The sequence below is a fragment of the Hevea brasiliensis genome, chromosome 13 (genome assembly GCF_030052815.1).
Source record: "Hevea brasiliensis isolate MT/VB/25A 57/8 chromosome 13, ASM3005281v1, whole genome shotgun sequence".
NCBI lineage: Eukaryota > Viridiplantae > Streptophyta > Magnoliopsida > Malpighiales > Euphorbiaceae > Hevea > Hevea brasiliensis.
The window spans coordinates 66,642,140-66,714,228 of NC_079505.1; the positions used below are offsets into that span (position 1 = coordinate 66,642,140).

The window sequence follows — 72,089 nt, forward strand, 5'->3', positions numbered from 1 at the left end:
TTAGTGATAACCAAAGAAAATATGACAATTTTCAACCAAATTGTCATCCATTTGTTTTAAAACAAGTAATGAAGTTAGAAAAAAATAAAAAAAAAAATTTAACTTTAACCACTAAATCAACTCAAATTAAATGAAAGTAGAAACAACTTTAGAAGTTGATTTATATTCATTTTTTCCCGTATGGTAAACTTACACAGCGTTTTGCCAACGTAACTTAAACATGAATTGTAAGTTGTTTCGTGTTTTATTTTGTTAAGAATAAGCTTTGACACTGTTTCAAATTCCAATAGCAACAAGGGTTGTTCATGAGTTAAAATTTTTTAAAGCTGGCTTGATTAGTTTTTAGTAAGATTGGCATCTTAGCACCTAGGATATATATATATATATATATATATAAAACAAAGCTTTTCAACAACCAATTATCTAATCCAAGCATCAAATAAGAAAACTAGACTGCAAAGTATGAACTCAAGTTTAGTCATAATTTCACAAATTAAGAAGGTGCAAGCAAACCAAACAGAAGTGGAATCAATTATCCAACCCACAACAAGGGAGGCTGTCCATATTATTGCTGTGTGTGTGTGTGATGAGGTGTATATATAAATCATACTTTTGTACATATAATTATTGGGAAAGCCAAATCCTTATAGTCATGATCTAATAATCAAAAACTAATATGGAAAAAATGAAAATGTGATGAATAAGAATGTTGACAAATGAATACCCTAAGCCTCCAAAGGTACTGCAGTGTCAACCCTCACACGATTTAGCCGGACAGTGCCAAGAATATACTCAGGCAACTCTTCTTCTTCTTTTGCCTGCAAACACAGCAGTTGACAAGCAATTTATAATTATGTATGACATGCATGTATTCAGTAATGTCGATCAATAATTGTCGCTGTGGAAGTGGGACATATTAACAGAATGACTAAAAAGTTTCTTCCAATTATAATACGACTTGCTAGCATTATTGCTGAAAAATTGGCAAACAAATGTGACTTGTATGACCCACAGTGCTCATTACTCTTTTGATTTAACCATAAAAAGAAATGCAATTGAAAAAAGTGCACCGGGAAAGCAACAGAAGACACATCAAGGTTGTAGACAACTGTGAACACTCCCACAACTAGTTGATCCTTTCAACTATAAGATTAGATTTAACATCTAAGTATGTAAACTTATATCCTCATCAATTATGTAGTTTCGACTTTAGATCAAGCCTTTTTCTTCACCATGTCAATGGGGTGATCAGTAGCCAGTCAGCTAAGAGAAGCACAATCAAACAGTAATTGGTGCCAGCTTTGGTTTCAGGATCCACCCCCATAAATGGGCTTATTTCCTTTTTCAAGGACTTCAAATTGGCTTTTGTGAACACAATCATCCCTAATGAGGTAAGTTGCCAATCTGCTGCTGCTTTTTAGCACACTTAAAGCCAAACGTGAACGGTATACAATGAAATTCTTAAGTGTCATGAGAAAATATAAATTAATTCTTCGATATGAGTACTTCAAATAATTAAAATGTCATGATCACAAAAATTCATTTCAAGATTGCAAGTATTTGAAACAAGCTGCTGTAGTGGTACATATATTTTAAAATGCAACACATGCAATTATGCACCCAAGAAAGAATGAGATATTCAAATCATCTCAACTAAGCCTTTATTAAATTTTCAAAAAGCTACCATTAATTTCCAGAGCATACCAGCAGAAAAGTATCAGTGATCACTTCATTTGTTTATGGTAAATATTTCATAGATGGGGAAAAGCTGCATGACAAGTCATGGTTCATCGCCATTTACAATATCAAGTGCACACAAGTAAATATCAGAAGGAAACTTCATTTAGAAATAAATGCCACCTCTATCAAAATTGCAAGATCAACAACTAAGCTTGTGACATATCCAAGGACAAGGCCAATCACACTCCTGGCTACTGAGGATGATCCAATATCTACATCAATCTGCACCATAGATGTTTTTCCAGTAATCAAGTAAATTAAGGAAGCACAGCTAGCATAGCAAGCATCAGGACAAACAATATGCGTGCTGAAGCAATCTGAAATCTGAATGACTGCTACTAATCTGAATGACTGCTACTAATCTGAATGGTGCAGGTATATATTGAGAGATTGCAGTAATGATACCGATCACCTTTTTTTTCCTTCATTTTTTTTTACAATTATGAGTCTAGAAATACAAAGAATTTCCAAGTGCACTGTTAAATCCCATGATGGAATATTTATTAGAGAATATGAAATTCAATGTTATGAATAGAGGGGGGAAAAGAAGAAACAGGTCATATTTATAGAAAACACTGAAAGGAGAGGAATAGTTTTAATCCTATTTAACTATCGCTTCTTCTACTTAAGTTTCTACCTGTAAACATAAGGTAGATTCCAATCCAGGATATTAAATCAAAACGATAGTGCTTATTTCCACATTGAGAGTAAAAAGTCGAGGAGACCACAAGCAAGCCTGCTATAAAAGGGGAAAGAAATAGTGGACAAGTATTACCTCAAGAAAATTGTCTTGTCTAAGATACTTGCATGTTACAGCTTTCCCCAAAAGGCAAGCTTTTGTCCCCACAGCACGCTTGACCATCCAATATCCCTGCCAATATTCAAGAGAAATGAGCTGCTCCACACCATCAAAGGCAAAATAGGGAAAAGCCACTAAAGTTTTCCGGAAACTAATATATCTAAAAGGGCTTGATACCTCAATGATACTTGGAATTAGTTTAAATCTTGAATCCCGAAAAATGTCTGTCCCATCAACAAATTTACCCAACAAAGAGCTTTTATTTACTGGCCTGTCTGAAGCATAGTAGAGTACCAAACTGTAGTTTGGTTTTGCTGGAACCTAAAACAGAAATATGACAGACTCATTCTTCTTTAATTTAGAAGACATGTGAAACTAGTAAGACCAAATAATATCAAATTAAAGATGTCTGTCAATGCCATTCACTAACAACGTAATCAAATCCTAACATAATTATCCTCTAAAATTAGCATTATCATGCACATGCAAGACCTTTTACTAGGGATTTTAGATCTATCTATTTTAGGAAGAAATTCAGGAAATTTAATTTAGTAGTAGTATTATATTTATTTAGAAAGTTTGAGTTGATTGAGTATTTCTAATTAGTATTGGTTAGTGTTTCTTATTTTTGGGTTCCTAATTCTAGTACTAGTAATACTAGTTATTATACATCTATGTCATCTGGGTATTTTAGTAGAGCTTATTATTATTGATATTGACAATTGAGAATTAATAGAAATTTGAGGTTTTTACTTTTCTTCTCCTTAGTTTGTTCTATTGGTTCTACATCAATTTTGTGAGATTATGCCTGATGAGTTATTTAGTCAGTTACCTCGTATGAGAGATATTTAGCATGCTATTGACTTAGTTCCTGGTTCACAATTGCCTAATCTTCCTTACTATAGGATGAATTTTACGCAGAGAGCTGAGTTGAATAGGCAAGTAGAAGAACTTTTAGTAAAGAGCTTGTGAGACATAGCCTTAGTCCATGTGCTGTACTTGCATTCTTAACACCTAAAAAAGATGATTATTGAAGAATGTGTATACATAGTGGAGCCATAAAAAAAATCATTGTTAATTATAGATTTCAATTCCTAGACTAGAGGATATGTTAAATTCATTGGTAGGTTCTTGTTGGTTCTCTAAAACTGAGCAGTGGTTATCATCAAATCTGCATTAGTCAAGGAAATGAATGTAAAACTACTTTTAAAATCTAAGAAGGATTATGTGAATGATTAGTGATGCCTTTCAGATTGTTAAATGTACCTAACATTTTTATTTGTGTCATGAATCATGTTATGCAATCTTTCATTGATAAGCTTTTGGCAGCTTATTTTGATGATATTTTGATCTACAGTAAACCTAAAGAAGTGCATTTGGATAATTTTCGACAAGATTTTGTTACTCTTAGGGAAGCAAAGTTATATGTTAACCTTAAGAAGTTCTCTTTTATGCAATTTAAAGTGCATTTATAAGATTTAATTGTATTTGTGAAGGCATATTAATCGATCTTGGAAATGTTAGTGTCATTATAAAGTGACCTACACCTTAAACAATTTTTGAGGTACGTAGTTTTAATGGGTTAGCCACTTTCTATAGAATGTTTATCAAGGGATTTAGTTCACTCATGACTCTTATAACTAATTGTCTAAAGAAAGAAGAGTTTAGTTGGACTAATGCAGCTGCTAAAATGTTTGATGAGATTAAACAAAAATAACTAAAGCACATGTTTTGAGTCATCCTAATTTTGATAAGGTCTTTGAAGTTGCTTGTGATGCATTAGGTGTTGGTACATGAGGTGTCTTGAATCGAAAAGGTCACCCTATAGCATTTTTAGTGAAAAACCTAATGACACTAAATAGAAGTATTCTACCTATGACAGGAAATTTTATGCTATAGTCCCTTCCTTTTGTCATTAGCAATATTGTCTATTGCCACAAGAATTTGTTCTTTGTTGACCATCAAGAGTTAAATGAAGATATTTGATTCTCAAAAGAAATTAAATTCTAGACATGTTGGTTAGATTGAGTTTCCGAATGAATACTCTTTTGTTCTTAAATATCATTCTGGTGTTGAAGATAAAGTTGCTAATGCACTTAGTCATAGCTACTACTCTTCATGTGATGAGTGCACTGCACAGGTAATTGAATGGTGAGTATTCTACTTATCCTAATTTTGGTATATTATTGTGATCTTATTGGCTTTGTCATTCATGATGATTATTTGTTTAGGGCAACTAAGTTGTGCATTCCTCGTACTTCACTTTGAGCATTTCTTGTGTGGAAATTACATGCAGGTGGATTGGCTGAACACTTATATTAAAATTATCGATGGGGTCCATAAACATTAGAAATTAAAGTAATTGTAGCTACCAGCTAGTGCCCAATTCCTCTCACTAATACATTTCCCTATTGAAATTACGCCAATGTGGTTCAGTTTAATAGCAATGTTGATTAGAATGAGATCAAGCTGATAGGGAACTAATACATTTACTTTATTTTATTTTTGGGTACAAAAACGGAGAATTAAAAGAAAGAAAAAGAAAGCCTTATACTTTCCCTCATTTTCACAGTTAGATCTCATTCTAGTAATCTAAAAAGATTATTAAAATAGGACATGTTAGTGCACCACATCAGTAGCACTGATACTGTAGAAAGAGAAACTAGAGGTTGCCACAATTGCTACAAATTAAAGTTTCAGGAAAACATTGATAATTTTACAAGGGGTGATCATAATTGAAAAAACAAAAAAGCTAAAGTTTAAGATTTTCTTGATCATTTACCCTTTGATGAAAACATGTCAAATTGAGGGATATAGAAATGCATCCATGTACATACCTGAAGATTAATAACAAGGACAAATGGGAGCTTCTTCCCGGCCTCTGTCTGAAATTGAGAAGGTAAAATTAATAGATAAATAACTTCCCAAAATATGCAAAACTACATATTTTGACCAAATTATACTAAATGATCCTTTTCAAAGGTAAAAGAGATATCATTTGAATCTAATTCAAACAATTTATGATTATTTTCCTACAGAAACCAAAAGATATATAATCTAGAAATATACTTAGGATTACAATAAAATGGACAAATCGAATAGGATTGATTTGCACAAATGAGAAGATAAAGAGAGGTCCATCCATACCTAAAACCACTTATGTGTGTGTGTGTAAGGAAAGCAAGAGAGGCAAAAGAAAAAAGAAAAAAAAAATACCAAGTATGGCCCTCCAATCTCTTTAAATGGTAGCAAGAGATGCTCCTTGAAGCCCCAAAACCAAAAGCCTATCATAGGTTAATAATCTCATACCAAAAAAAATTTGTATAGATATAACTCATTACTAAGTCCAAGCAAGCATTCTTTTTAGCCAAATATCTCAAAGTTACAAGTATTTTAGTAAACCGTAATCATCTCTTATTCTTGTTTCCCACGCAAGAAGCCTTAAATTCACAGGCAACAAAACTCCCTTGGTGCTTAGAAATTCTAATGCCCCTCAAAAACACCAAGTAATTCCATATCAAATAAGACAATGTACAAGACTTAAGCATGAGACATATGAATTATGTTGTTAGTCCATTGGCTTGCAACAAGTCATTGGTGTTTACCTTATGGAGGCCACAACCACATACCACATAGAAAGCTCTAATTTGGAATGGAATCTTAGTCTTCAAAATGATATTTACTAAAAGAAACAGACAAACATCAGGTAAATGAGTAGAAAATGTGAACAAAGACTACCATGAAATATTCTAGAATCCTCTAGAATCCAAAGTCTCCACCAAAGTCTCCAATTTGGGCTAAAGGGGCAAATAAAAAAAATTCAAACATATTGTTTACAAATGTAATGTCTGTCATCTCCCTATCATTGAAATGAGTCTCCATTTATATTTAAATAAGCAAGAAAAAATGTACTTTAAAAATGCAATTCCATTAGTTGGCATGGATGACATTAACCATTGTCTCAGAATCCCACCATTTAGATAACAAATCTCGGTTACTTTTGAAGTATGAGAACATATTTGTTGATGCTACTGTGAATCTTTTAAAATAAAAAATTAATGAAATCCATAGTTTAACATATATTAATTTAATATACATGCACTAATACTCTGAACATCCAAATAAATATTATTCTCTAGTCATAATTGATTAATACTGATAAAAATGTTTAAAATGGAAATAACAAGGTTTTAAATTGACTATTAAGTCTATATTACAAAAATGAAAAAAAAATTAAAATTCTCAAGTAATTTTGTGAAACATAATTTTCCACATGAATGGGCTGGTGAAACTTAGCCTAAATAGGACTTCAAAAGAAGGCCCTTAGTATGGATTTAAAAGCATTCTCCAATACGAATTGGAGTTTTTTAAAAAGGAGGTTTTTTTTTTTCATTTTTTTTTAAAAAAAAAAAAAGAGAAAAAAGAAAGGAGACAAGTAACAAGCACACTACTACTCAGTCTAGTCTTCTTCTCTTCTTGTTTCTTCTGTTTTTGAGAATGCCGTTTCGTAACATTCCATTGTGGGAAAAAAGAAAAATCTGTTTCTCTGCTGATACCAGGGTTTTAAATATTGTCCATTATGTATCCCATCGACCAATACGTAACAGATTTTTGGCTATTTTCTGATATACCCAGTGATTTGAAAATCACAGCGAAAACCAGCATATGTTATGGCCATTACAACCAGTTTCCTAATCAATGGGAAACCTAAAGCCATTTTCTAGGAAAAGGAGTTTTAACAGTTGCAAGTAGGATGCTATTTGTGCACTGATACAAACTTAAAGGAAAGAAACGCTACAAGAGACCATAGTCACATAGCTACTAGTACAATGCCAGCCCATCACCAAGTACAGTTAGTGGCTGCCAGTCACAATTTAACCCTTTTTTCTGTAATTTTCTATTTCATTCAAGTATATAAAAAGTAGAAAAATGGAGTGAGCACAAAAGTGAACAGTCACATAGCCACTAGTCCATCAATGACTGATCACCGACTACTACTATCGGCCATCAGTCACGATTTAACCCTTTTTCCTGTAATTTTATATTTCATTCAAGTATATTAAAAGCAAGTAGAAAAACTATAAACCTTGTAGATCAGAATTTCTCATGGTTTCCTGCCACAAATTAATCGCCCGTTTCAATGTGAAAACCAAACAACAGAAAATAATTCACTTGCTCATAAAATGAATTCTACAGAGTATTTCTGACAGGCTAATCTTCCATAAAACTGGTGAAGCAATATATAGCATATAGCGTAGAGGACTATGGTTTTATCTACTAATACAATCTAGAGAAGTTCCACGCACCATATTAAAACACCTAGCAAGAATCAAGCTATTCCAAGTATCACATACATTGTGGCTTTGGAATGATATCCATAATAATTGCATAACAAGATATAGCAGACTATCAAACAACAAAGGACTTCGCTGAAATGAGAGCTAATTTTGGACTACTACAAATAAATTGTAAATAGAAAAGGTCAGTACATAGATTTGTTTTTTCAGTTTTTTCCTACAATATGAAATAAATTGCAACTTAAAATTAAAACTATGATTTTACCTGTACTAGACACTTGGGATGCAATGCAACTCTATCCACAGCACTATCAACTTTGAACCAATCAACAGCTAAGAGTTTGAGAAGGGGATCCCCACCCATTACCTGAAAAATGTTAATAATAAAATTCCCATCAATGAGGAAAAAAAAGGGCCTTATTATATGTCAAAAGTTAAAGACTATCAAGTTTCCATTTTGTTTTTAGTTCAACAACAAAATTCTATACGCAAAATAACCTCACTTTTATTAAAAGGAAAAGAACACAAACTCTCATTAGCATTTTAAATTTTAAATAAATCAAGGTGTCATTTTCTGTTTGCCCATATCTCACAACTGTAAATCTACCAAATAATACGAAATTATGATAGAGATTACATGGAATTGACATTGGAAAATTGTTCCAAAAAAAACAAGAAATTGTTGATCCAAAGAGTTGGCTAGTCATTTTAATGTGTAAAGCAATCTAATCACTTATTTAAGCCCGAATTAAAATGAATTAAATTGCAATTTGATCAACACTCTTTTCAAATTTAACATGGTATCAGAGTCCGGACTGAGTTGTGGGTTTCAGTAGCTCATAAGGCTATATAATTGAGCCCTTATTGGGTTAAAAATATAAACTAATTGTACAGTAACAACCATATGGTTGCATTTGAGGGGAGAGTGTTAGGATTACAAATCCCACATCGGAAAAGTATAAACATAAAAGGGTAAATATAAGTAGTTAAATTGCAACATTGCCTTGGCTAGTCATTTTGATGTGTAAAGCAATCTAATCACTTATATAAGCCTGAATTAAAATGAATTAAATTGTAATTTGACCAACACTCTCTCCAAATTTAACATATTTCACAAACCACAAAAAAAATAAGTGAGCTCTATCAATTCAATAGCCTAAAAGGTAAAACATAAAGAATCCCAAGATGCACTTAGTGGAATCCATAAAATCCAAGTGCCAATATTTCAAATTTTTTATGATTAAAAAGCACAGCCACTCGTACGAAAGAATGATGCTTGGAGACAAATCATGCAACAAGCAACCTATGAACTGAGATTTAATCTGCCACCCTCCTATTAAAATTATGCACAAGTCACCAGAAAATAATAGCCACCATCTACACCACCTAACAAGGATAAGGATATTTGAAGTTTTTGATAAATAGTATAATACTAAAAAATGCCAAAAGGAATTATAATAATTCAGTACAGGAAAGTATACAGAATATAAGGGGTAGAAATACAAGATATTATATTAACTATGTCATCTTCTTGTGAAATTACAAAGTAGTTGAGGAAATGAGGAAATGAGGAAATGAGGAAACATTAGTAAACACAGAAGAACAAATATATAAAGAATAAAAGAGCACAACTAAACAATGCAATTGCAGTACAATTTTAAGTGGACAATAACAAAATGAGATGCAAGATATTTCATTTTGATATTGCAATAAGTTATGGATTGTACCATAAACAAATGCTTGAGAGAGAAATACAACTTGGCTATGTGATACAGAAACTACCATAAACAATATTTTAGAAAGTAAAACAAACCTTAGAGTTATCCTTTAGGTAAGTCTTTCCCCTGATCATAAATCCCATTCCACCTGGAGAAGTCCAACAATTTGAGTCCTTCTCATCCTTCCCTTTGGGTAAGGAGCTGTGGAATTGGCTTAGATCAATATTGATTGGAGCTTCACTAGGATCCAATACCTTATCTGCATCCAGAACTGCATCAACAATAATTCAGTACAAAACTAGACGATAGAAAACCAAACAAGAAGTTTTTAATATTAATTAGGGCTAACAAACAATAAAGATAAAATTATACATGTTCTCTCTCTAGAACATAGGGTTTCCAATCAAATCTCTCTCTAGACAATGTTGTCTTTACTCATTGTTATGCACAAAAGAGAAACTAACAAATGCTTATAAAAGGTTCAATTATTGAAGTTCATGGTCACTATTTATAATGTTTAAAGAAAGCCAGAATTGAAAATATACCTGTAATTTTGATTTTTGGATGTTATCAGTCACTAGCCCTATTACTAAAGACCTAGAAGGATTAAATCTTTAGAAGTAGAGGAAGCATTTAACAGAATAAAAGTGGGTAAAGCTTGTGGACCCGATGGAATACCAATTGAAGTGTGGAAGTGTTTGAGAGATATGGGAGTGACATAGTTAACTAAATTGTTTAATAAGATTTTAAACTCAAAGAAAATGCCTGATGAATTGAGTAGGAGTATTTTAGTACCTATTTTTAAAAATAAGGGAGACATACAGAGTTACTCAAATTATAGGAGAATTAAACTCAATGAGCTATACTATAAAGTTGAGGGAGAGAGTTGTGGAACATCGACTACAACATGACACTTCTATCTCTCCCATCAATTTGGCTTTATGCTCAGTCGTTCAACTATGGAAGTGATCTTTCTCATTAGAAGCTTGGTGGAGAAATATAAAGATGTGAAGAAAGATCTACACATGGTTTTTATCGATTTGGAGAAGGCTTATGATAGTGTTCCAAGAGATGCATTATGGAGAGTGTTAGAACAAAAGAGGTATCTATTAGGTACATACATATGTTGAAAGATACATATGAAGGAGCAACTACTATTGTGCGCACAGTGGGAGGGGACACAAGAGATTTTCCTATCTCAGTTGGATTACACCTAGATTCAGCTGTAAGCCCTTACCTTTTTACATTAGTTTTAGATGAATTGACGAAACATATACAAGAGGGTATCCCTTGGTGCATGATATTTGCGGATGATATAATTCTGATAGATGAGACGCGAGAATGAGTCAATAGAAAGCTAGAGCCTTGGAGAAGTACTTTAGAGTCAAAGGGTTTTAAGTTAAGTAGAACGAAGACAGAATACATACATTGCAAGTTCAGTGAAGGCCGAACTGGTGATAGGGAAGGAGTTAGTTTAGATGGAGTGGTACTGTCTCAAAGTAATCACTTTAAATATCCCGACTCAATCCTTCAAGTAGATGAGAGATGTGAAGAAGATGTTAGTCATAGGATTAAAGCTGGATGGTTGAAGTGGAGGCGTGCCACGGGAGTTTTATGTGATCGCAAGATTCCTAATAAGTTGAAAGGAAAATTTTACCATACAGCCATACGACCGGCAATGTTATATGGTAGTAAGTGTTGGGCACTGAAGGACGTATGTGTCTAAGATAAGAGTTGCGGAGATGAGAATGTTAAGGTGGATGAGTGGCCATATTAGATTAGATAAAGTCCGTAATGAGAGTATTAGAGAAAAGGTAGGAGTGGTACCAATTGAGTATAAGTTGAGAGAAGGGAGATTGAGATTATTTGGTCATGTGAAGCGTAGATATACGGAGGCTCCAGTTAGACAAGTAGAACACATTAGGTTAGAGGATAGAAAGAAAACAATGGATAGACCTAAACTGATTTGGAGGAGAGTAGTACAACATGACCTAGAAGCATTACACATTTCCGAGAATTTAACCTAAAACCGTTTAGAGTGGAGAAAAATAATCCATATAGCCGACCCCAAATTTTTGATATAGAGGCTTAGTTGAGTTGAGTTGAACTGATTGCAGCATGTTAGCAAAGACAAGGCAGAATATATGACCAAATACATATATTTAATTTTATTCCTCAAAAGCTATGCCTTTTTTATATTTTGTTAATACAAATCATTTCGGATAAATTTTAACAACTGTCCCTAATCTTATATGGTTGTAACACTACAGTCATTTAACTTTAAAATGTAACATAAAACCCCCTAAACTTTCAAATTTTGCACAGCAAAATCCTTTTGACTTTCAATTATTTATTTTTCAGTTAGAAACTGATGTGAACAGCTGTATTTTGTCAATATTTCTCTCTCATTTTTTATACAAAGTGTAAAATTATTCTCTCTACGCATGAAAAATTATTCTGTTTATAGAGAGGAGAATGATTCAATTTACACATAGCTTCAGAGAGAAAAGAGAAATACTGACTAAGCTCCATGTTGGAACTGTCCAGGTCAGCGTCTAACTGAAAAACTAGTAATTAGAGGTTAGAGTGCAAAATGTGAAAATTGAAGGGGTTTTATACTACATTTTTAAGTTGAGGGACTGTAGTGTTACAACTAGATAAGTTCAGGGACGGTTGTTAAAATTTATCCAATCATCTTCTAAAAAGGGTGTCCTAGTGTGCAAGACTTCCACATCACAGGATTTGAGGAGGGTTCAGTGCATGCAGCCATCCCCCAACCTGCAAGGAGGCTGTTTCTTTCTCTTGAACCCAGAATACGATTTGAGCATAAGAAAATCAATGCACAACAAACAGTATCATAAGACCATTAAGGATATCAATATTCCATTACATAAATAATGATTGAATTACATGTACCAAAAAGAGAAAAAACCTGAAGTTCGCTTCATAGCTAAGCTTGTGATGGCCCAAGAAACATTCTTCAATTTCACTTTCTTGTCCTGTAGCATAATGTGACAATTTTCAATTGAGATTCTTCTATATTTTGATTTCCACAAATAAATGTGATAAATTCAATCAGAAACAAGATATATTGATTCAGACACCAGTATTATAAACTTTTATATGAGAAATTCACAATGAGGCACAATAGAGGTTTACAAATCAAATAGTACTTATTTTCAAATGCCGACAAGGTAAAAAAGATTAAATAAAAAAGAGCAACCTTGTTTATCAGTTGATCTTCATCATCACTCTCTTCCGATGATGACGAATCAGCAGAAATCGCATCATAGAACTCATCCTTAACTTCCGCATCCTCATATTCATTACTGGAGGTGCAATCATCCGAAATTTTTGAATGGACAACTGTAGTGGTGTATGTAGATTTCAGAGCTGGATTCGCTCCAATGTATTCCTTCAAACCTGATTGACAATGAACCAAGAATAAACAACTGCCTCCCTGAAGAACATTTCAAAAAAGAAATATTTTTACAAAACAACTTCATAGGATTTACTGAATGTCATCCAGAAGAAATGAAGCAATTTTTGAAATTGTCAAAAAACACATCCAAGATTTTCATATTCAAAATTCTTATTTTTCCTTAGGAGAAATGAAGAGCAAAATAAAAGCAAGTTGTTCTTCTAGTTAAACAATCATCATCATGAGCCATCTAGGAACGACTTATGACTAGATTCTTCTCCTCCATTCTCCATTCTCAAAGCACTAATTTCTAAAATTAGAAAACAAGCCTCAAAAATAATTTCGAGTAAGGAATATTTTGGCAAGTAGGCCAGAGTTTATTCAAAAAATCAATCTGCCCAATCAGTCCAAACAAAACCAAAAATTACCAATGATTCCACCACCCAGGATCCAATTTTGTTTTGCAGGAAAAATGTTCATAGAAAGCACTTCCAATGCTTCAGTGTGCCAGGGAAAACTTGTTAACAGACAATGTGTTCCTTGGTATAGGGAAAGCTAAGACATTCTCATGATAAATATCTTCTCGTTTCCAAAATGGAAAGTTATTTGCTGGACTTTCACAAACATATAAAAGGAAAAAAAAAACACGTATTGAAGCATACACACATGCACAAGTTCACCTGTGACTGCCATTAGCTATCACTGGTCATCATTGACCTTGCCAACCACCACCATGATTTACCCTTTTTTCACATAATTTTCTATCACATAATTTTCTAATAACTCTTCATTTTAAGGAAATTAATTTTTTTCTAGAGTACTCCACAACAACGAAGCAATAACAACTAAGCCTTAATCCCAAACTAGTTGGGGTCGATTATATGGATCCTTTTTTGTCATTAAACTCTATTTGAAATCAATTCCACATCAATATCCAAAAATTGTAAATCCTTTGATACTACTTTACTCCATGTCATTTTAGGTTTCTCCCTCTTCCCTTTTCACTCCTTCCATCACTAACTTATCAAACTTCCATAATGGAACATTATATGCTCTTTTTTGAACATGACTAAACCATCTTAATCAATCTTCTTTCATTTTATCCCCAAGTATGCTACATGCACTTGCTGGCGAATGTGATCATTTCTTATCTTATCCATTATCGTGTTACCAAACATTCATCTTAACATCTGCATTTCTGCCATACATATCTTATGGGTATTCCCATAAATATAGCTAGTCTAATCACAATTTTATAGAACTTAACTTTCACTTTGTTAGGAATTTTTTACAGTCGTATTGCACATTGTGGCATTCCTCCATTTCATCCATTTTTGTTTTGATCCTATGAGTTACTACCTCATTTATAACTTTGTTCTTTTGGATGATAGAACCTAAATACTTGAATTGATTGCATTTTAGTACCAAAACTCCATCCAATCAAACCTTACTTCCATTCCTTTGACAAGGCCTAAAACCCTTAGTCTCAATAATCTTTCTCCACAATTGTAGCTTTTGGTAACTTATTTTAATTATTAAAACCAAATCATAGAAAATAATTCATTCTTAGAAAAGTTTTCCCCAAATTATTTCTGCAGTAAAATAGAGTCCTAGTTAAAGAATAATATTGGTATCCATTTTATTAGGAAAAAGAAAGGGAGTTACTATGCATGAGACTTCCGGGATATTTTGCCAGACAAGATAACACCACACCACAACACAAACTACAAATGAAAATGTAATTTTCTTTAACTTGACAACTATTTTATAAAATGTGTAACTCAAAACCAAGTGATAAATTGCAAACTGACTGCAAAGATCATATTTATTCTTGTAGAACTTGTTGTCCTAAGACCTAAAAAATTAATTCACTAAAAACCCCTCAGCAAGTGTTCAAAACATGGATTTAAATCGCAATTATAATAGCCATAAAATGACGGTAATGGCTTATCGCTATGCAATTTTTAAAAAATAAAAATTGATAAGTTCATGAAATAAATATTTAAAAATATAAAACTAAGATACACAACTAAATAAAAAGTGTAAATATATCAAATAAAGACATTAAATCCATCATTCTTAGACATTATTAGCATTAATCAATTTAAAACTAACATAACTAGGTAGAGAGTAAAGAACTAACCTTATTGCCACTTTGCTCCAAAATGAAAAGGACTCTATGGCCATATGAGTAACGACCATTACTCGTTACTTAAAAGCCAATAAAGGCCATTATAATTACATGCCGTAACCAATACTAATTTTTTCTTCTTTTGTTGTTATTTAATGCAGATAACAGTAACACTCCCTCAAAAGCCTCTATTTAATGGCCATTAGGTTACCTTTTAAAACCGCGGCCCAAAATTTTGAGAAAATTATAAAAATTTCTAAAACAAATCAACAACCTTATTTGGATAAGAAAATATACGTTTAATGGTCTCAAAGGCAACCAATACCTTAACCTTTTAAACTATAGAAAAGCTTCATGTAATGTGCAAATAAACAAATAAGGAGAGAAAATATTTTAACCAACCTGCTACTTGAGACAACAATGCATAAGGAATAGTCTTTTCAAACTTTGAGCAATGATTTGTCTTCCATCCACACCACCCTGCGTCATTTATCTCTAACGTTTGTGTCACAATACATTTCATAGTATTTGAACCCATGGGTGTGTTTAAATTTCTAATCTCCCAAGTAGAAGCTACAGATCACAATGGGAATTGAAAAAAGAAAAAAAGGAAGTTAGTAATGGTTCATGTATTTAGTGGAGAGCTTTCAATATCAAACAGTTAATTGACTTTTATAGTTTTACCAAGCAAATAAAACATGCAAAATTGAAATCCAATACGCTAAAATTAGGAATGGCCTATCAAAAGAAGGTTCTTTATATTTATGAAAATAAATAGGCATCAAGACAATATAAAATACCCATGAAGCACAATCAAATTATTCACATCAAATATCTAAAATACGAACCCATAATTCCAAAAAATTTGAAGAAAATTGGAGAGAGAAAAATAAGTGATACACATAAAAGCTTTGCAAGTACCATTTTAGTTAGGAATATAGACCCAAGTTTAAGCATGTAGATTTTATTTGTAGCCAAATATGTTATAAACAACCTTAATTCCTTTGATAATTGTATATAAATTGTGCAGTAGTAGTGGTAGAACATAAAAAATGCTTCTGATATTCAAGAAATTTTCTAGTTTAGAAAATGAACTTCTTACGGTTAATTTTTGTACGTCGATATCCAGATTTAGGAGGCCGTTTCTTATGTATGGCTGGAAATTGCAAGATTGCTGCAGAAATAAATGAATATATGTCATCTAACCACATAGGTGGCTAATTTAATCCTTCAAATAATCCGTAGAAAATTATTAAAAAAAAATAATGGGGAAAAAACAAATTGATGAGATAACAGACACAGAAAGAGGATCAAAACACAATTCACATTATTTTGAACTGTTTATCATTTTTCAAAGAAGCAAGCAATAGGCGCCATATCTAAGCCAATAGGTCTCAGAGATTTGATTGCCCCATTGAGCTACAGTTCATTCCAAAAAGCCAATGGGTCTCAAGCAAGAGAGGCACCATATCACCATAGCGTATTCCAAAATAAATATTATATTGTACCATTGAACTGTATCTATATGTGGGTCCTTCCTTTGCAAACATGCAGTGAAATATTTGCAAGCAAATTAATTTATGCTAATGTTTGACAAACATTAGTGACCCCACTATAGGTCTAGGCCAAGGTTGCAATAACATAGATTGTTCAAAACTTCAAAATAAATTTCAATTAAGCATTATTGCAAATGATCTAAGTATATTATGCCACTGCCACAACGCCAGTACTATCACAATCACAACTGTCTTGCAAGAACAAAAAGTTTCGCACAAAAAAGTGAATGTGATGCTGACAGTGAGAAAATTATGTCTCTTACATATAGCAAGCACTCCCACCCCATTGCCAAAAACAAGGGAGAGGAGAGAAGCGTGTCCACCTAGCCTTGAAAAATCCAAAGTATATTTTATTGCGTGTAAATTGATGACAAGAAATAACCATATATTAATCATAATAATGATATTTGCTTACTATATGTTCCATCTTGGCCACTAAACCATTGCCTAGAGAAGAGAAAATCTCTTTTGGATTGCCACCTGAGAAAGACAATGTCCAACCAAGTGAAAGCAAAATAATGACATAAGAAATCAGATGTAGGTAAAATTAATTTCATTTTAGCAAGGACTCCATAAATAATGCCTTGTAAAGCACCATACAGAAGGAAAATTTTTATATGTGCAAGCTTTAAATGATGATGACAAAAACAAAGAAAAAAGAAAGCTATCATATGCAAAAGCTAGTAATAGTACAAGCAATTGAAGGATATATGTAGTAAATTAGTGACAGCATATTGATAGTTTTGAAACACACCACACGTCCAAAGAGGCTAGAACATTTGCTTGTCCATTTTGCATTGGGTACAACAATATTATAATATGCAAAATTACTAGAAGGTAGCCACTCTAAGACAAGTCATGGGGTTGAACAACATTCTAGCAAGTAAGAGTTTCAAGGTTGAACCAAAACTAAGGTTAATTTTTTCACCCTTATTCTTTCATCTATTTACGAGTTAGCCATCTACATTCCTAGACCAAAATGAAAATGATGAAGGTAAAAAAAAAAAAATAATAAGCACAACATTTGATGAAACATTATAAGACACATTCAAAGAACATAAAGAAAAAATAATAGGAGAAATATTTTTAGTTTCAACTAAAGGATCTCTGTGCCGACAATTGAAGTGCTATAATGAAATTTGTTGGTAGACAACACATTAATAGATTTGAACCAAGGAAGTTCCATGTGTTTGTCAGAAAGCAAAACATTTTATGAATAATTCAAAATTTTTCTTTGTTTTTCCAGATATTAAAAGCCTCAATCATTTAGGTTTTACATACTAACTCCCATTCTAATTCAAAACTATTCAACTAACTACACCTTTTTATTAAAAACTAAAGAAGTTCATAAGCCAAAATCTATTTCTAACCCCAACTTCTTGTTTATTGTACAAACTCAAACAGAAAAAGTGCATTTTTAATACATTATTTGGCACATCTTACTAGGAGTTTAGCCATCAAAATAGATGTGAAACTTAACAATACATATCTACAAGATCTCAAAGTAGATAAACCATAAAGTCAGTCAAATCAAATAAAACTAATGCGACCTTAGACAACATAGTACAAAAACAACAAAAACTAAAAAGCATTCCATAAAAGTAAAGAACTAATGACTCTAGCCTAAAAACATTACCGAGTAAGATATTGTGGATCATATGTCCCATAGACAACATCATAGTGTCCATTGTAAGAATCTAACAGCTCCAAGTCACTAGTCAAAGTATCCCACCTGTAGAAATATACATGTATATTTTTTTTATTTAACAAGTCAGATGTAAAGAAATGTTACCTATAACAAATAAAAGGGAAAACTTTCAAAAGACCAAAAAATACAATTGAACATGAAAAAATTGAGAAAAGAGGAGTATTTAAAATATCATACTATTAAATTAAAATTAACGCCTAATATTTCTAAACCTATGTGGAATTAAATAAATAACAATTCTTTGCCATGCTTATGGAAAATAATACCAAAATTTTTTTATGTGAACAAAGTTATTAAAATAGAACTAAAATTTTATTGTGAAGGCCTATTGAACAATGATAAATGAAAAAGAAAAAAAAGAACACCATTACCTTTGCATGAACTACCAATTTTGGCCAATGTTTTTAATTATATCAATTCTACCCTATATATATTATTTTACTAATTCAAATAAAATATCAATGTTTAGTAAAAAAAATTGACAATTTAGTCCCTTCTCTCTCTCTCCATATCGCCTTCCTATGCTAGAATAATTATTATGAATATGGGATCATTAAAATCTATGTGAGCATGGCGATTGGATTTGCAAATCACAATGATCAGGAAGTGAATTGGTTTTACATGAGCATGGATTTGTGGTAGGCTTCTAGGGTGCATTTCATCCGTTTGTCTTAAACATATGCAACAAAAAGAGGTGGGGTGGAGTCGGTGGGGAGGGAGTGAGAGAGAGAATGGTCTAAATTATCGCTATAAGTACTCAACTCAACTCAACTAAGCCTTTATCCCAAAAATTTGGGGTCGGCTATATGGATTCACTTTCTCCACTCTAAACGATTTTGGGTTAAATCCTCAGAAATGTGTAATGCTTCTAGGTCATGTTGTACTAGTCTCCTCCAAGTCAATTTAGGTCTACACTTTTTTTTCTTTCTATCCTCTAACCTAATGTGCTCTACTTGTCTAACTGGAGCCTCCGTATGTCTACGCTTCACATGACCAAACCACCTTAATCTCCCTTCTCTCAACTATCCTCAATTGGCACCACTCCTACATTTTCTCTAATACTCTCATTACGGACTTTATCTAGTCTAGTATGACCACTCATCCACCTTAACATTCTCATCTCCGCAACTCTTATCTTAGACGCATACGACTCCTTCAATACCCAACACTCACTACCATATAACATAGCCGGTCGTATGGCTGTACGGTAAAATTTTCCTTTCAACTTATTGGGAATCTTGCGATCACATAAAACTCCTGTAGCACGTCTCCACTTCAACCATCCGACTTTAATCCTATGACTAACATCCTCCTCACATCCCCCATTTACTTGAAGGACTGAGCCGAGATATTTAAAGTGATTACTTTGGGACAGTACCACTCCATCCAAACTAACTTCTTCCCTATCACCAGTTTGGCCTTCACTGAACTTGCAATGCATGTATTCTGTCTTCGTTCTACTTAACTTAAAGGCCTTTGACTCTAGAGTACTTCTCCAAAGCTCTAACTTTCTATTGACTCCTTCTCGCGTCTCATCTATCAGAACAATATCATCCGCAAATATCATGGTTATTTTTACCTTTATTGTTCTTACTATTTCCTTATCTAAAAAAACATAGTGTTTTCCTTAAACCTAAAATTGTTTCATAATTCTTTTGTACACAATTATTACTTTGTTAAACTATATAAGTTTCTTCTATATATTTTTGTTAATTTCTTTTCTTTTTCTCCCCCTCAAGCATGTTAAGGTGATAGGTGTTGTTTGTACCTTGTTATTTAAAAGGTCACGAGGAATCCAATCACAAGAATTAGCTATAGAAACTTAGATATAGTCAATGCAATTTGATGTACACCTATGTACTTGATTCTTTTTTCCTTTTCACTATGAATTTGGGAGAATAAACACTACTAATTAAGAGATAGCAATGGTAATAAGTTTCTTGGATAAGTAAATTAATTGTCATAACTTAAAATAAATATTATGTCCCATACAATACATTTGTGCTTAATGTAAAAGTGGATTCTGCATAAAAGGTAGTAGTTGTATAGCTCAATAATACTATTTTATGCCTAAATTCCTAATGATTAATATGCATGATTAGGTTTTTTTTTTCTACTATTGTACTTCGTATTGGTATTTATTTGATTTTGTAATTAGAAAGGATATGTTTTAAGGGTACAAGTTGAAATGCATAAGAATTAAGACACTGGTGATTGGAAAACGATCGAGACAAATAGTTTAAGTCAAGGTGAATTAAAAATTATTGATTAGTCACAACTACAAAACACTTTTTAATTCTTTTTCTTTTTTGATATTAGCTTAACATAGCTAACTAGCATCTTATAACAAAAATATATAAAAAAAAAAAGCACCTTATACTAACAATTCAAAAAAATAAATAACTTCGCACACTAATTTGTCTCTCTCAAATTGTTGGAATCCCTGATTTGTTGTTGTAGCAGATTATTAGGATCTTATTTGATTATCATTTCCTATTGTACTATTATTTCCTATTTATCTTAGTTTTCTTGTTAAGATAAATCACTTGTATATAAATAGGAGCATGTACAAAGAATTTTATATATGAAAAACAAAGACATTTCTCTCAAATATATTAATTTCAACATGGTATCAGAGCTTTCGATCCATTAAGACAGGCTTATTACTGTTCACACATACTGTTTACGCGCATTGTTCATGGATACTATTCATTGGCACTATTCACGCTACTGCTCACAACACATGAACCTTTTTTTCTAGCTTTTTTCAATTTTTCCTCGTGTGTTGCGCTTCTACCCAACCCTTGTCCTTGACCTGACCACAAGCAAATATATCTGAAACAGTGGATTACTATGAAAGAACAAATGATATTGGAATTTTTTTCCAATAAAGAAGTTCAATCCCTAAGGCGTTTGCTGTCTCGGCTTGAATCTCAATCTTGCTCTTCAAATTTTGTCACATCAGGTAATGTTTTCCTTACCAATCTTGACAAATCTTATTGGATTATAGATTTTGGAGCAACAATATGACAGTCTCTTCAAATAAATTCTCTACCTATTCTCCATATTAAAGAAAAGAAAAAGTCCGTATAGCAGAAGGTTCTTTAATTACAATTTCTTGTACAGGTTCTATTACATGCACTCCCAATATAATTCTCACTTTAGTTCTTCATGTTTCCAACTTTCCTATTAATATTTTATTTGTTAGTTTCATTACCCAAGCCCTTAATTGCAAAATTGATTTTTTTTTCCTACTTATTGCATATTTCAAGATTTGAAAATAGGAGAAATGATTGGCAATGGTAGATTGCAAGATAATTTATATTTTGTAAATGAAAATTGTAGTTTCTCAAATCCCAAAGCAAACCATGCTTTGTTAAGACAGTCTATGAGTGCTAATGAGGAGATTATCTAGTGGCATAGGATATTAGAACATCCATCTTTTCCTGCTTTAAAAAAGTTATATCCTAATTTGTTTAGAAGTTGCAATTCATATTTACTAGTTTGTGATGCTTGTGAATTTGCTAAACACACAAGATAGTCTTATCCTTCAACAGATAATAGAAGTTTGGTCCCTTTTATGACTATTCATTCTGATGTATGACGATGTTACATGCTATAGGATAAAGAAGAGAAATAGTAACAAGTAATTGAAGAGTTGGATATGAAGTGTTTTGGAGGGAAATGTTGTTAGTTTGAAAGGAAGTAGTTAAGAATAACAGAATTGGTTAGTAACAGCTGCACTATTCATGTACAAAAGAAGAATCCTTATCTGTATTCATTCATTTTATTTCCAAGAATCAATAACAGAAAATACTTTCTCCTCTAATATTCTCTTTCTCTTCTCATCCAATCTATTTCTCTTCTCATCTACTCTCTTCTCTTCTCTTTTCTCATCTACTTCTATTTCTTTTTCATCCAATCTGTTTCTTCTTCGGTTATCTTGTTGTTATGCAACAAATCTATTTGTCTTCTCATCTACTCTCTTCTTTTCTCTTTTCTCATCTACTTCTATTTCTTTCTCATCCAATCTGTTTCTTCTATAGTTAAATTAGATGCGAAGAGAAAGAGACTATTAGAGGAGAGAGTATTTTCTGTTATTGATTCTTGAAAATAGAATGAATGAATGCAGATAAGGATTCTTCTTTTATACATGAATAGTACAGCTGTTACTAACCAATTATGTTATTCTAAACTTCTTTCCTTCAACCTAACAACATTTCCCTCCAAAACACTTCCTACCCAACTCTTCCATCAATGATTACTATTTCTCTTCTTTATCCTATAGCATGTCACAGGGGACCTACCCAAACTACTTCTTTGTCTAGATATAAATGGTTTGTTACTTTTATTGACTATTGCATCAGGTTGACATGAGTTTATTTGATGATAGCAAAAAGTAAAGTGTTTTCTTACTTTCAGCAATTTCACAAAATGATTTGCATACAGTTTGATGCTAAGGTTAAAATCTTAAGAACTGATAATGGCACAAAATTTGTTAATAGTATTTTTCGTGCTTATTTGGATTCAAATGGTATTATGCATCAAATTAATTGCGTCAATACTAGTGAATAAAATGAGATGTCTAAAAGAAAAAATAAACATTTATTAAAGGTGGCTCAATCTCTTCCGTTTACTATGAATCTTTCGACACTTTATTGGGGGATGCAATTCTTGCTACAACTTATCTTATCAATAGAATGCCTAAACTGAACTTTAAAAGCCCTTTAGAGGATTTAAAAGGCCATAATTTTTGTACTGTTCCTCCAAAAATTTTTGGATGTGTCTATTTTGTCTACAAAACAAATGTTGTGAAGTTAGAACCCATAGCTTTTAAATGTGTATTTGTAGGTTACTCTTGTATTCAAAAGGGCTATAAATATTATCATCATCCTATCAGAAAATATTTTGTTAGTATGGATGCTACCTTTAGAGAATCTGAGCCTTATTTTTCTGTCAAGTCACCTCTTCAGGAGGAGCATAAGGAGGAAAAGGAAGAGGTATTTTTTCCTAACCAGACTATTAGGCTTGGGTCATACCTTGGTAATGAGCCATCTAATCAGAACCAACCACCTCAGGGGGAGAGTATTAGGGTTGGGTCACACCTTAATAATGAGTCATCTAATTAGGACCAACCAATTCCTTAAACCTCAGAGAAATTGAATAGATTGGATTTGAAAACCTACATGGGTCGAAATAAGACAGATACAGCCATTGAGCTTGATACACCTAATCAATCAGCATTCCTATAATCAATTCCTGAAGAATGTGATGCGTCTCCTTTACTTCCTAATGATTCTAATTCTACTTCTAAGTTGAATGCTACTATTGATGATCTTAATATTCCTATTGCTCTTAGAAAAGAAATTAGGACTTGTATTAAGCATCCTATTTCTAATTTTATTTCCTATGACTCATTATCTCTTTCTTATAGAGTCTTTGTCTTATTTATTTCTTCTATTTCTATACCACAAGGTTGGAAAGAAGTATGTCTTGATCCAAAATAGAAGGCATTTATGGTAGAGGAGATGAGAGCTTTGGTAAAAAATGAGATATAGAATCTTATATCTCTTCCATCAGAGAAGTAACCAGTGGGATGCAAGTGGGTGTTCACATTTAAACATAATGCAAATGGTTCCATTGAAAGGTATAAGGCCAGGTTAGTGGCGAAAAACTTCACTAAGACTTATGGAGTGGATTATTAGGAGACTTTTGCCCCTGTGACAAAAATAAATACCATCAGAATCTTGTTGCCATGTGTAGCAAATCTTGAGTGGGACCTACAGCAATTTAATATAAATGATGCTTTTTTACATAGAGACTTAAAGGAGGAAGTGTATATAGAGATTCCTCCAAAATTTGATGATGATAAAACCAAGGGAAATTTTGTAAGTTGAGAAAAGCATTGTATGGTCTGAAGTAGCTACCTAAAGCATGGTTTGATAGATTCAGTAAGGCTATGATATCTTTTGGATACCATCAAAGCAATGCAGATCATACTCTATTTATCAAACACTATAGAGGTAAGATCATATTACTTATTATGTATGTTGATGACATAATTGCAATAGGAGATGATAAGGAAGAAATTACTCATCTGAAGAAGAGTTTGAGATTAAAGATTTGGGTAAATTGAGATACTTCTTTGGGATAGAAGTTGCTAGATCAAATAAAGAAATCTTCATTTCTCAAAGGAAATATATTTTACACTCCTAAAAGAAACAAGAATGTTGGGCTATACTCAACTCAATTCAACTCAACTAAGCCTTTATCCCAAAAATTTGGGGTCGGCTATATGTATTCTCTTTCTCCACTCTAAACGATTTTGGGTTAAATCCTCGGAAATGTGTAGTGCTTCTAGGTCATGTTGTACTACTCTCCTCCAAGTCAGTTTAGGTCTACCCCTTCTTTTCTTTCTATCCTCTACCATAATGTGTTCTACTTGTCTAACTAGAGCCTCCGTATGCCTACGCTTCACATGGCCAAACCACCTCAATCTCCCTTCTCTCAACTTATCCTCAATTAGTATCACTCCTACCTTTTCTCTAATACTCTCATTACGGACTTTATCTAGTCTAGTATGGTCACTCATCCACCTTAACATTCTCATATCCGCAACTCTTATCTTAGACACATACGACTCCTTCAGTGCCCAACACTCACTACCATATAACATGGCCGGTCGTATGGCTGTACGGTAAAATTTTCCTTTCAACTTATTGAGAATCTTGCGATCACATAAAACTCTCGTGAGCTATAAACTTGCAAAATCACTTATTAAAACTAGTCATAGATTATAAGCAAGAGTTGAAAAATTAGTTGACATAGGGAGATATCAAAGGTTGGTTAGGAGATTCATTTATCTCTTACATACTAGACCTGACATAGCTTATGCGATGAGTCTAGTAAGCTAGTACATGCATGATCCTAGAGAACCTCACTTAGAAGCTGTTTTCCGTATTTTGAGATATTTAAAATTTGCTCCTGGAAAAGTATTTCTTTTTTCAAGGCATGGCCATCTTTAGATCAAAGCCTTTACAAATGTAGATTGGGTTGGATCTCTTGATGATAGGAGGTTTAAAACGGGTTATTGTACCTTTGTTGGTGGTAATCTAGCCGTTTAGAGAAGTAAAAAGCAAAATGTGACAGCTAAATCCAGTGCAAAAGCAAAATACAGGGTCATGGCACAAGGCACTTATGAGCTGTTATGTTACAAAAATTGATGGAAGAAATGGAGATATCAGAGATCAACAGTTTATCCTTATTGTGTGATAACAAGGCTGCCATCAACATAGTACACAATCCAGTCTAACATAATCGAATCAAGCATATAGAGATCTATTGACACTTCATTAAGGAGAAAATAATGAATGGAATTTTGAGTGTCTCTCATGTGTCTTCAAAAGAATTGTTGGCCAACGTGTTTACTAAGGGCTTAAGGAACAATTTGTTTCATACTCTACTTTGCAATTTGGGCATGTGTGATATACATGAACCAACTTGAAGGGAAGTGTTGAAATCCCTTATTTATTGTAGTAGCAGATTATTAGGATCTTATTTGATTATTCTTTCCTATTGTACTATTATTTCCTATTTATCTTAGTATCCTTGTTAGGATAAATCACTTGTATATAAATAGGAGCATGTACAAAAAATTTTATATATGAAAAACAAAGAGATTTCTCTCAAATACATTAGTTTCAACACAAATATTTATTTTTAACCAATTTTTACACAATTATATTAGAAAACTATAATTTTACCAAAGAATTATTAGTTATAAGAAATGTAAAAACTATAAAAATATGTATTTTCACGAATTAAAAAAAATACAAAGGTTCATGTGCAATGTACATTAAAAGAAGTTAGTGTAGATAAAATCTAATGACCATGTAAGAGAGCTCTAGAAGACTGATTAAGCAACTTACTCATATCTTTGATGCCGATCAACACTTAAAATGACTTCGAAAACGGTATCAGCAGTTGTATCAATAACACCAACAGCCTTTACAAGAACACCTTTACCATTCTACAGAAAGTACAAATTTATCAGAGTAGAACTTTAGGCTCTTCATGGAATGAATAAGGATTCCACTTTTAGTTCAGCTGGATATAGTATTAGAAAATACAAGCATCACAGATAATTATGGAAAAAAAAAAAAGAAATTCACAAACATATAAACACATATGTAGACTCATATAAATTTATGCAAAGACAACATCTTGTGTATCTTGCATCTTAAAAGCCATTTGCCCAACTAATTTTAAATCTTATGTTTCTAATTTTCAAGAAATTGCCTAAATGGGTCCATGGCATCAAGTTGACATAGTAATTCCTTCTTTATTTATTCTAAATAGCGTAAAAAACTTGCAGCAAAACCAACAATTAATATAGTAACATAATTTGGTGCAAGAATACTTAAAAGTATTTCCCTATAGTTCTGTTGAATAGTACGTAGAGATTGTTAAGAATTACGGACCTAAGAGTGTGAATATCAAACTGGCAGGACTATACACTGAATTAGCCTTGAAACTCAGCTCCCCATCACCAAAATGGCCTAAGCCATTTTGGTGAGGTTTGCCAACACTTTATATGCCCTTTTCTTGTACAATGGGGATGTGGGACTTGTTCCCACAAGTCATATTTCAACAGAGACTATATATGGTAGACTAAGCATTAAAAAAATATTGAATAAATAGTAACCTTAAAAGCACAGTCTTCGAACATGATTCCCCACAATAATACTTCTATAAATTAGGGTATGCAATTGTGATATAAAAATATTTTCAAAGCAAACTCTCTCCTAATATTCAAAATTAAATACAAATCAATAGATACTTGTAAATTAAATTTAAATTTGGCAATTAAATTAAAAGAAATCTACTAAACAGAGGAATTTGCAAAACAGGATACAATGAAATTGCAAAACAGGATACAGTGAAATTGCAATAGAGGTATCCTACATAATTTTAATTTGTATAAGAGAGGAATAGTATTTTAGCCGAGTGATGATAGGAATAACATTTTCATACAAGCCTCATTCTCTTTTGTGTTGACTGCTGATTGGGAAGTAGAACCATCTCTTCTAAAAATAAGAAATTCACCTTTTTGCCTCCATAACTAGGAGGAGGAGCAGGGGAACAAGTGGCCTCCAACCAGTATGGGAATCTTTACACACATTTACACAAACAAAGAGCCTCCAATCAAGCTTGCTTTTTCCTTTTGTCTTTTTTCCTTTCAGGTTTCCCTTTTGCATAATCCTTGGCTCTTTATATAAAAATATCATTTGAATCATTTCAAAAATAAAGTTATAGAAGAAAAAGTCTACAGCAACCATTCTATCAAATAATATGTGGATATTGATGATATACAATATGACTCCTTTGAACTTCTCAATGAGATGCCATCCAAAACAGTGGTTCATCAAACAACTAAAATAAAATATCTCTAAAACATATGATATTGATAACAGTATGAAAAACATAATGATGTACCTTGATATCAGACACATCCTCAAAGATTCGAACACCTGAAACCAAATGGAACAGAAATTATTTAAAAGTGAAATTCATTTTTCCCTTAACCCTATTAATATTATCAAAACGACCATAGCAACATGTCTTATCATGTTATCGTGCTAGATAGCAGCATGACAATAAAGTATTTAGGTAATAAGTGATCGTATGTTAATTATTTCATGTTCTAACAGGCCTAATAACCATCAACAACATAGAGAATGTCAACTACGAGCAAGGATAAAGAACAATTATGCTATTGCCCAATGCACAAAGTAGTTTAATCCTTTTTCCCAGTTCATTGGCCTACCATCTACGTAGCATTATCAGGAAGTTTGTGTACACCCACATAATATATGTGTGTGTGTGTGTGTGTGTATATGCACTAGTTGATTAAATGCCAAACTACCCCCAGCTTAATCTTTTGTGACACATCTGCTATTCTTTCACATAAATGTTATGTATACTATGTTTATTTGTTCTTTTTCTTTCACTTTTTTTTTTTTAATTTTTCTTCCAAACTCAATAAAAAAATTGCATTAAATATTCTATAGTAAAAGAAGAGACAATCACCAAAAAAAAAAAAATAATAATTTTCCAATTTGCAATCATAGTGTATGCTTTAGTTATTAGGTAAGTTTGCAGCCAAGCCATTGAATCTATTTATGCATAAATTTATATGTATATTGCTTCTAATATTGCCATTGCAGAAGAATACACATGGCAAAACGAAGCTATTAATAGTCAGCCACTAAATTTATAATTACATTTTGCTTAATTTTTTTCAATTTCATGTTAAATTTTACATGCAAAGTCCTAGCCATGATAACACAGCTAAAATTGGGTATAACCAAAGTATAGGCCATTTTTGCTAATAAAAAGAAAAAGATCTTTCAAGATGATTAACCCCAAAAACATCATACTTCTCAAAAGTAAGCTTCAGACACCATCGTAAGAATGCCATATGAGAATCAAAGGACATTCCATTGTCCAAATCATGATCAGCCAAGGGCGAAGCCAAAAAATATTTTTTAAGGACGCCAATGTTATATATAATATTGATTCGAAAAATGATTAACTTCACTCATTGATTATATATTTTGAAGGGGCGAATGCTGTATATTCAAAAAATGTCATAATAAAGTATAGTTAAACCATTTTTTTTTTCCTGAGGATGCCAATGCTATAAAAATTTATTGGATTTATAATAAGAAAAAAATGTTTCTAATATTTTAAATCACCTAAATCATGATAAAACAATGAAATATTTATGGGTACACACACACACACACACACACACACAAAATGTTGTTAAAGGCGACAAAAGGCGCTAGGCGAGGCGCCGGGAGAGGCGAGGCGAGCCCTTAGCGCCTCGCCTAACTGAGGCGAGTCAACTTGAAAGAGGCGAGCACCTGAGAGTGTTGAGGTGAGAGACGTGGGATGACCAAGGCGACCCTGAGTGAAATAATGTCAATTTTCCCTTTTTTTAATTTTTTTAAATAGTATAAAAATAAAAATTAAAAAAAAAAACCCTAAACTAACACTTCAAGTCACACCACCAGTAGATGTGGAGCATACAAGTATTTCTTCCTTCCTTTATCTCCTCTTCACCTTCTTTCCTTTGTCTCCTCTACTCTTCTTCAATAGTTCTTCTCCCCTCTCACCTGCGCATTCAATCATGCCATTGTTTCTCTTCTCTTACTTATTTTCCTATGTTTTCTTTTTTTTTTTTTTTTTTACTTTTTTTTTCTCTTCTTTCCTCGTCCTCTCTTCTTCTATGCTTTCTTCTCTCACAGTCACTGTCATGCCATTTTTAATTATCCAGCAGCAGCACTTTTTTTTCTTTAATTTGTTGTTTCATTGTTTATTATATGAGTATTGTATTGTGATATGCATTTTGTTATTGTCAATTGTGAAGTGATTTTTATTGAATGGGTATTGTGAATATCATTTAGAATAGCTATTTAATTAATTTTAAAACGGTTTAGGTCCTATTAATTGGAGATTTGATATGCTACACTTGGTTTAGGATAAATGGGTATTGTGCATTGTCCGACATGACTTTAGTTAAATGGGTAATGCGTATTTGCAAATGGTTATTAAATTTTAAAATGGTTTAGTTCCTTTTGGTTTAGGATAAATGAGTATTGTCAATTGTGGTATGATTTTTATTAAATGGGTATTATGTATTTGCAAATGGTTATTTAATTTTAAAATGGTTTAGGTCCTATTAATTGAATGTAAACATTGCGCAAATAATGTTTGTTTTTTCTTTTTAATATGCTTTTTTTAATCATTAAACTAGTTAAAAGTATGAATTTTTATATTAAAAGTGTGTGTGCGTGTGTGTGTATAAAATTTAGGCAATTTAAGTTATGGCACCTTATTTCAAAAAGGCCATCGCTTCGTCTCTCGCCTAAGGCCATAGGATACCTTATTGCCTTAGTGTCTCCTTTCGCCTTAATAACACTGTATAAGGAAATATTTTGGCCCCCCGCGCCCCCCCTCCCTTTGCCCTTGACATCAGCAACAATAGAAACTTTGCTCTATTAAGCTTTAGTCTCAAACTAGTTGGAGTCAATTATATAGATCCATTTCCTCCATTTCACCACTTAATTTAGGGCTACATCTTCAAAAGCAACAATTTAAACTATTTTGTTTGAATAAAGCATAGCTGAAAGTATAAAGTACCATACGAAAGTGGAAAAGCGCTTTGAAGAGTATAGAAAATAGATGATATTGGATATGCACGCTATAGAAAATAGATGATATTGGATATGCATGCTTATGAGAAATGAAAAATGATAGGCTACAATTAGATCTAAATCAGCTACTAAACAAGTACCATTTATTGTGCGAACACATTTCCATTCATGTGCTTCAATTGCATCTCCAATCTCCCCCTCAAAATATCTGTCCGACTTGATAGCAGGTCGCAAATTTGACGATTGACGCAACAACATCTCTGGACCTATAATAGATAAAAAGGAAAAGTTGACAATTAGCAACATAAATACATAAAATTAGTTGAAAAAGTATTTTAAATCAAGAACATTGAACATTTAAGACATATAATATTACATGCTAATGTATAATAACTCTACATTATCTATACTATATATAAAAGTACATTGAGGGGGGAACTTTTGAATGGACAAAAAGCAAAAGGTAATATTATAATATGGGCATAAAATAAGGCTACTAAATAGTCTATATTATCACATATAACCTAGGAGGAATTTTCCATTAAAAAAAAATACGTATTTCTACATCTACAATCTGTGTTTATATAGAAATATCATGGAGGGTAAAACATTTTGAAAGGACAAAAAAGTACACTAAATTCTAAAATATTATATTCTAAACAAAAAAGAACTCATTTTCATATTATTGGATTGGCTTATAAAAATTATTTACACTTTACAAATACATAATTTAATAGTATAAAAAAGAACTTGTACATGACATATCAGCCTAGCTAGGTCTTCTAAGAAAGGGATTTGAGCCTACTATTAATTAATAGTAGAGTTGAGAACAGTGAAGTACACAACTGACATAGCCTTTGCTGAGGGATTTTAATAGATCAAGTATGCAAGGATTAGTTGTTGGATTCTATCTTTTTCATAGTTTTTTAAAGTGACTATTCCATATAAATGATAACTAGGAGGAAAAAAAAAAAAAAAAAACTTGATTTACCATTCCATTCATTTCTTGATTACCTTTTTGAAAAATATCTTTGATCTTGTATACACACACACACATACAAATACAAAATCATTGGTTGATTGTCAATATTCTATTGATTTTGATATTGCAAAGAAAAATTATTAGACCATAAAAAAAATTACAATTTTGAAAATATTTATATTTTATTTATACAACAAAATTATTCATTTGTTAAAAATCATTAAATACATAAAATACAAGCAAATTACATAGACAGTATAGAGTATGTAATAGTAAGGCACTCTAATCTGTAACATAAAACCCCTCTAATATGCAATTTAAGTAACAAAAAAAAGCCCTTGTGATATTCAGTAACCAGTTTTTAAGTTATTTTTGCTGAAAGAGACACTTCTTATATTAAAATTTATATTTTCTGTTAAAAAAACCCCATTTCTACATCTACAATATGTGTTTATATAGAAATATCATGGAGGGAAAAACATTTTGAAAGGACAAAAAAGTACACTAAATTCTAAAATATTATATTCTAAACTAAAAGAACTCATTTTCATATTATTGGATTGGCTTATGAAAATTATTTACACTTTAAAAATACATAATTTAATAGTTAAAAAAAGAACTTGTACATGACATATGTAGCCTAGCTAGGTCTTGTAAGAAAGGGATTTGAGCCTACTATTAATTAATAATAGAGTTGAGAACAGTTAAGTATACAACTGGCATAGCCTTTAATGAGGGATTTTAATAGATCAAGTATGCAAGGATTAGTTGTTGGATTCTATCTTTTTCATAGTTTTTTAAAGTGACTATTCTACATAAATGATAACTAGGAGGGAAAAAAAAGAACTTGATTTACCATTCCATTCATTACTTCATTACCTTTATGAAAAATATCTTTGATATTGTACACACACACACACACTCATTGGTTGATTCTCAATATTCTATTGATTTTGATATTGCAAAGAAAAATTATTAGACCATAAAAAAAATTACAATTTTGAAAATATTTATATTTTATTTATACCACAAAATTATTCATTTGTTAAAAATCATTAAATATCACATAAAATACATGCAAATTATATAGACGGTACTTCAACTCAGGAGTATGTAACAGTAAGGTACCTAAACTTCAATTTGTCACATAAAACCCCTTTAATCTGTAATTTAAGTAACGAAAAAAAACCCCTTGTGATATTCAGTAACCCATTTCTAAGTTATTTTTGCTGAAAGGGACACTTGTTCTATTAAAATTTATATTTTCTGTTAATTTGACACTTATTGGGGAAAAAACTTAATTTTGTTCCTTATTTACTAACTGTTCTAACTATTCAAATTGCACAAATCGACACTTCAATAACCCAGAATCTGTTTATCCAAAACTATCAATCCATGAAAATATAATTTTTCCATTTGATAAATATCATGTCAGTATAAATAACCTAGAAATCAACTACTGAAAGTCACCAGGGGGTTTTATGTTACAAAAATTAAATATCAGGGGCTTCTATGTTATAAATCAAAATTTAGGTACCTTACTATTATATATTCCTTAAGTTAAAATACCGTCTATATAATTTACCCCATAAAATGCACACGATAAAATGATTAGTATAATAAAGTGAACTTACAGATTAAGATATACTAATTAGTAGATAGTTAATACCATGTCTTATATATACAGTAAAGCACTTATAAGGTTTTCAATTTTCACTCAGCATCGTGCTTTCACAGTTCCTTAATTTCTAATTTATATTCTATAATATCTTAGCTTGATAAGTATACAAAAATTTCTTATGCAAATATGCCAAACAACATAGAATAAATTTGGTAAGATTTTATCATACAAGAATACCAAAAAATCTGACATGAACACATCACCTCACCTTGCCCTATTCTTATAAGCTTTTTTAATTCATGTGCATACCGCCTCATTCTAGGCCGATGTCCTTCCAAAGTGATCCTTTCCAAGATATAATGAGATAGAAAACAATTATAAGTCCATCAGAATTTCACATGTCAAGCCACATATTAAAAACAAATAAACTACATAATACTAATGCATTCGACTCCCTGGCAATTTGCAAATTTCATAGATTTAAAGTCAACTAATGCACAAATTAATCATAAGCAACCATGGGTTGTCCACAGATTGTACAATAGTCTTGCCTGCACCTGATTAGTTACCTCTTCTTCCAGATTGTATAAATACAAATTCACAAGTGGCAAAGATTCAAACCCATATTCTTAAATAGAAAACGGAACCACCAAGCATATTTTTGGTTCCCCAAACCCATCAATCATTACATTTATATGTCAATTAAAAGAATCAAATAAAAAATAACAAAACAAGACAAATAATAAAATTGATAACAACAATTCTTTTAGTTAAAATAAGAAATTAATATTAGATTTATAACAAGAAATTTCATTTTGTATAAAAACGAAAAAAAAAATAAGCGCAAGGAGACTGTATTCTGTTAAATAGTTAGATAACCTTTGCCAACAACACAAAATTTTATCCCGAAGGTAATCTGCAAAATTCATATTTTGTTTTATTTTTAACGGAACAAAATCTATCCAGCTTTCATAGATAGCTTCTGCTAAATCCTAAAAGATGTTTCAACAAGTTTCTCCCAAGTAAAGCTTTTGAGCAGACAGACTTAAATAATATGAACTAATTACATGAGATAATCCACAAGTATGGCACATACTCAGTCTCCATATTCAGCTTGTTTCTAGTACTACGTCCTCTTAAGAGCTCATATTCAGCCTGCCAGAAGAAGAATGTTAATGAGATAACCAATTGGTAAATCAAACATTAATTTCCATTAATGCTATATTTTTCATAAAATGCACTTGAAGTTCCATTTTCAACACAAAGGATGGCCAATATTAATGAAAATAGAAAATAATGCAGAGGTGTAAGATGTTAGGATTAAATAAAAATAATAAAATACGACACATCAAATGATGCATTTCTATATAAATTCAAAATAAGAACATTTTATTCATAATGTTCAAGTGCACTCCTCTTACATGTTGCTTTGCATGATCAAATGCCTCCATCCACTTTCGAGCTTCTCCAGCTGAAGCACAAGCAATCTTAAAGAAACAAGGAATTAGTTATAAGCTGTTTTGGCATATAAGAATAGCAAAGTTCTTATGAAGAATTTACACACAAAAAGGAAGAGGTACGCAGGCTATCCTCCACTAAATAAGAAAATAGAGAAAAGGGAAATTCAAGGAAAAATATAAAAATTATTCAACAAGAAAACTGACATGGATACAAATGCAGGAAAACCTACAAAGGAAGTTTATATACTTGGTAGCTGGCACATACAGTCCAAATCATAGATTCAATACATGATCTCAAAGCAAGGATATTAGAATATGAATGCATGTAAGCATATAACAGTGCACATGTTAGGACAGGATTTTGTACAAATACTTATAAAAAGTCATTTTCTTGTAACACTTCTTTCCTGATGAATGAAGAGCCCTTTCATCTTAACATATCAGCTCCTAAACTGTCTCTCTCTCTCTCTCTTCATGAACCTTCTTGTCTGCCTTAACCTTATGCTTCCAAAGCCTCACTCATTGATCTTTGTGGCTTCAACAATAGATGTTAAGTTTAACTAAAGGGTAACTCTTATCTAAATTGCATCATCCATAAAATATGCTGCCAGGGATATTATCTTCCTCCACTGCCTTTATAGTCTATTCCACGGACCATTCTTATGTGGAGAGACCACATTAGACGGATGGCCACAGAAGGATCAGTAATATCCTTCCTAAAAAATTATTGAGTTCAGTCATTTGCAAGGTGTCACACAATTTTGCACCAAACAATTTCACATGGCATGCAAGCATGTATCCTACTGGTTCAGATAGATTTTGAGCTAGCAGTATTAAAAGATATTTTAGGATCTATCAGGCAATATTAACATTGTTGAATCAGGATTGAGAATTGTTTGTTAGCTTAGTCCTTAAGGAGCTTCAAGGTAAAAGGGACTGTGTTTCTACTTCCTCTCCTTGCCATTTATGGAACATAGCAAGCAGGGGGGTTTTGCTGGTAATAAGAAGAATAGAGCTGCTGATATAAATACTTTGGCAATGCTCATCATAAATATATATCAAGTTCAGAGAATAACAAAATCTAAACTCTACAACAGAAGCATTACTTATGCCAAGATAATCAAGCTCTGATCTTTCTTGTCTTGTTAAATGCTCTGTTTCATGCAATTCTTGATCTCCTCCTAGTGTATGTCTACCAATCTTTCCATCAGCTACAGGTCCAGACTTTTTAAAGCCTTCAACAGTTCAATTACTATAGTTAATTAATCTTTCTTTCATACTGGCTACTACCATATGTGTATGTGATTTGATAACATGAGTGGACAGTTGGATGCATAGTAAAAATTTGAATTGCACCAGCACACCGTCACCAAACTCCTAACAAAACAAATATGATTTGCATCATGAATGAACAAGCCAACATTTATTACTTCATTTTGAATTGTGGTATCCACTATACCAGAACATCATGACCTATAATGAATGATAGTATTTCTTAAATCGCAGAGAGAGTAAAAATTTGCTACTGAATTGCAATGAGCTGCAACTTACTTCTCCTTTTTTTGTCTCATCCAATCGATTGTAAAACCGTATAACATAAAGATCCTACAAAAGTTTAAAATTCAAAAGGAACAAAGTTAAGAATGAAGCTTATAAAAATCTTGGAAGGAAATTACAATTAGGATCATTTTAAGGAGGAATGAAAAAGACTCACTGGAATAGAAGAAAACATCAAAATCTAACACATGTAAGTACAATAACCAGAATAAAAAATGATATTAATTGGATAATACAAAACAAGTATACCAACAAGGGCCTCACCCCGTGATTAACCTGTCGACGCCCTAGCTCCTCCAACATAAGTGTAGGCCCTACTACACCCCTCCTAATAGGTTTCTGTAGAACAAAAGTAGAGCATTAAATATAAACAAAAATCAAATTAAGAACTTAGAATGGTAGTGGAGATCACAAAATAAACAAAACATTGGCTTTTAAAACTTGGGTCCAAGCTTAACAATGTTATACATTGAAAAGTTATTCATTTTGCGCTAGAACCGAGATGGGAAGCCTGAATCACATTAACTCAGAGAGAGAGAGAGAGAGAGAGAGAGAGAGAACATTTTTTATTTGCTGGCGTTGACTAAATATAGAGGGAAATTCAGGAAAAAGCATCATACACACCATTAACACTAAAATTGAACAAAACCACATTTTTAAGCTTTTGGCCTTTAATCTGACAGATATAGACAGTTCTGAAAAAACTCAATTTTGACAATAAAATATTTGTATAATAGCATTATAAACTCATTTTGCACAAAGAAATCCTACAAAATAAGCATTAACTACGTGATTGTTCAATGTTGTAATATAAAAGAAAAGATATCATATAATGATGAACAATAATAGACTTGTAAACTTCTTTATTCTAGAAAAATTATGGTGGGTAAACAGATAGAATAAATGTATCAGCAAACAATTTGCATCACATTAATCAATAACTTCACATCAAAAGAAAATCATTATGTACTCAATAAATATCCCGGTTCACTGAAATAAAATAAGTGTCAGATTCAGATAATTCCAGTACATAAACATGGATTTTGTGAATTGATCTCAATTAACAGCTTGACTCGTAAAAAAGGAAATAAATATCAGCATTCCACCAATAACATCAACTTCTTTCATTCCATTATAGTGGCCTCTTCTTGCTGCCACCTCACTTGCATTTTCATCTCTCTGGATGCAGTAAATGCTCCAATATCCTCCAAATTTTCATGGAAAAACAAAGTTCACAACATCTAGTACAACTACTGGCACAATTAAAAGTTTCCAAGCAGTCAAAGTCTCCAATATCTCACTATAACACAGACTGCTAAACCTGGAATAATTATCAAAAGCTCTGGAAGATTATAAACACCTAATGGAAACAATCTTTCCAGCTTTCTTAGCGTGTAACACCCACTTCTGCATATAACATATATTAGGGCTTTGAAAATGTAGCATAAATTCACTCCAGTCCTAATTTAAAAAAAAATGGCCTGATAATTCAACATCAAACACTGGAATTATTTTTCTCATCTCTTCTTCTATAATTGAATTGGCCGTAAAAATAATCAAAATAGCAATTGACACTTGAATTAAACCACTTAAATAGCTCCAAAAAATTGGTGGTTTTCCGCATATGATCAGGGGCGGAACTATATTGCAAGAGAGGGGGACCTCCTTAGTTTAATGCATGACATAAACACGTAAAATAAAAGCATATCTTTAGTTTAATATTGCAACCAAACAATGAAAAAACATTTTCTGAAAACAATTTCCATGAAAAACACAATTTACTTGCCTTAATCTCTTAACATGGTATATTCTTATTTTGATCCTATATTTTTAGAATCAAAGCAATGAGTAACGAAAAGAGAGAAAAAAAGAAAAAATACTTACAATGCCAGGGTTCTGATGAGGATCACGCTTGAACATCTCAACATATTTACCTCTTATAAACAGAAATCTAAGGTGACAATACTCATGACCAATAGAATTGGTACCTAAATGATAAACCCAACCAAAATATTCCCAAATCCCTCCCTCCTTGTCCTCTAAAACAGAACCACCACTGGCACTGCTAGTATCAGACCCATCCCTCTCCGATTTCTCTGCTGCAGCTTTCCTGACGGTGACCTCGGTGGTGGCGGTAGTCTCCACAGATTTTTCCATTTTAAATTCAGAGTCAGTTAGGGTTTCCTAAGGAATCGAATCAAATTCGGAACGATAGAAAGAGAGGTAAAGAGAGAGAGACGAAGGATTGAGAGACGAGAGAGTATAGCGTATTTGGTGCTGCACTGTAATGTGTCCCGCGTTTCTCTCCGTTTGTTCGGTTTGGTCGCCTGTATATGAAGCAGGCGTTAAAAGCTTACCGTTACGTCTTATGTCGTTATTTTTGGGGTCCACAGGGTTGGTGGGTCTAATTTTTACCTGTTGTACTTACTCCATAGTCAACGTCTTTCATTAGACCTCGCTCTTGGCCTCGGTTTGTAGTAGTAATTTTGGATTTTGTACTTTTCCACGACGTGACGTGGTCAAACTAGCTTCCGCCACGTGCCACCTTGTTAATCACAATCTATCTCCTAGAAAAATAATAATAATAATAATAATTTTTAATTAATTATTTCTCTACCATTAATTTTTAATTATTTGTATTGATAGCCTTATTATAATTACATGCTACTATACCCATTGAAATAAGACAAATAAAAATAAAATAGTATTAATTAAAGTATATTAAAGTCTTATTAAAGACAAAAAGAATTTTGATGGCTAAACTTTTAAGCATCTTATAAGAGGGAGCTAAGCTATATCAAGTAATGCATATTTTTTAAAAAAGTAACATGGCAAGCTTTATATTAATATGTAATATAATATAATATAATATTAATTTACTTTATATTTTAAAAAAAAATAACATGAAAAGTTTTAATTTACTTTATATCGATATATAATATAATAAATAAAACTCCATTGAGGAGAGAAAATAAAACTCAAATAATAAGAAAAATAAGACCCTAATATTAAAGAGAGGAAAGTAAAAGATTTATTTTATTTTATTTTTAATTGGAAGGGTTTATTTAGATTTCAAGAAACTTTTGAGTCTCTTTAACATTGATTAGGTATAATAATAAGTTAAGTATTTTCGTATATTTAATCTTATTGAACTTTATTTGAATAAATTTGAGTAGTATATAATTAATTAAATATAAAATATATTTTTATAATAATATTTATAAATTTTTATATATTATATATAAATAAATAAAATATTATATAATTATAAAATTTTAAAATATAAATTATTAATTAAAAACATATTTTATGTAGATTAATAATTAAAATGTATAAAAATGGGTTTAATATTATTTTAAAAATAATAATAGAAATTCAAATATTAAAAATATTAATCAAATTCCAATTTAAAAATAATTTTTATGGAGAATTTAACCGTCGCCATCCTAATATTTATGGTTATTGTTAAATTATTTAATTACATAATCCTAAGCTCCATATAAATGAAGAAAATAAATTAATTGTAATTATAGATTCCTAAAATAAACCTAAAAACATAAATTATAAATAAATTTTACACATCATCATTCGTACCCAATTTTATTATTTTGTTATTGATGAACACAAATTCCACCCAGGGTAAGCCAAGATATGGGAACCATAAATTTATTTTTAGAGAAATTAAAAATAAATATTAAAAAGAAAATAAATTAAATCTTAAAAAATATAGAAATTAAAATAAAAAATATTAAGAAATTAAAATTAAATAATATAAAAATATATAAATAAAATTTATATAAAAATGCAGATGAAAAAACATTACAGGGCAAACTGTAATTTAAAAAAAAATATATACGCAAAAATTTATAGATAAACTTTTAATTGTAAAAATTTAGAAAGATAAACAGTAATTTTTAAAAAATACATTAAAATATTTAAATAAAATTTAATTTTAAAAAATTTTATAATATTTTTTAAATAAATTATAAGTATCTTTCAACTCACTGAATTAGATCTAGTCTTATTCGTGCTGATTGAAATGTAGGCTCTTTCCAAAAAATGGCCCACATGAGATCACCTTAAATCCACTCACTTGCTTTATGTGCGAGGAGTTTTTGGATGGAAGACACATGCACGATAGATAGCTAGTCAACAACTTTGAAGGGCTAGCTAAGCAAGCATGTTTTTTAAGTTACAAGCAAACTCTTCATGTTAGTTGAGATGCTAATATGCAAGTTCTTACCGAAAATGACATGCTATCTATGTATTTATCATATTTTTCAAAGATGAGAAGTGTTTGACATATTTAAATAACTCAAGCTTTTATGTATAAACGAATTTAATGATTATTAAATTAAATATTTATATTTTAATTTATATATTTGTTATACAAACTTTAATCAATTTCATATAAATATTTATCAATATAAATATTTTATATGTCAAGTTGAATTTATATTAAATGTATTTAATATACTTTTAATACTTTTTTATATATGTTAAAAGTTAAACATAGCAAATAGCGAAAAACACTCGATGAATAAATAAACAAATTTTTTACAAGAAAAAATTATTATTTAATTTTTATATTTTAATAAAATTAATTATTTAATATTTATTTTTTAAAAATATACTATTTACTCTATATATTTTATTTCTATTAAATTTTTTAATCCATTTATGAAATTTAATATATTTTAATATTAATCAAACTATTAATTTATCCCCCATTTTAGTAAATATAGTTAAATTAGTTAATTGATCCATATATATTAAAAATGCTACTATAAAATCTCAATATTTTGAAAACACAACAATTAAAAAAAAATTTTATAAATAAAAATAAAAATTTTACTACTTAAAAATTAAATCTAAATTTAATTTTTTTTTCTTATTCAGTTCACTAGATATCATTTTTATATCTATATCTAAATTATCACCGTATCCACTCGATGATCAGGACAACTAATTAATTTTTTCTATTTTTTCTTTATGTAAATAGCTTATATTATTTTATATTAAAAAATAAAAAATAAATAGATAATGAAAGAGAGAGGAGAGTGAATGTCAAAAAAAATAAATATAAGGAGAGAAAACTAAGATGGGCCAAAAGAGAAATAAAAAGGCAAAAACCAAGAAGTATAAAAAAATAATGAAAGAACTAAAGAGTTAAAAAAAAAACCTCAAATTACATAAATTAATTGATATATTTTTTAAAATATAAAAATTAATTAATTAATTTTACTAAAAAAAACAAAAAAAAATAATCTAAACAGAAAAATTATTGACAGATGAACTAGAGTTTAACTAATTAAAAATAAAGGAAAATTACTATTCAGTTCTTAAATTTAAAAATTAGTGTGAGCTCCTTTTTTTTATATATATAATATAGGAGTGATCAATCCAGACAGATGATCGTTTCTGCACAAAAGCAAACAGAACAGAAAGCACTGAAAGGGAGCTCAAAATAGGTACAAACATCCAATTGTTCAGTATCACTGCTTGGACTTAACGTAGCCTGTTCTGATAGAAGGATTCCATCTAATATTTGTTGTACCTTTCGCCACATATAAAATCAAGCAATCTAATGAGACTCATCTTTGATTCAATTAGCCAAATGCTGAGTCAGCACATCACCTGCACCACAATTCACAGATCTAGTACACTTAATTTATCAAAATATAGTTTCATTGCTCCCCTGCATGCAAAGCTCAAACACAGAATAAATCAGCAAAAACTAACAAAGATTCAATTAAGTCCTAATATAAAGGTGACCCAAAATCTTGTACTCCATTTACTCATTGCTCCTTCTGTTCCTCTTGGCCGTCATCGTTCTCACTGTCCACATATTCATCGTCGTCGTCGTCGTCGTCGTCATCATCTTCTTCTTCTTCTTCTTCTTCTTCTTCATCGCTCAATAAAATTTCACTGAGACCCAACTCCTCTTTGTCATTATCTTCTTCTAGAAATTCCAGCCCATCTGTTGTGTCTCGGTGTTTAACAAGAAGCCATCGCAACAGGCGGTCCTCCTTGTTTAGGTAATGCAGCTCCTTGTTGATGTTGGGTGTGGCCATCATTGTCATCTGCATGAGTTGACCCTGAACAAGTATAATAGAAACAGCAGTAAATTTCACCAATCAATTTATGTAAAAATTTCTAATGAAAGTGAAATATGTATTATTCTCCCGAGTTAATAGGAACAATCATGCAGAACAAGAATGTTCTGAGTTCATACAACCTGAACCTTGCAACTATCAATAATCCAAAAACTAAGCATCATCATTTGCTGCTTAGCCTATCTATCTAGGTCAGCTGCAGTGTAATTGCTTTTAAGAACAAGCAGCAGAATTTACCTCAATCATCCTAATGATCAGATCAAGCAGAGCTCGCTTTTTGGCAGTTGTCACAACATTTTGAATTTGAGGAAACATGAAACTTAAAAAGGAGGCCAAACATAAGTCAATTTCGCTAAGCAAGGGAGAGGGAAAACAAGGAAGGAGCTGGAAGACCTTAAAATTTGTGCCAATTATCAAGATTTTCAATTTCGCAACATTCCCTCAACATTTCATCCATCATTACTAAGATGTGACAATTTCAAAGTTGCATTTCATGGCTAACAAAAACTGAAAGCCTCTTACACGTCTGCAAAGAGTATGGTTCAATTGAATTAATTTTCCTTTTCTATTTTTTGAAAATCTTTATTTGATCCTATTCCTTACCTTACTTATTAAAAACTTTGGACCTCACACGATACCACTTTGGTTTGGTACCAATTTAACCTAGGATCTACACAGCTACACCAACACAATTCAATCTCACACCATAAAATCCTAAGCCCAAAAAGCAACCTCAAAAAAATCCATTTCCTTAATTAAAATTTAATTCTCATACTGAAACACAATTTCAAAGGAAAACTAAAACTAATCCAAAATTATGTGGGAAACTGCAATCCAAAAATTGAACATCAAAAGAATAAAGAAAGAAATGTGACTAAATTATAGCATAATACAGCAAAGAATTTTCACCTGATAATATCTTCCATCAAGCTTCTTAATACCGTAACCCAGTTGAATGGTACCAAATGATTTTATATCAGTAAGAACTCCATTTCTACCGTAAACATGTTTTCCCACTCGAGCAACCAAATCCATCAATGCTTCCTTTCTTACATGAGGTTTCAACAGAAGCATGCAATCATAAAGAGGCATTTTTTTTTCACTCTTATACTCTTCCCCAGCTGAACTGGATTACTGAAAGCATAATTCTTTATTAGATGAAACTATGTAAAACAATGATCAAAGCACACTTTTCATTCAAGTGATTCTCTTTAAAACTTCTCAATGCAGGTACACTAGAAGAAGAAGGAAGAAGTTAGAAATGAAGGTGGAACAAATTGACTAAACGAGATAACCAAGGTATAAAAAAAAGGATAAGAAAAGAAAGAAACAAAGTGGAACAAGAAAACAAAGCCACTAATGATTTACAACCAAGCACCATTTGTTGCTAATATCACACTGACAATGAAATCTAGAAATAAATAAGAATATAAAGGAAACATATGCAGAGAAAGGACAACACTGAAATAGGGCAGCAGCGTGCCAATGTTGTAATACAAGACACCCTGATCTGATTAATTTTTTATTTCAACCCTTCAGGGCTAATGGAAAAATGTTATACTTGCAATTTGTGGCACCATCTATCTTGCACTTCTCAAACTCCTTCAGTCAAGAGCTGGTTTTGTGCCACAGTTAAATGTATGCAACTGTATTAACTTACTGCCTGGCATTACTAGAACCAACCAGCTCGGCCAGCTGCAATCAGATTATGCTTTATTATTCTAGGATGTCGTGAAATCAAGCTTGAGATCACTGCAAACTCCAACATCTAGAGTTTAGGTCAAGCTCAAATCACCTAACAGAGCATGTTCACAAGTCTAACACCATTTTTGAAGGGACTAATCTTACACATCCTCAGCAACCGTATGCTTCACAAAACTAACAATATGTTTGGGAGAAAGTTTTTGAAGGTAAGATAAAGGTTTTTTAAAGTAATAGGTTTGTTTGGAATGCAGGTATTTTAAGAAAGTTAAACTCCCACTTTTTCAATCTACCAAATTGATGGGTTGGGGAGGTTTTGACTTCTACAACCTTATTTTCCCTTACTTTAAAAAACCTTCATACAATCCATCCAAACATGTTGAGAAACATACTAAATTTTCAACAAATATTTGCCTTGCAAATGATTTATGATCATTCCCTGTATAAAAATTGGCAATCCTTTGCTCATAACACTTCTTAGCTCATCAAAAGATTTTGAAGTCATCAAGCTGAATACTTGGGGGATCATTAACAAACCCAAATCAAGATTTTTTTTTTTTTAAAAAAAAAAAAAAAAAAAAAAAACTAGGGATAACAAAAAATTTTCCAATCCTATCTAGCATCTAACTATTCAAATATTAAAGCAACCATACTTTTCAATCTGCATGGAGGTCACAGGGATTAAAAGGCCCTCCTTACAGAATTTACTAATCTAATCAACTGTTGCATAACAATAAGGATGAAATGTACCCTAAAGCAAAGCTCAAATCTTTTAGAAAAACCAAAGGCGAAAAATGATTCAGGCAGCATAAACTGGCCAATCAAGCATTTCAAATCCAAGAACCATTTTTAGAACAATTTCAGTGATAAAAAAGGAAAAGGAATTCACGAACCTGAAGTCTTCGTTCACAATTCTTCAAAGCTAACTTTCTTCCTTGTTAGATACCCAAAAATGGTGACAGCCTAAGAACTCCAAACTCCAAAGATAGAGAGAGGCGGCACTGGAAAAGCAAAAGCGTCTTTTAGGTATGTTAAGGCTTTACTCTTTATAGGCTATTTAAAAAAAATTTACAGTAAACTCATTATAAAGAGTAAAGCCTCCAAATCACAATATCATAGAGTAATCAGATTTCATGGTCTTATTCAAAATTTACAGTAAAAGCACCAAACACCTTAATCTCAGAATTCCAAATAATAAAAGCACCAAACAGCTTAAAACCATAAAAAAATTTTACAGTAAACTCATTGTAAAGAGATCTAAAGTCTCCAAATAACAATATCATAGAGCAATTGGATTTCATAGTCTTATTTAAAATTTACAGTAAAAGCACCAAACACCTTAATCTCATAATTCCAAATAATAAAAGCACCAAGGTAACTAACCAGGAGCGGCGAGCTTGAGGTTGAAGGTCGTTTGTGTAGAAACGAAAGCCGAGACTGAGATGAGAGAGAGGTTGAAGGAGACACTAAAAAACTGAGATGAGATTGAGACGAGGCTGGCAATGGCGGAGGGGAAGGGCTTGCGGGTTGGGCGGCGGCTTAAGATGAGACTTGAGAGGTTGCTGGTCCAGAGAAATCGAGAGACGGCTGGGCTGAAGGAAAAGAACAAAAGAAATGAAAAAAGGGTTAGGTTTATTTGTGATCTAGCTTCTCACAACGACGTAGTTTAAGGCAAAATAGATTCTAAAAGCTAATTTTATAATAAAAAAACTTTCCAAATCACAATATTAAAACTTAGCAAAAAACTTTTTAAATCATTATATTAAAACTTCTAAAACTTATATTTATAATATAACAAGTTTTTAAATTATTTTTTACATTAGTGTATATTAATTTATTTCAATTATTTAAAAAATTAAATTCTAAATTATTTTAATTAAATAAAAATTATTAATAAATATTATATTATAATTTAACATACTATTCATCTATTATAATTTAACGTACCATTAAAAGAGTTTAGATAATTAAAAGAGAGTTTTAAATGTAGCATATAGAAAAAATGATAATACATTGAGTGAAATTGATATTTAACAATTGGAGGAGATACACATCGAAACTAATTATACATTTTAAGAGAGAGAGAGAGAGAGAAAGAGAGAGAGTGTGTTTTAAATGTTTAGATAGCTATGACAGGATTTTAAATGTAGCATATAAAGATAATAATAATACATGAATAATATATAGATATATATATAAATTAAGTAATGATATATAGAGAGAGATGATTACATAGGGAGAGAGTAATAATATACGTAATGAAATAGATATATTACGATAAGAGGGGAGATAAATGATACATATATAAATTAATTATATATTAAAATAAAGAAATTGATAGTATAAGTAATATGAGAGAAAGAGAGAAAATGTGTGTTTTAAATGTTTAGGTAGCTATGAGGGGATTTTAAATATAGCATATAAAAATAATAATAATACATGAAATAATATATATATATATATATATATATATATATATATATATATATATATAAATTAAGTAATGATATATAGTGAGAGATGATTACATAGGGAGAGAGTAACAATATACGAAATAAAATAGATATATTACGATAGGAGGGGAGAGAAACGATATATATATATAAATTAATTATATATTAAAATAAAAAAATTGATAGTATAAGTAATATGAGAGAAGATATATAGAGAGAAACAATAAAATTTTATTCATTTACTTTAATTTATGAATGTTTAAATTATATTAAATAATATCAGTAATATAAATATATATAATTTTTTTTATTTAACATTGAGAATATAAAATTTGCAAGTTTAAAAAATATATATAATATAATTTTTATATTAAAAATATGCAGAATATATATATAGATACACCCATGCGAATACAAATGTAAATAACAAATTATGAGATAAAAAGAATTAAGATAGTTATGATAAAGTTTTTATAATCAAAACTTTTTACAATTAAAACATATTTATATATATTGTTACAAGGGAATAATATATCTAAAAGATATATGTATAAAATTAATTTTTCAATTCGGTTCGATTTTAGTATGATTTTTCATAAAGAAGAACATGAATTGAATTAAAAATAGTAAATTAAATTCAGTTTGGTATAGTTCATTTTTTACACGGTTCTTTTTTGGTTTCGATTCAATACTTTGACTCGGTACGATTCTTTAATTCGATACAAATTTTTAATTTAATGTGATTCTTCAATTTAATTCAGTTCGAATCCTCCAGGCATATTTTTAGGCTGCATTATTGCTTGGTGTTTATGCTTTTCATCTTTGTTTTTATCTTTGTCCTATGTGAAGTGGTTTTGATTTAAGTTTGCTTACCATAGTTGTAGTAGCAGTAGCGACGTTCTCAAAACACAGCAAGATGGTGCATCATTTTAGCGTTTTAAAAGTTATCTCTGGAGTGCTTCTGCCGACTGCACCTTGATCGTCGACCCTTCAAGCCAAAGATACTGCCGAGCAGGGGCAGAGTATGGAAATTGAGCAAGTGGGGTCAAAAATTTTTTTTTTCTCAATTTAGAGAAAAAGAAAAATATTATATATAATAAATTACCTACTAAGAGAAAAAAATTATAATAATACATGTAAATTTTTAATGTATAATAACAATTAAATTAAAAAAAAATAATTTCATAAATTAATAAATTTCCATTACAATCTTAAATTGATAATCTCCGATTCAATTTCACAATCGAGTCATCACAATCTTCATCGTAGAAAATACCATCTTAACACCTACAGTTGCAACAAAAAAAACTCAAAGATATTATCTTAAGTGGGGTCAATTGATCCCGCTAAATATAAGCTAGATCTGCCCTTGCTGATGAGCTCTATCTTCAGTGTGCGTGTGTGTATATATATATATATATATATATATAATAAGTACGCCCAATGATTCCTTTAAAAAACTCAAAGATATTATCTTAAATGTGATGGTAATGTTCAAGAACTAATTTTAAAAAATATAAAAAGTTAAAACCATTTTATAATTTATAATCTTTTTTTTTCGATTGTTTTTTTGGTATTCACTTCATTTTTTTAAATCTTTTATGCTTTTCAATATTTGTAAATCTTATTTTTCTTTGCAATATTTTGAATTTTTAAAACAATATTAAACTAACAATATAAATTATTAAAAAACTTATATAGTTAATGAAATATCTCTTTACTTTGATCATTTGATAATTGTTTCATTAATTTGCAATTACTAATGAGTATATATATATACTCATTGTTAATCAACATTTGGCCTAACTTAAAAAAAATATACAATTTTATTTAAAAAATACAAAATATTTGAAATTTTTTTTACTTATCTTCTTTTAGATATAAGCGTGAATAAAATATTTAAAAATTGATTTTAAAATTAAAATTAATTTTATTAGATAAGTCCTAATAAAAATTGTTTTGTCACCCCTCTGATTGAAACATTAAATGTAGTCAAGTTCCCATCAGAAAATCATAATTATGTTGCAAATGGCTTGGTGATATTTGCCAGTGGTGGAATCAGATCACATCAATTTTGGTTCATATTCTGTTTTTGATGCTGATATGGTATCCAGAAACGATGCTCCCAACTCTCTCTCTTCATGTTGCCTATTGCAATATGGAACTATAGATCGCAGACAAGGCATCCGCCTCACATGCGCATAAAACTATCTTGGGCAGAAGTAGTGCGCCTAGATGAACTTGATGAGGAATTCGACACATGTAACATCCAGAAAAAAAAAAATTGATAATGGGATTTTGGCGTGTGACTGTGAGTTTCCACTGTCACAGCCACCCAATTTATTAAAAAAAAAAAAAAATGTCAAAAACGGGAGGAGGAACCCCCCCCCCCCCCATTCTCTCTTTTCTCTCCTCTCCTTCCCTCCCTTCTTTTTCTTTCTTTTTCCGGTGATCGGCCGGCGACCAGCCAAGCAGCTCCTCACCCGGCCGGTGACCCTCCGGCGACGGCAAGCGCTACCAGAAACGGCGGCAAGAGAGGGAGGAGAGAGAGAAAACGCGCGCACAGTGGGCAGCGGCTTTCCGGCGCGATTCCGGCTTCATCCGACGTCCGATTGAGGTGATTCAGGTGGCGTTGGAAAGCTTGTTCCGAGAGCTTTCTTTTGATACTAATTTTGCAGCAAATGCAGGTCGGATGAGTGAGATATGGAGGAGAGAAGTTTCGGGTTTTTCTAGCTTTTTTGTCAGATCTACGACGATCCGACCGTTGGATCGACGATCCGAGACCACCTATGGACTGAGGAAGAGGAGAGGAACATGATGGTATGATCAGATCCGGCAAATGTCACCGGCGACCGGCGGTCGGCCACCTTGCGCGGTGGTGCTGGCTGTGGCTCCGGTGGGCTATGGAGATGATTCAACTTCCAGAGCCTTCCTCATAAATTTTTGGAATTTTTGAGACACAAATAAACTTCGGGTAAGACAATTTTTATTATTTCTCTGTCTGTGGATCATAAATACAGTGTTTCTTAAACAGGAAAAATTAGAGAAAAATTCCAAGAAAAATATATGATGAAAGTAAAATTATTTGGAGATATTCTATGGTATTAGTTGAATTTTTGAGTGATTGTAGAATATTTTTGAGAAATATGGATGGATTTTAGTTAGATTTTTAGTATATGGGCATATAAGATTATTTGAAATTAAGATGTTTAAATTTTATATGATTGGTTGAAGCTTGAGGATGGAGGTTTAAATATGTGAATATTAAATTGGGTTAAATTAAGAATATGTTAGCTGTTAAAAACTTAGGAAATTGAGTAAAATTCTTGAATAAAATATTCATGGGTGATTAGAAAATTATAATTCATTTTGCCATAGCCTTATAATATTATTAAGAACCGCGGGGCAAAATTTTAGAATTTTTAGAGCTTGTTTGAGTGGATTTTTGAAAAATGTCAATTATAGGGATTAAAACGTAATTTTTAAGATTTTGAGTATTGCCTGATTTGGAGGGCCCAGGAGGGGCCATGTGATATTGATGAGATGTGATTGTGGGAATTGAGAATTTAGAAGTGTTGTTTGAGCCTTTTTGCAGGTTGGGTAGGTCCCAGGTATAGGGAAAACTCTGTCGAATTTCCGGCATGAATTAGGGTCCTATTGCCTTTATAGTTTTATCTTAACTTAGTACTAATAAATTTATAATTTAATTATTAGGTGATCGAGGTCACTATTTTACGCATCCAGACCACAATAGTCATCGATTGTCTTGTGAGTAAAATATTAATTTTAATTGTAATTTCGATATTATTATATGTTCAAGCATGCCCATGCATCACTTATATGCATATATTTATGTAGTTAAACTCTAGGCACGATTTATGTTGCATTCATAACTGTTAGCGTGCCATGGATGTTGTTGTGGTAATTTGGAGCAGTGTGCGTGCGTTGGCGTGTGTGTGATGTGGTGTGGACTATGGATAGGACGGGTAGACACGGCTTGAGATCTTCGCTAGGACCCGGTCCTTCGGGGTAGACACGACTTCAGTTCTTCGCTGGGACCCCGATTTGGTTATTAAGTGGAAGTCCGAGCTGAGTTCTTCGTTGGCACCAGGTTGGATTTAAGAGAGCTGTATAGGGGATCAGCTCCCATATATTATGATTGCTATTACTGGGTGTGTGAGTGCTCCAAATTACCTTTTTGCTGTTATGATGTGAATTTGTTGCCGATGTTGCATTTCACTCTACAGGGTGCATTAGTTTTAGATAGTTATAGAGATTATGGTTAAAATTGATATTTTACTCTCTGAGTCGAACGCTCACTCCTGTTCAATATTTTTTCAGGCCACAGGAGGAGACATTTTTCAGAATAACCTGTCCCTTCCCTCTCAGGTTATGAAAAGATTACTTAATCGTATTATTATTCTCTAAATTTGTAATTTAGGACTCCGCATGTGCTAGTAGTAGCATTAAGCCTGTCAGGGACTGTATGAATTCAAGTTTTCGTATTAATAAATGAAAAGAAAAAATGTTATGAGTTTTAAATGGTTATAAATGAGGTAACAGGATTGAGCTGGGCTCCCCTAATTTTAGTTTCTGATAATTTCTGGGCTAAGTTGGCCAAAATAAAATTATAACAGTTTAATTTAAATTATTTTTATATATGCATATTGGGCCTAAATTATGGGCCTGGTTATGGATTTGAGGAATAGTTAGGCTTACTACGGGCTTCGGGGGCTTTAAGTTGGCCCAAGTCCTAGTGCCGGTCTGGCCTATAGGTTGGATCGTGACAACACATTTCCAACTTCCGAACCCCATGATATAGTGCGAATGATGTATGATAGGCTTACAAGTGTTGCAAGCAGGATACAAACAGTAGCAAGGCGACACTGCAACACAAAGGCAGAGGGGTTGGGATCTTTGCTCAGCTGAAGAGACCTCAGAGCAAACTAGTTTATATATCATGCTTTTTGCGTAGCAATGGTGGTAAATGTAACACCATTTCGAGCGATAGCTCTGGTTACTAGTCTGTGTTATCTGTGACGCCAAAGGTTCTGAAGCAAGCTGCCTTCTATGCCCATAAATTTCTTCAAGAAATTGCCTGTCATAACAGATAACTTATCATTAAGAACTTTTCAGTTTGATACATAACTACAAGAAAATATCAGAATAGAAACCGAATTTAGAAACAGATTTATGTCGATTTATAATTTGAAACGGATTTTGAAACGGAAATTTGGTAGAACAGCTTAAATACATTAAAAACCAATTACCAACCGATTAGAAACCGAAATTAGAAAAGGAAACACGTCGGTTTCTAAATTATGAAGAACAATTTGGTGGCAAATTTAGCAATTGTTTATAAACTGATTACAAACCGATTTATGAAACCGAATAATTTTCCGTTTCTAATATTTGTCATATTAGAAACCGAATATATCGGTTCCTAATGTCTTTCACTTTAATTTAGAAACCGATTTCATTCGGTTTCAAAATGAAAGTATTATCTATTTATATTTAGAAACCGATTCGTGTCGGTTTCAATATTCATATAATTTTCATTTTATTTACTAAAAATTAAAGTCTGTATAGAAACTGATTTCTATCAGTTTCAATTTCCCTTTGTTATATTTAGAAACCGATTTATGTCGGTTTCAAAATAAATCTAATTATTAATTTTATTTATTAATTTTTAAGGATAAATTAGGAACCGATTCATATCGGTTTTTAATTACCTAAAAAATTTAGAAAACGATTTATATCGGTTTCAAAAGTAATGTAATTTCTATTTTATTTACTACATTTAAAAATAAAATAGAAACTGATTCCTTTCTGTTTTTAATTACTTAATAGATTTAGAAACTGATTGCTTTCTGTTTTAAAATTTATTTAAAACGTTAGAAACCAATTCCTGTCGGTTTCTATTTTCCTTTTTATTTTTAGAAACTGATTTATGACGGTTTCTAATTCCAAAGTTATTTAGAAACTGATTGCTTTCGGTTTCAAACATTAAATTGTTCTCTAATTATATTTATAATTTCTATATTATTTACTAAATTTTCAAAATAGAAACCAATTTTTATCGGTTTCTAATTTCTTTATTGATGCTTAGAAACCAATAGCTTTTGATTTCAAAATTTATATATTATATATTTGATTTAATAAATTTTAAAGTAAAGTTAGAAACCGATTTATGTCGGTTTCTATTTCCTCTATATTTAGAAACCGAGTTTTTTCGGTTTCAAAATCAATGAAATTTTAAAATAAATTAGGAACCGATTTATATCAATTTTTAATTCTTTTAGTTATATTTAGAAACCGATTACTTTTGGTTTCAAAAATTAAAGTGTTATCTAATTATTTTTATCTAATTTTAATTTTAATTATATAGAATTATATTAATTTTATTTTCATAAAACTATAGGGGACTATTTAATTTCAAATATATATATTATATTAATTTTTTTTCAACTATATGAATTTTTTTATACTATTCTAGAGAAATGTCTTTCATAAACTTACCCTATTAAAATAATTTAAATCAATAATTAATTATATTTTATAAAAATTAAAAAATATTTACAAATAAATACTAATTTTATACTAGCTCCATTCTATGTCAATAATTTTTAAAATTTTTTATAAGAATTAAAAAATTATTCGGCAAATATTTTTATAAAAATAATATTAAAAATTAATTAAAATTTCTTTATAATATCATTGAAATGTAAAAATATGTGAAAAAAAAATAAATACATTGAGAATAATAATAATTAAAGTAAAGTTAAAAAATAATTAATATTTTCATAATTTTTTAAAATAACAAATAAAATAGAAAAAAAAAATTTTAAATGAGAGTGCTAAATTACATAAAACTACGTAGTTTTTAGGATGGGTGAACTTAACAAACCTAAAACACTCCTCTGTTCTTCATTGCCGCCCCTTGCTTCTTAAAGTTTCGATCACTCCCAGACGCGACGCCCTCAGTTGAACGAGTGTCTTGCTGTCAAGCTAGCTGTTGCATTGCTTCACGAAGCTCATCGTTCAAATTCTGTGTATGTTTGGGGGTGTGGCGATTGGAGAATAGTGTTGTGGTGAAAAACCTTGTAGGTGATTCCATAGGTAATTGGACAAATTCTTCAATTTTTGTTTTTCTGGGGATGTGTTGTTACTTGGGTCTAGCAGATTGCTTTGATTTTTTTTTTTTCTAGTTATCCAAATACATGATTAAATTATGTCCATCCCCTTTCTGATTTCTTATTGGGTAAAATTTACTGATATTTATGATTTTGACATAATATTATCGTTTTCTTTTTATTTGTAGCTTATTTGATGCGAATTTGATGTACTTATAGTTTAGGGCACTTTTATATAAGTATAGTCGCTAACTACCAGCATGATGTTGGCTGTGATCATGACAGTGCAACTGAAAGTTTGCTTTAGGGTACATCAGATTTTTTATTTATTTTTTTCTTATGAAATAAGTGTTCAAAATGTAAATAAGTAGTGTTTTGAATAAGATTATGGTTTTTGCAATGATTGCATTCAGATCATTTAGTTTTTTGCTGCTATCAGGTATTGCATTCCAGGCTACAAAAATTAGGATCTCTAGAGAAGCATAAGGTTTACCTTTGCCTCAGCACCCTTTTGTGCAATTTTAATAAGCTTGCATTTATAGAAGTGTTCATGCTAACTGGAAAATGTAGAAACATTAAAGGGGAGCTGTAGTAATGGGCCAACTTTAGGTTTAAATCTCACTAACAAAATTAAATTTAAAAGATTAGAGGAGATAAATTGCATCTTTTATTGAAAACAGAAAAGTTAGAACTCCTTTTTTTCCCATTTTAATTTTGGACACATTCTGCATTCATTTTAGTTATCAGAGCCTTTAGTCTCTGTACATAACAGGTGTACGTGTACCAGAATGACTAATGAGAGAGAGAGAGAGAGAGAGAGAGAGAGAGAGAGAGAGAGAGGGAGAATCCTAATATTTCCGGGGTTGTTGCTGCTGTTGTTAAAGCAGCTGTTATAATTATGATCACTATTGATAGTAGTAATTTTTTGTGCATTTAGTTTGCCATTATGCATAAAGAATATGCTTTGGTGCTTCTTTTTTGTCCTGTATTGAACAATACAATTACAGTGGTGGAATAATTACGTTTGATGAATTGCATAAAGACCTTGCAATTGGTTTGGCATCCTCTGCAATAAGGCAGGAAGTGTCACCAATATAAGCCTTAAAGATTCTGGTCTGAAAGGTATGCTTCAGAGTTTCAGTTTTCCATCCTTTCCCAATCTTGTCTGCTGTAACCTTATATAGTCCTATTGGTTATATTGCTTAATGCATTAGTTTGTGGAGTGTTAGTTTAATAGTGACAAAAGTGGAGTAGGATCTCTGTAAAACAATGGCTAGAACTTGTTCACCAGTTACCCATGTCCATTGTTTCTGCACCTTATTTACCAAATATCATTGTGATATTTTGTGGAGCTTGGCATTTTCTCTAAATTTACAAATTTAATGAAAGCTTGTTTGCCTCTTGAGGCCTTTCAATTGCTTTTTCTTTTTGCAAAGTTTAAATTTATTTCTTTGTTGTAAATTGTAAAATACAATTTGTAATATTTAGGTAAAAGCATGTAATGTATAGATTGAAGATTGAAAGAAAACAATTTGGAAAATTTGTAAGCTAAATTACAAATGTATCCTTCAATTGGTCATATTCTGTAGACCAGGAAATGAACAATGGAATGCTTTATATGATCAGCAGGGGTTTATCTTTTCCTATACATTGAACAGTCTCGATTTGAAACAGAAATATTTTTCTTTTTCTAATTTTGCTCTTATCAAATATGATAATGCAACCCTTTTGCCCATCCTCATAGATTGCTTCCATATTCTTCTAACTCTTTTGCTCATATTCTTCTAATTGGTTGCTTCTATCTACTTTCGTTTCTCGATCCTCTGTTAGAATATACAAGCTTCCATCCACCACTTAGTCTAATCTCACAACAAAATAAAGAACAAAAACAAATTTAATGATTAAGCATAAATCGAAAATCCATTTATTATTCAATAAATTAATTCAATAATTCTACAACAATTATATATATATATAAAAAAATCTACAGCTACAAGTCAACAAATCAGCATCAAATGACAAAATCAAACAAGTATACAGATTTGAAGAAAATATATATATATATATATATATATATATATATATATATATATATATATATATATATATATATATATATATTTTAAATTCTCAAATTTTCACAATATTTCACAATATTAAAATAATAAATAATAATTATTTATGTTTACATATATACATCTAAAAACTTAAAAGTTCAAGGATTCACTTTCTTTCCTATCTACTTTCCATTACTATTATCTTTCTTTTTCTATTAAAATTTGATATTAAAAATTTAGTAAAATTTTTTTATTAATTTTTAATAACTTATATTTTATTTTAATTATTTTAATAATTATATTCACTTATAAATTATAAACTTATAAAATTTTCTTGCAATTTTTAAGATTTTACTTATGCACTTTTTTACTTGTGTGCACATTTGAATTGGTAACTAATTAATAAAATTAAAAAATTAATATTACATCTGTTTATAAAATTTATTGATGCCATAAAAAAGTTCCACCAACTTCAATAGAAAGTGACTGTTAAAACAAAAAATTATAAGACATTCGCTTCCAATGTTAATTTTTAGTTCCACTACTGATAACAGTGACAATGGAATGATGGGTCTTTGACTTACGGAACATGCCAATTACCCATATGATTGTCTCCACTGTTCTTCAAAAGTTACAAAAATTGAAAATTCACTTAAGATAGGGGTGTTTGTAACTGTAAGAGATAATTATGTCATGAAAATACTTGTATTGCAAGGGAATAAGCAGGCAAAAGCATGTGCATAAGAATTATAATTACGTAGCTAGTTGGAGGGTTTATTATTATTATTATTAGTATTTATTTGACAACAAGTGGGCAGACTAGGGGAGGGGCTCAACCCCAACCCCCCCAAAATAATTGATGCACACATAGCCTTTGCTAGCTTTAGAAAATGGCTGCATGTCATGGCAACATTCACTCATTGGTGTTTAGCATTATAGGTTTCTACCCTAGCTCATCGCATGGATCATCTTCTACTGCATCTCATCGCGCTCAATCGGAGGCAATGGAGGAAGAGATTAGGCAATTGCATCAGACTGTCGCAACACTAAAAGATAGTTTGGCCGCAATGGAGGAGAGAGACCAACAGCGTGAGTTGATGTTGGAGGAGAGATACCGACAACGCGAGCAGACGCTAGAAGAGCGCATGCAACAAATGATGCAAAACACGATGGCACAAATAATGCAGGGTACGCAGTTTACAGCCCCAGCTTCAGATGCGACTCATCAGGATGATGGTCGAGAGGCCGATAGTAGTGACGAGTGATGATATTATTGATAACAAGTAGCTTGTTTTTTTTTTGTTATTATGATATTTTATTTTTCTATATAGTACATTATTTTCATAACTCATCATATTTATATATAATATTAACTGATATTTGATATTTGATATTGTAAATATTATGATATTGATATTATATGCATCAATGCAGGAAATAATGTATTAAATAAAAAAAATAAAAATTTTTCTAGTAATTTGAAACGGATTAGAAACGAAAATTTCCGTTTCTAATAAAGAGTTTCGGTTTCAAAATAAAATAATTTACAAACGGATTTGAAACGAAATTTCCGTTTCTATTTAAAAACAGCTTAATTTCAATTTTAAAAAGTGTTTTATTTATGTTTACAATTTAGAAACCGATTTGAAACAGAAATCCATTTCAAATAAATTGAAATCGAAAGTATCAGTTTCTAAATTAAAACTGATTTTGAATCTGAAATTATGTGGTTTGTAAATTTTGAAACGGAATATTAGTTTCAAAATTTGAAATGAACGTTATATTCCGTTTCTAATTTATCTAGAAACATACAGATTTAAAACTGAATATTTCGGTTTCAAATCGGTTTCTAAAGTTATTTAGAAACTGATTTTCCCTGATTTTGAAATCGAATTTTCAATTTCAAATCTCCTTTTTTTCTTGTAGTTATGGTACAAGATCCCTATTTGCCTTTTCCCATTATCTGAATCCAACAAGTTTTTAACCAGAATAATCATAATGGATTGCATTCCTGGCCAACTTTAAAGCAATAGCATTCAAATATAGAACACACGATAAGGCACCAGCAAGAACTACCACAATTCCTGAACATCAACTGAATCATCCCCTGATTAAGAGAACATTACTTTCTTTAAAAGGAATTGCCATAACAAATTTGTATGGCATTGCACCATTTAAATAAAGCATAACTGTAGTTGTCAGGTGAATCATATTTTCCTTCTGTGATTTCTACTTCAGTTTTCGACAATGTTCAAAATCTACTGGGTCTGGGTTTCATTCACAATTCTAGTGACCATCTGTTGCAGTAGATTTTGTTGATGAATTAACAATCATTCCAAAACAATGTGGAACTAGAGAATTTTAAGCAAGTCAAACGATTTCCAGAAAACTGTGAATGAGATAGCATATTTGGATTTTGATCATCTTTCAAAAATTTTCAAGTTCAAAAAGATGTTTGTGATTATCAATTCCTTTCATGTTTCATCTAAAATGATACAATGTGCAAAGAAAATCTAGAAACTTATGAAACAAACTTAATATCCAAATTATGTGTTCCTCGTGTAATACCCTTTAGCTTAATTTAATCTTCTGTAGTCTCTGCATGGGATGAGATTGGTACTATAAAGAACTATCTGATTTTACTTCCATATGATTATCTTTAGTAATTTTACATATTTCTTGAATTCTGTGAGTTTATGCACACATGCATACCCATTGAGTTCTGAAGCATCAACACCATGTTTTGCAGCTTACTCTACAGTATTCCTGGCCTATTAAAGGACTTTATATGGCCAACCTTAGTTGTGATATAAAGAAATACCCAATTGATTGAAATTTGAAAACAACTTATGGCAAAAGAAACTTCAGAAATGGAATTAGAGAGAGGGAGAGAATGCCAAAGGGAAGCATGGAAGAAGGGAAAGAAAATGATTCATGGTTATACGAACAAAATGAATAATTGATTGAGAGTGCTTTCGTTAAATCATTATGGGCCTGTTTTCTTATGGAAAATAATTTTTTATTTTATTTAATTTTTAAAGAAAATTTCAACTTTTATTTTCCAAAGGAAACAATGGAAAACATAAATAATTAAAAAAATTGTAAAAACTTATTCATATCGTTCATAATTGAAAAAAAATAAATCATTCTAAAATATCTTTACAAACTTATTTTACATTTAAAAACTTTTAATATTTGTTATTAATTTATTTTATAATAATATGATTAATGTTTATTATTATAAATAAATGTTGTCTGGGATAATTATTCAATTATAAAAAAATATAATATTATTTTAGTTATACAAAAAATAATAAATATAAACAACAATTAATTTTAAATTTTAAAATAATTTGATTAATAATTTTATTTAAATCACATGTCACATGATGATTTTTTAAATAACTTTACTAAATGAGTTGGTACTTAATGTGTTAATTATTTCACACGAAAATAGCAATTTATTGAAATAAAAGAAAAATTTTGTAATATTAACTAACATTTTCTTTTTTCTCTTTTTTTTTTAAATTTTGATTCTTTTCATTTTCAATTTTTCTAAACTCTATTAAGATAAATAAAGGTTATTATTAATATCTATTTGGATAGATTAAAAAATCTTAAATAAAGCAATTTAAATTTAATATTTTATGATTTTTTTTAATTTAAAAATAAATTTCAATTCAATTTTATTTTATTTTAAATATTTATCTAATAAAAGACCATTCTAACAAAAAGAAGACAGCATAGACGACGTGAAGTAAGCTAGCTCCTTCCGTCATATGAGAAAAATAATATAATGGAAATGAGGATTCATAGAGTTCAACATTAAATATATACATACCATATAGCATCTATAACCAGCTCAACTCTTATGCTGTTATGCATTCATGACATGGAATGCATGTTCATTACATAATTGCTTATGCTAATGCATATAATTCTTAATAATTTTAATATATATATATATATATATATATATATATATATATTAATTTTAATATATAAAATAATATAATATTTTTAAATTTTTTATTAATTATCTTAAATTTTATTTTTATTATTTTTATTTTTTAAACTTTTTAATAAATATTTTATAATAAAAATAATTAATATATATATATATATTTATAAATTATAAATTATTATATAATAATAAATTATAATATTAATACGATAACTATTAAATAATTTATAATTTATATATAACATATTAATCCTGTGTTAATATTATAAAATAAATACGCCACACACGTAGAATCTCATATATATATATATATATATATATATATATATATATATATATATATATATATATATATATATATATATATATATATATAAAAGAGAAATCACTTAAAACAACACACATCTAAAAGTTAATAGATACGTGTCTGTTTGATATTATCATTAAAATTATTATTAAAAAAATTATATTTTTAAATATATTAGTCAGAAAGTCTTAAAAAATAATTTAAAATTAAATTTGATAAGTTTTAATCATAATAATATTAAATAATAAAATTATTTTTTTAATTATTTTTTTAATAATATTTAAAATAATATTTTTATTTTAAAAAATAATTTTTACCTCTTAAACTCAATGTCAAATAAACACATACTTGACAACTAACTCCAATACCAACTTTTATAAATTCAAACGTAAACTTTTTCTTAATTTCATAAATTATTTGATTTACATAACATGTTTAAAAATTAGTATTATTAAAATAAAATTTTAAATATTTTTGAAATGCAACTGAATTTTTTATTTTTATAATTAATTCTTAACTACTTTCATTTTTTTAGCATTTTAAAAGCCTTTTTCTTCCAAAAATAAAAAATAACTAAACCTATATAACGGAATATGACGATAGATGAAACGGGGTAGATAGATATAACGGAATCCGTAATCTGCAAATTTCTGTTTCCCTTTCGGTGGGCCCAAGTATTAATATATTCACGATTGAACCGCCCAACGGAAAGTCGGTTGACTAATGACACGTGTCTATAAAAAAAATCAAGAAACTGCCATTCACACTAAGACGCGTGTGAATTCCTTTAATCACGGACAATGGACTTACCCTTTTTCCCATACTACCCCTACAACCAAAATTACCAAATCACCACCTTCCTTCCTTCAACCACAGAGTGGCACTCACGTAAAAATACCAGATCTGAGGTCCAACAAGTTATTCAGAAAAACCACCGCGTAAAGTTGTCCAATCAAATCCTTCCACGAATTGTAAGAATCCAAAAATCAAATCTGCTAAAATTTCTCTATAAAATGGGCATCGGCGTTGGCCATTTCCTCCGTACAACTGCAGGCGATCAATTGCTTTTGTAAAGAAGAAAAAATAGTATGGACGCTGCGATTAATGGGCCGCTACGCCGCGAAACCCTAACCCTAGCGTCTTCTGTCAAGCCTCGTTTCCGAAACTCTGAGAAATATACTAACCCTAACCCTCGTTTCACCGACTCTCGCCGCCGAAAGCCCAGGCCTGTAGGCCTCCAATCGAATCCAAACTTGAATAACCGAGATCGGTCCCACTCAGGCTCCATGGTAGCGAGGTTTCCGGCCAGAAATCTTGTCATGGGTGAGGTCAAGATCTTGAAGCGCGGGGAATCATTAGCAAAGAGTGATAATCGAGTACCGAAGGAGAATAGGAAGCCGAGGGTGAAGAAAGAAAAGAATGCAGATCTTGTTTTAGGATGCACGGACCGGCTGGGACCCGACCCTGAAACGGTTCAGAAGCAGGTTAGAGTTGATGAGTTCAATAAACTTGTGGAGGGGATGTATGTTGGATCGGCATCTGTGGCGTCGCCGCCACCGAGTTCGCTTCCGGTCCCGGGTTTTTTGGGGAAGAGCAGTAACGGAGCGGCGACGACTGATCTGCGGCGATTACTAAGACTGGATATGGTTTAATTTGTGTGATTAGACCATATGGACTCTTCGTTATCTTCCTGATTGTTGATTGGAAGCTCAATTTCTTTCCTTTATTTTTTCAAGAGGAAGGTTATAGAGTGCAAGCAGGTGGAAGAACTCACAAATTATCAAAACCTTGTGTGCTTTGTGTGGAACAGTGAGGATTAGGTGGTATAATTTGTTGCTTTAACGCAAATTTTAGGGCAATTGGGGTTCCGTTGTATACTTTTTCAGTCCCTTCAGCTTCTGTGTTTTGTGTTGCTTAATTCACAGACTCTTCATTACTATGTACTCTTTGGTATCTGTTGCAATAAAATTTGTACAAATTTTAATTTTGTTTGTGCTTCTTATTTTTTGAATTTTGTGCTTACTAGTATTCAATGGGGAGAAACAGGGCAGAGGCCAGAAGCCCTATTCTTGTTCTTGATTTGAGTACACAGAAGGAAAGAGAGAGCCGCGTTGTAAATGCATCATCTATCTGGAAACATCAATTGTGAGTTGTGATATGAAAAGCAGATGTGTGAATATTGACTTTGCTTGTTGTAATCAACTTCCGCTGGGTCCCCAGGCGTGATCCAGAAGCAATGCTTTCTCCAGAGGAATATCATTTCTTCAATGGGAAATCCTTTGGCTTCTGGCAGGAAGATGTAAACAAAGATTTTCGTGACAGTGATACACCCAACAAAGAAAGGAAGATTCCTAACTTGAATGAACCGAGGAGGGACAGGAAAGGCTGGTATGTTGTAATTGAAGAAAAGACATACAGCTACTAAAATGCTCTGCCCAGCTGATCGTGTTTCGAGGGGAAATATTTTACTTGGAACCGTTCAGCCAAGCTGACCACATGACCATCCAAGAGCTACCACAGGCAAATCACAACTACAACCAACACTGAGAAGCCTTTCCATAGTTGCTGGTTATCTCCAAACTTTACCTTCATGATTATATGAGGTTATAAGGCTATTTTAGATGCTAATAATGATGGATGTCATGCCTGGCATGTAATCATTTGCATTCCGCCACTGATGAGTAAAAATCTTCTACCCAATCTGTCAACTGTTAACAGAGAAATGAAGGTAGAGGAACAAAGAACTGCCCAGTCACTGCTGAGTACAGGGAAGCATTTCCTTCAAATCGCATGCTCTGAAACAGCACTAAAGATGCAGGCATGAAGACTGCAATTAACAATTGTGGTCTGTTCCTCCTTTTCAGGATGTTTCTTAAGGGATGCTTGATCGAGTTAGCCAGCTCACTCGCATCTAGCATGTCCAGAAATTCTGCATCAACATTTTTCAGAAGTATTCCTCCTACTGTAATCAATAGAGCTGGAACTGCTGCTAGTCCCAGAGAAAGACTCCATCCCCATGGCTTAAGTTTCTTTGTTTCATATTTGCTGTAAAGATCCCAGCGGCAGCTGCTAACTGAAACATATTTGCTATTACCATCATTTTCCTTTCGCTGAGTATCATCTAATCTCCTCGCTGAAGCGTTTAATCAGGGACGGATCCAGGATTTTTCTTCTAAGTGAGCAAACGAAGTATACAAACATATTTTGATTAATCAAAATAACAGATTAACCAAATAATCATATTGTGTTACATCAGCAAGCCAATAATATATATATATATATATTTTTAATTCTTTTTGGAAGAAAGAGGAATTGAAAAACTCAAATGGTTGCTCTCTCTTTATTTCAATCACTAATTTTTATTGAATTCTCTGGCAAAATTGAGACAAATTGATATCAAACCTGAGACTTGAAAAAATTTGTTTCTGATACCTCTGATTCTTGTGAGGAACAGAATTGAAGCATCAAGGGAGAGTCACCTTTTCTGTCATCACTGCATGTATTGTTGCAGCCGTTGATTATTGGAATTTCAGGTTCTTATAATTTTTTATTTCCCTTTTGCAAATTACAGTTGATAGATCAATTCTCTATTGTATTTGATGATGACTATTAGAGAATCTACTAGTTAGGTGTTGAATATAACAATTATTAAAATTAATATTATTGTACAGTTATCTACTTCTTTATCAAATTTTATTTTGCATTGGAATATTTAAATTATTAATAATTTAAAAAATATATTATTATAATAGAAATTTATGAAGTAGTGATTATAAGCTAATTTGAATTTATAAGTATTTAAAATTTTAAGCAATTATTTATTTGACTAAAGTACATAAGTGATTGATATGTGTTTGAAAAGAAATAGTTTATAAACACATTTATTATTAAAATGAATAAAAAAATATTAAATGAGAATTATGATGAAATTTTAAATTAAATGAGAATAATATAGTAAAATACTTAGTTAAATCAGCTTATAAATATGGGGCTTGTAAGTGAAACAGAGAAAGAAAATATTGGGAGAGAAATCAAAAAAATTGATTCTCATTTATCTGGTACTTGTATATATGCGTATTTGATCAGTCTGTTATGCATAACTAACTCATAACCACCCATTACAGCTCAGCTAAACAGTTTTAATTTCTTAACAACTTTCCACGCCTCCCCCCCCCTTCCCCCCCTTAAGATGAAGTTGGGTTCAAGGAAACCAAACCCATCTTGGACAAGAAAATATGAAAAAGAGAAGAATTGAGAGGCTTTGTGAACAAGTCAGCCAGCTGAGCTTTGGCACCAATGTGTGTCGTAGTGATGAATTTATTAAGAACATGCTGGCGAACAATGTGGCAATCGATATCCAAGTGTTTTGTGCACTCATGAAACACCGGATTCTCTGGAATATGTACTACTGCTTTGTTGTCACATAAGAGAGGAATAGGAAGAGAAATTGGAATCTGCAAATTACGCAATAGGTAAGAGAGCCATTGCAGCTCATATACAGTTGTAGCCATGCTACGATACTCTGCTTCCGCTGATGACTTACTAACAGTTGCTTGCTTCTTTGTTTTCCAAGAAACTAATGAGGAACCAAAGAATATGCAATAACCTGTAAGAGACTTTCGTGTCATAGGACAGCTAGCGCAATCAGCATCACAAAAGGCGCACAGACGAAACTTTGTTTTGGCAGGGAAAAATAAGCCTTTGCAGGGGTGCCTTTCAAATAACGAAGTAAAGCCATGAGAACAACCCAATGGGGCTGTCGAGGTTGCTGTAGGAACTAACTTAGGTGCTGAATCATATAAGAAATATCAGGTTGTGTTAAGTTGAGGTATAACAGATGATCTACAAGTCTACGGTACTGTATCAGATCATTAATGTCACACCTTATCCCTCTGTAAGGTATAACATGATCCCGTAGTATACCTAATGAATTACCGACTCCGTCTACCGATAACTCATTAAATACACTACCAGGGATTTTAAAACAATTTTCTTACTTTTTGAAAGTGGTGACTTTTCTAGCAGGTATTAAAAATATTTACTTGAAGTTTAAAGATTTGATAAAATTTTTGTCCATTTTTATTTTTTTGCAAATTTTAGAAAAATTTCGGCAGAGTGTCGGCTGTATTTGAGAAAACCGAAAATTTTACCTGTAAAAAACACTTTTAATATAACACTTCATCAATTCACAACCTCCATTATAACTCAAATCAGCACAATTTCCTCCAAACTCCACAATTCAATCAATATTTCACAACTCAAAATTTCAATTCAATTATTTCCAAAAATAATATTAATTTCATACACATTATATTAAAGAAAAATTAATTTACATTTATCAATCCAAAATGTACATCAAAAAATTCAAAATAATACTATTACAAAGTCTGTATAACTGCTCATGATCACTTTACAAATGTACATATAGTCAATTATATCAAAATAAACATGTACAATCAGGGTATAAAATTATACCCAATAAAAGGTCAAGAAGTAGCTCTGAAATCCTCAGCAGTTCATTCTGCTGCTCTACTAATCTCTCTATCTGCGACAGCAATAAACAGCCATCGTTGAGTACTATGACTCAGTGGTGCACAACATACTAAAATAAAATCTTATACATAAATCAAATCACGTTTATTCCAATATGGTACTGAAAATGAAAACAAATACAAAACACAATTTATAATTTTAGTCAAAACAGTCTCACTTTGGAAGTCCCAAAACAAATTTCATAAAAACTCACAGTTATATCATATCATCAGCACAATGTTCATCTCAATAGTCGGAGGCTTATGAAAAATCTCAAGGCTAGCTAGCTCAAACTATGGGTAGCCATTCAATTTCTTCCTTTACTGGCACACACTTCAGCCAGAGAGAGAATTCAAAATTCAAAACTAATTCCTCCCACTAGTCAAGCTAGTGAGGCATTCAGATATGTGGTCATGACACTGTGGTTTCAAAACTATCTTAACAATTTACTAAACATTTATTGACAATTCAAACACATACAATTAAATTTCTAACAATTTAGGTCAAAAGCATATTGTACATTTCAATCACCTTTTTGCAATACAATTAAATCACAATTCATTTGATATACTTTGCAAAAGAAATTTAAAGAAAATTTTATGTTGTGCACAAATCTTGTGCGAGTCGCCTCTAGGCCTTAACTCGATATCTCAGATCCTTTCCCGGTATTCTTTTCAGCTGAAACACAAATTTTATAGTGTTTCAGTATCATAACGTATAATAAATTCAATAATAAATTCACAATTACTTATATCTAGCTCTAATATGCTTAATTTAATATTCTTTGAATTTTGCATTTCAGGTTTACTATTAACGATACTATTCAAGTTAAATTGTTGACTTTCTTATGTTTAATAGGTATGAGAATTTCAATTTCATCCACATACCATATTTTGGTTGCTTAATTTGTTGATTTTGGTTGCCCCTTCAATTTTTAGGTATACTAAGCACAATTTCAAATTTTCAGTTTTGATGTCCTGTTTTGCACTGTTTCATTGGTCATGTTGCTGTAGGAATTTGGCTAAGTGTTCTTCATAGAAGTTGTTTCTTATTGTCTTAGCTTTATTTTACTTTTTGAATTACTCTATTTGGAATTTTGTAGCCCAAGATATGGCCATTTGAACGTGGCTGGCCGAATTGGTTTAACCCAGATTTTCTGGGCTCCTAATTGGTTCTAGCAGTTTTGGATCTCTAAACTTCGGTGGCAAAATGACTTAGTTATGGGAAGAATTTGGGCTGATGTTATTCATAAAAGTTGTAGTGCTATGTCATACCTTTCTAATGCCATAAAAATCATATCATTTGTACCTATATAGCTCAAGTTATGGCCAAATGAACAAACACTGTTTATTTGGTTATTTTGGTACAGTGGTAGTGCACTACACCTGGGTTTGACTTAATTGTTCACTATGTTGATGTCATTTTCTGGGCATGGTTCCTGAATAAAAAATATGCCATTATGTATCTATTTTCATTCTCAATTGGCCTCACACTAATTGGGTTGGTAAATTTTCAGTTTTAGTCCCTGAAAGAGACATAGGTCAAGCTGCTAGAATAGTGACCCTAAACAATCCGAATTGCACTTGGTTTCTACCAATTCAAACATATCACAAATGGTCCCAATTGACCATTTTTCACTTCAATTAGGGTCAATTGCACCAATTGACCATTTCCCCATTTTGTTTCCAATCTTCAAGATGCTTAAGAACCGTAATTACACAGTTTTGAAATCTAATGCAATTAAAGTGTATATTCATTGTTTACATGCTTAATTCAACCTAATTAACTATTCAATTTCATCAAAATCATGCAATTTCTATACCTCTTAATGCTGACTGAATTTCCTATCTAGTCCCCCATAATTGTTTTCTTTTAATTTTAAGTTAATTTCTAGGTTAAATGAACTAAAAGTATTAAACTAGAATTTCAAATTAAACTACTAACCTCAACTTTGATTTTCCAATCACCAATTTTCTTCACTTTTCCTTCTTGGTTTCTTCTTTAATCTCCTTCTTAAGTTGAGATAACAAGATTTTATGAAGTAATTAGGGGAAAAATTAGGGTTAAGTGAAAGATTTCAAGCTTGAGTTCAAGCTTTCATGGAGGATTGGCAATGGAGGTGGGGTGTGAGCATGGGTTCGCCAAACTTGAAGAAGGAGAAGAAGTGAGATTTCTTTTTAATTTTTTTTGTCTTTTAAGTGTAATTATGTGTATTTGACTTAGTAAAAAAATGTGGGAAAATTAAAACTAATTTTGACATCATATGTGATGTCATACATGATGTAATAAATCAACTTTGTAATTCTTTTTTTTTTCCTTTATTTTTCCTTGTTTCTTTAATTTAATTCCCGATTCCAAAATTTTCATTTCTCCGATTTTATTGGACAGTTAGGTCAGGAGTTCTCCCTAGGGGTGAATTGACTAATTTGCCCCTCATCGGTCTGATCCGATTTGTAAGTAATTCGATATTTCTTCTGGATCCCTGACCTAATTATTTGACATACTTATCAACTCTTTCCTGTGATTTTCTCTTTTCCACTGTGTTCGCAATAATCCTAAGGATCGCGACGTCACATTTTTCGGTTCAAAATTCGGGTTAAGACTGACCTCGCAGTCACTTCCCGGGAAAGTCACCCATCGCTGTGACTCCCGGCTCATTTAACATTTTATGTTCTGTTTTTCTTATTTATACTTAACTATCTAGTAATCACTAATTATTTACATTTAGGGCTTATCTAGATGTCTTAGATGTGGTTCTAATTCTCTCAATTATCCATACCAACACCGGTCATCGAAACAGTGAAATATACCAGGCTATACAAATAGAGTTGTTACAATTAAGCAATGGACCCGTGGAATTATCGAGCTTCAAATATTTGGACATTGGAAATTCTTTAATCTTGGCCTCCATCATTCGAGCATCATGAAGAAAGTCCAAAATATATTTACATTGAGTAAGCAATAAACCAGCACTTGATCTAGCTATCTTGACTCCAAAAAAATAACGAGCATGTCCAAGATCCTTAATGGTAAAGGTCTTGTATAAGTAATCCTTGATAGCAAGAATGTTTGATTCATCTGCTTTTGTTACCAACACATCGTCAACATATACTAATCTCTATAGAGGAAAGATCCTTAATCGTCAACACTTGTGTAGAACTCTATCTACACAGGAAAGATTGCTCTGATACCATGAAACAAAGAAAGAAAATATTGGGAGAGAAATCAAAAAAACTGATTCTCATTTATCTGGTACTTGCTTATATATACATTGTACACGCGTATTTGATCAGTCTGTTATGCATAACCAACTCATAACCACTCATTCTAGCTCAGCTAAACAGTTTTAATTTCTTAACAACTTTTCCACCATTATAACTTAACTAATCTCTTTGCCAAAATTTCAATATGATTTTATGACGTTTATTTGATTTTCTTATGTCTATATTTATTCTAATATTAATGCTGTTATTGAAACATTGTATAGGAAAATCAAATAGACTGTTCTTCTCCCAGGTGGATCAATGAACATGTTGGGTCTTTGTTTATGAGTTGATATTAATATGCATACAGTTTCAAAGTTATTATATTTTTGCCATACTTGTGTATCTATATATAATATATATAAATGTATACAAGGAGACATTAGCATTATCAATAATGCCCTTCATAATTTAATAATGCCTTTTATGATTTATATTATTTATAAAAATATTAATAAAAAAGTATTTATAATGATAGTTTTATATATTTATCGCTAATAACATAAATTAGTAACGAGAATTCATCACTAATTACCTTTAGTGATTGTGTACCCATCACTAGTATTTTTAGCAACAAGAAACTATTTTATAAGTAGTCGTCGCTAATAATTTTTAGCGACGAACTATCTATTCTAATACTTTCAAAACTAGAAGCTATTTTATATAAATTTGTCAATAATAATTTTTAGTGACAAGTTATCTACCATTAATATTTTTAGCAATGAGAAGTTATACAATAAAAATTTGTTCCTAATAATTTTAAGCAACGACTTATCTGTTGCTAAATCTATAAATAATTTTAATTTCTAATATTAGTATATTTAATATAAATTAAAATTTTAATATTATTTTAATAAAAATTATACTGAAAATCCTATTATAATATATATATATATATATATATTTATTTATTTATAAATACTATTAATTCATTAAAAATTATTTATTTTATTACAATAAAATTAATGAACAACATTAAATATCGAATCTCACTTATACTATTTTTTAATTATTCTAATATTTAGAAACTTATAATATTAAATAATAAAATTAATATTAAAAAATAATTATTTAATTAACATAATTATAAAATTATTATTAAAAATTGACTATTTAATTAAATAAAAAATTATATTTATATCAATAGATATAAAATTTTAATAAAATTTGAATCCTATTCAATGAGAAATATTTTATTTGTTATAAATTTGTAGCTTTTTTTGTTAAATATTAGTAACGGATGACTTTTACATTTACACACTCTATTTTTATACATTAAGACTCAAGCTTGATTACTTTGACTTATAATGTTATTTTTTTTCTTTTTTTACTATATTTTTGTGTCTTTTTTCTCTAACGTGTAAAATATATTTATAAGTCTTTAAATTTTTTGAGTTTTTGTATGTTACAGATATTATTTTTATGAGAATAATTGCATGTAAATGTCATGAATATGATTTTATTATTATTGCTAATATCAAATAAAATCAACATTCTTGTAAATTTAATAATATTTATAGAAGCTAAGATAAATTAATTTTCTTATTTTTTTCATGTTTAATATTGATGTATCGCATAATATTTAGGATGGTTAATATCACTTTTACATAAAAAGGTGCATTTTACTTGTGATTGTATGAAATTTTAATTTCCTTAGGTCTATTTGTTTAAAAGTAGATTAATCATAATTTATTAATATCCTTATGTGTATGAATATATTTTTTATTTTTAATGTTTTAGTCAATTTTAGGTAGATTGTTGACTTTAACCATAAGGTTATAAAAAAGCCTAATTATATTTTTGTATATATTTATATGAAAAATTATGCTCAATTTAATTTTAATTTAAAGTTGTGATATTTTAGATTTTTAAAATAATAAAAAAAGATAAAAAAAAAGAAAAGAAGAAAAAAAAAACAATTTAACCACTCGAAAGTAGTAATTATATAATTAATATAAATTAATTATAAATACATGATTAAATTTATATTATATTTTTACTTTAATCTATAATGTTTTTATAATATATATAATATAATTTATAATTTTTTTAAATACTTATTAAATATATTAAATAGAATATTCAATAGGTTTTAAAATTATTTATATTAAATAATATACTAATATAAAATTTCAAGATATCAATATAATGAAAATGAAAATTTTATAACTATAATGTACTAAACTACAAAATATATTTTAAAATTTATCAAATTTTTTAATTTTATAAATAATTTTCTTTCGCATTAATTTAACCATGCAACCTCATTGTACAAATTAATATTATTTAAATTATAAAAAATTAATATAAGAAAATTAAACTTATTTTTTAAAAAATAAGATAACAAAGTTTAAATAAATTTAATTTAATAAGCTAATTTGTATTTTTTATCAATCTATTTTAATTTTTAAACGTCTACACCAATTATATTTTTAAAACTTATTATTACATCATTTTTATTATATTACATTTTAGTTTAATTATACTTTTCATAAGAATATGATCTAATAAAAGATATAATAATTTTAAATTAATAGATATTTTTATTTATATAATTAATTAAAATTAATATTTTAATTTAACTAATTGAATATAATATTTAATAATACTATGGTAATATTATATTATATATAAAAATAAACAGAAAATTATATGTTAAAAATTAAATCGTGAGTATGCATAATAAGAACAACAACGTGCAGTGCACATTAAAAAAAACTAATTTCTTTAAATATATTTATAACAGTTGCATATTTTAGGGCAAAAATCTTATTGTTGCTTAATTTATATTGCCTTGTGATGTATGTGTGTGTGCGTGATTGGTCCGATTTGATGTTGTCGCTGCACTTCGCAAAAATGGATCAAGAAAAAGGTTGGCTCGACTTAGCCACTACCGGATCTTAGATTAGCGGTTGAGTTAAGGGAAAAGTTTCCATATGCATTACATGCTTCCTTGTGCAACATTCATATTTTTTTTTTTATTATTTTTTAATTGGAAATTTCATTGCATAACAAGGTCCAAAGGGTATTACAAATATGCAGTAGCCCAAAGGGCAAAACAAGAATACAATAGAACAATAGAACAGGCAAAGGCCACGGGGTGGCCACGGTTCAGGAACCGTCGGTTTAGATTCAGAAAAATATTGAACTTGAACCGAACCGCTAAGAGACGGTTTGAAGGGCGGTTCGTGAACCGCCAGTTTCGGTTCGAGTCCCGGTTTAAAACGGTTTAATAGGCGGTTTAGAGTTGGGCGGTTTGGAGCGGTTCAAGAGCCGGTTTAGGGCGGTTCGGGGGATGGTTTAGGACGGTTTGATCAAAAAATGGGAGAAAAAAATTTGGTAAAATAAATAT

At 30.8% G+C, this 72,089-nt stretch overlaps 2 protein-coding genes and 1 long non-coding RNA gene across 4 annotated transcripts; 1 reads left to right on the plus strand and 2 right to left on the minus strand.

Annotated features, from left to right (window-relative positions):
• Positions 1-463: 463 nt before the first annotated feature.
• Positions 464-38,586, minus strand: LOC110668995 (protein ENHANCED DISEASE RESISTANCE 2-like). Its single transcript, XM_021830427.2, has 22 exons — positions 38,096-38,586; positions 36,476-36,550; positions 36,206-36,259; positions 34,616-34,681; positions 34,291-34,349; positions 33,463-33,539; positions 30,732-30,857; positions 27,866-27,900; positions 26,299-26,399; positions 18,299-18,394; positions 17,078-17,142; positions 16,209-16,280; positions 15,509-15,679; positions 12,778-12,977; positions 12,487-12,553; positions 9,650-9,825; positions 8,102-8,203; positions 5,377-5,424; positions 2,717-2,860; positions 2,516-2,611; positions 1,861-1,962; positions 464-818 (listed from the first exon to the last, which is right to left on the minus strand). Exons 1-22 carry the CDS (start codon positions 38,366-38,368, stop codon positions 726-728), a joined length of 2,298 nt encoding a protein of 765 aa, XP_021686119.2. The 5' UTR covers positions 38,369-38,586; the 3' UTR covers positions 464-725.
• Positions 38,587-41,781: 3,195 nt separating this feature from the next.
• On the minus strand, positions 41,782-45,650 carry LOC110669009 (uncharacterized). 2 transcript variants are annotated; one of them, XM_021830449.2, is made up of 4 exons: positions 45,412-45,650; positions 44,922-45,029; positions 43,237-43,461; positions 41,782-42,309 (listed from the first exon to the last, which is right to left on the minus strand). In XM_021830449.2, the coding sequence occupies exons 3-4, from the start codon at positions 43,417-43,419 to the stop codon at positions 42,010-42,012; spliced, it is 483 nt and encodes a 160-aa protein (XP_021686141.2). In that variant the 5' UTR covers positions 43,420-43,461; positions 44,922-45,029; positions 45,412-45,650; the 3' UTR covers positions 41,782-42,009. The 2 variants fall into 2 exon arrangements, with proteins under 2 accessions (XP_021686141.2, XP_021686142.2); XM_021830450.2 differs by having other exon boundaries at positions 44,922-45,081.
• A 7,634-nt stretch (positions 45,651-53,284) lies between these two features.
• On the plus strand, positions 53,285-54,102 carry LOC131171894 (uncharacterized). Its single transcript, XR_009142554.1, has 2 exons — positions 53,285-53,600; positions 54,054-54,102. It is a non-coding gene; the product is annotated as an uncharacterized LOC131171894 (long non-coding RNA).
• The last annotated feature ends 17,987 nt before the right edge of the window (positions 54,103-72,089 follow it).

Excerpts from the sequence above, each read along its gene's own strand:
- LOC110669009 (XM_021830449.2), bottom strand. The coding sequence starts at position 43,419 with ATGCCTCTTTATGATTGCATGCTTCTGTTGAAACCTCATGTAAGAAAG. Across the intron at positions 42,310-43,236 it reads TTGATGGAAGATATTATCAG|GGTCAACTCATGCAGATGAC; the intron begins GTGAAAATTCTT and ends ATACTTGTTCAG.
- LOC110668995 (XM_021830427.2), bottom strand. The coding sequence starts at position 38,368 with ATGGAAAAATCTGTGGAGACTACCGCCACCACCGAGGTCACCGTCAGG. Across the intron at positions 27,901-30,731 it reads ATGTGTTCGCACAATAAATG|GTGTTCGAATCTTTGAGGAT; the intron begins GTACTTGTTTAG and ends ATTTGGTTTCAG. Across the intron at positions 18,395-26,298 it reads GATCGGCATCAAAGATATGA|GTGGGATACTTTGACTAGTG; the intron begins GTAAGTTGCTTA and ends ATATTTCTACAG.